The following is a 72,089-nucleotide window of genomic DNA, read 5'->3' on the forward strand; positions in this document are numbered from 1 at the left end:
CTGAAGGTTATGAACAAGATACCACTCCTGAATCACCCAGGGATGACGACACGGTTGGATCTACCGAAGACATAGAAATACTACCATCTAAGCTAACTACCGTTGCTGTGAATGCAAAGCTACCAACTGTTGCCATGGATACAAAGCTAACAACGGATGCTATGGACTTAACTTCAAAAGCTGTAATTCAAAGTCCTGATGAGCCAGGTAAGGGCACTTTAGTAATTACATACCACGACAACTAAATATGATATTAATTTTTTTTTTAAACCACACTAAGTATCAAGAAATTATATCGTAATATTAATGTAACATACATGTTTTATTAATGTAATGTGTAATAGTGATATAATTTAATATTCATTTGACATCAAAGGTATTGGAGAAAGCAAAAGAGCCACGAATTGAAATTAAAACATTTGTAACTCCTTAGAGCTTATTCCCTTCTGTAAAACATCTCTCATGAATGCTCATTATGCAACCATGAATGTACTATTTCTGCTGACTCCCATCATGCAATGGCCTAAAGCAAAAATACCCTATAAAGACACAAGATCAACTTTATGTTTCGCTGAAATTGCAAGTAATTTTAGATGATCATGAAATGATTCTCCAGAACCCACAGTTTATGAAAATGCTGTTATATCCTGAAATATCAAATAAATTATCAAAATTGTATTACAGCCGCCTTGGACCCTAACTTACCAGCCTTGCATTGTCTGGAGAATGAGTTTATGTGTAATGACAATACTAAATGTTTATCACTGAATCAAGTTTGTGATGGGAAATCTGATTGCCAAGATGGGTCGGATGAAAACCCACAATTCTGTGGTATGTATTTGAAATTAGCCATTTACTGAAGTTTTTGACCTTTTTGAAATCATGCTTAATAGATAGATGGGTTAAAAGCTTACACTGAGGGTGAAAAATACCTAATTACTTGTAAATACACTAACAGAAAGAATATGCAAGATAAGTACGTAATGCCAGCAATGTTTCTGAGCTCTTCCAACTTGTACGTGAGAGAGTTTATGCATGTGATATTGGGCACTTACCTCAAGTTACACCATGTTCTGTAAAAAATGTGAGTGATTTATGTACATTGTGATAAGAGTTAATCTTTACGGATTAGAAAATGTTTACAAAGTGGAGTATCTACTAATGCAATAATTTGGGATTGAAACATGGCCCTTTACACATAACTAATTAACATAATCTTCAGAGTACAGATTGTTTAGAGCTGATGTAGGGTCTTTTCTAGACAGACACATAATGGTTCTTTGACTTTCTGTTCAGATTCAAACAGGCAATGTGAGAATGGATACAAGCAATGTGGTACTACAGCACAATGTATTCAGACTACAAAACTATGTGATGGCGTCAGTGACTGTTTGAATGGAGCTGATGAAATAAATTGCAGTAAGTTATACAGTAATGTCATTCTTTGCATAATTAGCATCATTTCGATGACGTCATTTGAATTAATCAAACGATATACTAACGAAGATACTTAGCTATTGTATAATCCCTTCAAATTAACTATAATGATGGTTGTGAATAGTATAGTAGGCCAACAATAGTTAATCTGATTGGCTGCCATCGACGACTCAATACTCAATTAGGTGCCTTTTTGTATAAATTACTAGTTTTAGCTGTAAGGAAGACAACATCCATAATTGTCAATTAAATAACATACCTCATTACTTCCATATCTTCGCAAATTCTTCTTTCTTTTGCTTTATTTGTCTATTTTAAACGTTTTGACAACATGGTGAGAATCAAAATGGAAACACCCAAGCCCCATCTCAATCCCAAACGCACACAATTTGTACATTTCTATCATTTTCTCCAGATTTGAAGAATGAAAATAATATTCTCAAAATTATTATAGATTTTAGATTGAGATTACGCTTGACATGAATGTCTTGAGTTGGACACAACTCGTGCCACATTATGTGTTTTCCTTATCTTTCTCACTAGAGAGTTGCATCGGTAACGATGGCAACACGAAAATCCTGAAACGTGAAGAACTATGTGATGGTATCAGAAACTGTTTCACTGGGTGGGATGAGAGTCCTATGGTGTAAGTTATTTTATGAACTTTACATTATATACTTATGACATTATGTTCACAATTGAACTCAGGGCAGTTATTCTTTTATCACTTTATCAAACACACTCAACTTATATATAAAAAGTTATACATTTTTGTGAATTTATTCTATGGTTAATATATCATTCATTTTCTTTGATTTGCACACTCAACAGTTTTCAGCCAATATTTCAATGTTTGGAGTTGGTTTTGACATTAAGTCCCGGTGGTACCTTGAAATGTGGTTAATACTTATAACCGTCTTGTGCAGAATGATAGATAAAGAGTATTTATAATATGCAATGTTCTTTGCAAAACAGAGATTAATACTAAGCCCACCATAGAATTAGGACACTTTTTACTGTTTAAAGTATGTCCCTTGGTAGTCTGTAAGATATGATGTGTCCTGCTATCATATCAGCCAAAACTCATGACCATGAACTTCATCTTTGTGAAAGGATGGGCAATGATGGCGAAACTACATGGCATATCTTATTATATGCTCAAATGAAAGCATACAATCCCTGCAGCCAGTGGGTCATATATCATAATGAGGATCATAGCTGTCCTCTGTCCTACCAGGTCCCCATTCATACTCAGTGAATTTAGATCCAATTCTACAGTAAACCAACCACTAGATTGGCATGTTTCCTGGAATTGCACTGATGTGTACACTGCATCCTTTTATTTTCATTCAGTTGTATGAGGGAATGTCCTAGTGGATATACTAAATGTGATGACGGTTTACAGTGTATCAGAAATGAAGCTATATGTGATGGTTCAAGTCAATGCCAAGATAAGTCAGACGAATCTCAGTGTGGTAGGTTTTCTCTCTGTCTGTCTCTGTACTAGTGTGTCTGTCTGTCTGTCTGTCTGTCTGTCTCTGTCTCATACTTCATTCTCTTTCTAAAATTACTTGTGCAGTAATATATGATAAGTTGTCTGTATTATCCATTTCAAAGAAACTGCGAAGATTATTTATAGACTTGTGATTCAACATTACCTCCAATGAGACTGTTCACAATAAATCTGATAACATCCCAGCATTTCAGAGCTACGTCACACCAAAGAAACCTGTGTTCTAAAGAGTTAACCTACATACTGGTACACACATTGAACCATAGACCCCCACACTAATAGTAGGGTCTATGATTTCTGAAGGTTCACGAACAAATGCCGAAGGACCACAGAATAAAGCTGTGATATGAACAAATTATCTATAATACATCATGACATATTGTACATTTATTTGCTACAGATAAAAGCATGTTAGACTGTGCTATGTCTAATCAGTTTTCTTGTGATGGTCGATGTAAATCCAAGTTGACTTTATGTGACACAATCGTAGATTGTCAATCAGCTGTTGATGAAGATGGCTGTAATTACAGTAAGTTAATATATTCATTGATTTTAATTTTAAGGGGTAGAACCTGAGTGCATCGTTTTTGGGTGTAATATATTGATGCATGTTCAAAAGACACTCGCAGTATTCTGTACTTACTGAAGCATACTTAGGCACCACTTACCATTGACTGAACTCAAACCTGGCATTAAGGTATAACTTATAAATGATAGAAGTTATAAATAATCCAATGAGGTAATTTAGTTATACGGATGAAAATGTCAAGAAAATCCCTACTATGCAATCAACTATTCCAAATATTGCCAGGAGAATGTCATATAATTATATGTAATGTCAAATAATGCACTATAATAGAACAGTATGGAAGTATTAATTTTTTCAGTTGAGAATAAAAGTTTGTAAACTCAGTTTGTGCCACTTTAACTGTTTCTACATACTTAGCCCTCTAGAAACTGACACCCTATTTTTAGGGTGTAAGTACATAGATGAGCTAGAAACCACAGGGACATGTAATATTTATTACATTTTTGTTAGGAAAACAATATAAGAAATACAACATGTCCCTATGCCAGAAACCGAATCCTTAAGTGGTTAAATAAGTTAGCACTGTTTGCCTGTCATGAAATTGAACTCAGCTACCTCAAAAATATGTTAAAATGGCTTTGTTGCAAAATTGTAGAAAAACCATAGTTGGCCCTAAAAGTGCCGAATCTTATGTATATTTTTTAGACAGAATTTTAAAAGCAAATTGCCTGGCATGAGGGATGACCTAACCCTTAATTTTGTCAGTTCTTTTTTTTTAAAAATCGTAGAATGGCATGAAAATTAGACACAATTTTTTCTAACAATATATAGTAAATGCTCAAAATATCAATAATGAACCAAATTATTTTTGAAATGTAAGTAATTGGAGGTGGGTTTAACTTTTTATATGTTTTTCATAAAATTCTCCCATCTAAATTTAGACACCAGCAGTGTCCACTTTATGAAAATAATTAACATGATAAGATAACAACTTTTTGAAAATCGTAGCTGAGTTATTTTTTCTAATTTTTTTACAGATGAACTGAACAGTTGTCCAAAGGCTTTCTTTCAACATCCATTTACTATGGAGTGTATTCCACATGAAATCATGGTATGTAATTAATATTCATTTGTTTTATTATCTTTCATGGTGATTTAGAAATCATTAGATTAATATTTTTATTTTATTTCTGTGCTTAATGTCATAATTCTGTAATGAGATATTTTCGCCACTAGAAAATTTTTCGCATTTACAGTCTTCAGCTAGTGCCCAAAGGCTAAGCTTAATAATTTTTACTAATTACCAGATTGGTACATTGTTTTTTATGTACAAGAAGGCATTTTAGTCACTATATATGTGTTTTTGTTTTTTAATGAAATAAATAAGTCTTTAGCAAATATTTCTAGGTTTATGGTTGAATTTATTTACATTTACTACATTTCTGTGTCCATACACTTGTTTACTTCTGTTGGGGTACATGTTATACATAAATTGCCATATATGGTAGCACAGTCATTAATTTTTAAATGAATGCAAGATGATTTTATGTAATAGAATATAAACACCATTCTTATTGGTTAATGGGTGATTGATATTAAGTCAAGAACCAATCAAGAGCCATGTTTGGCACTATAAATTTCCAGGCAATCTTCTGATGTATTTTTTTTTCATTTTTTTTCTTATTAGGAAGTATTTCTGAAACCCAGTGCTGCAAAGTACAGTCACTTGCATGAAGACATCAAACCAGACAACAACATACAGTAGAACAAGTCTTTGAGAGAAAGATACAGACAGATGGATGGACGAACAGACAGACAGACAGACAGACAGACAGACAGACATAGACAGACAGACAGATCTCAACATACTAATACACAGAGAGAGACAGAGTATGAAATACAGGTATTAAGGAAGGCAAACAGTGATAGATGAAAAGAAACACATCTAACTACACTTTAACTTAACTTTCTCCCATAGTGTCAGATAATCAGAGGAACCATAGCAATATCGATTAAAAAGAATATTGCCTTTGTTCAGGACCAATTATTTGTAAAGCTCTGCCAGATAACTAAGAGTTTTAATCACACAAATTTCCATCCCAATCTGACATGGCACTGTAATCATGTTAATTTTCTCAACCTGGTTATAAATTCTGCAGATGTAGCATGAAACACAAAATGTAGTAGAAATTATCCCTTCCATCACAGACAAGCTGATATACCAGTATGCATACATGTTATGGTATGGAAAGAATTTGACTGCGTAATATATGTAAGGTGACACAGAACTAATATAGAATTTCTAACGTTCTAAGGATAATAAGTTACACAGTGTTGATTCTGTCGGACACAGAAAATTATTTCACCTATTTCTTGATTCAAAGGATTGGGTTGTATGATATGATACACAAGTTTAAAAATAAATTTGGTTTTGATTTCTAGATTTCACCATGAAGCAAATATTTACCATAGTCAGTATTTCATTATTGTAATTTTTATACCAATTATAGTTCAATTTATTGCAGTAAGTTTCCATGTTTTTATACACATTGAGTGGTTTGTTTACAGAATATTTAATTATTGAAGACATAAGTACAGTAAGACCTGCAGTTTTATAAAACATATCAGTTTTCTGCTGTATGTGAGTTGCTAACAAAAACAGAATTACATTTTACAATATTGTATAATAATTTTACATCGTGGTTTTATGCAGAATTTGAAAATTTCTTCTTACTGAACAATCCTAACTTTCAATGCTATTCCATAAAATACTTGAGAATTGGGTTTTATGATTGAACACGGAGGGCGCTGTTTATAGCAAATTACAACTTTAACACAAGGGGGCGGTGTTAAGCAAAATTGCTACATTACAACAGTGCTGGTGACAGAATTTGGTGAGAAAAAATTGTCATTCAGTTGAAATATTGGTCACACTTTTAAAATCAAAATACCAATAACAGTAAAAGTTACAGTTGTGACTTTTTTGTACATTTGGAAATTATAATCCCAGGCTGACAATATATATAAGTTGTGTTTTGCTGAATAAAATATGTGCTAGTAGGAACTCTAAGTATTGACTGAACTGTGTTTGTCTTCTTTTTGTGTGTGGATGGTGTACTGCTTATTGTCATCAAGTGAACATTACAAAAAAATGATGGAATTTAGTGAACTTTGATATTTTGAAGTCAATTGTACCTTTTGACTTTTTTATTGATACACTTGAAATTTTAGCATAGACATGCAAGAAGAATGAAATTTCAGATGCTGTCAAATTCTCTTACTCTCAACTGATGGCTTTATCTCCAGTCATTCATCCCTTTATCTTGTTCTACATGTTCACTACTTTACTAAGGTTGAGAACAAGCCAAGGAACATGCCTAGGATGTGGGAAATCTGGTAAAAAACTGACAGTTTCCCATACTTTGATTGTAGCATTGTTTTGCATGCGAACCTTACTAAAAATGACAAGTTGATATTTCATCCCACCCATACCCTTCGAGTGATTCCTCTTATTCTTGGCTTCCAATGGACTAATTTGGTATAATGTGTGTGTGCTTTTACTTGTCTTTTGCATGTAAGATGACCTGATGTGTGGAGCGTGAAAACACTAGGGGATAGCCACTCTTCAGAAAACTACATAAATTGATGCGAGTGTATGGCAAGAAAAACCCTCCACCATTACCAGTTAAAAACACATGCAACTATCAAAGCAATCCTTGGGGAACTAAAGTGAGTCTAGCTTGACCCATGAGTCCTGACCCTTGACCCTTGACCCCTCTCTACCCTTACAACACAAAGAAACTACATATACATACCAAGAGACAAGTTTACAGTATCACATATATAGTCTTTAATAGCATAAACGCATACAAATAAAGATAATCTCTGATTTGAATTGAACAGATGAGTTGGTAACACTTCACAATTCACTTTAACTTTTATTTTATACAATTTACCACAAAACCATTGACTAAATATGTAGTGAAGTATCAAGTCTGTCAGATACACTATCAGGGCACCCTCTGTGTCAGGGCATCCTGTGTTTGAGGTGCCTGTGTTTGGGTGTCCTCTGTGTCAGGGCACCCTCAAACACTGGCCAAACCCTTTCACAATGAATTTTAGAGTGACACTGCATATCTTGTGGTCTATAGACAGCAGAAACAGAAGACAAACTGTATTACCTCACTCAAAGCATACAAATCTTTTTACAGCTGAATAATCACGAAACCAAAGTATACAAAAAATATGACGAGGATTTCCATGTATATTATATAAAACATAAACATATACATTATATTTCCCCATTATACAACACAGACACACAAAAATGTGGCTGTGTGTACATAAACATGAAGTATTAGATTTGACTGAACATTGAGAAATCTTAATCTTAGCATAAAAGTTGTCTTTTTTTTTTTTAATTTTGTAAATTGTTTGTAAATTGGACAATGGATGTAATAATACTACTCCACATATTATTATCCATCAAGTGTTATAGACTGCAATTGTTTACTAACTTAAAGTGACATGCGCCTCGGAATTAAGCTCTTTAAACTTTTGTTGTTACTCTGTTCAATAAAACTCCAACTCATTCTCAGTTAAAATCAAGAAAAAAAATCTGGGGTCACCATACATATCTTTGAAATAGAGGTTAAAATGATATCAAAGTTTAGTCATTTTAGAATCCAATATGGCCACCAAATCCAATATGGCCACCAATATACTGTGTTAACTCTATGGGGAAAACATAAGATTGATGATTTCCTTGAAAACAAGTTGGTGAAACCCCAAATTTCTTTCATTATTTCAAAAGGACCAGGAACAAGCTTTCATATGGCAAGGCTTGGAGAGAACTGAAAGACTTTGATGTTCAGGGAAATTTGTCCCCAAGGTGCAGTCTACCTTAAAGAAAACAGAAAATTAATATTTACCCTATTTTGGGTTACTGTAACTAAACTAACCCACACTACAATGCTTAGTACCTGATATATGGTTTTACCACTTAGGTGAGTCAAAAAAGTCATAAGTTTTACTGGAGTTCACAAGATGATGTGACTATTTCTGAGAAGACAGGTATAGTAATAATATCTTACATGTGAAGAATCACAATAAAAAAACATTCACACACACAACAGAGTTTGGATAGAAAGTATGTGATCTCGCAATGATTAAAAACCCTTTCAATGTTCCAAGTGACACCACACAGTTAGTCTTGGTTACCAAGACTATAGGTAATCTAGTTTCTATATGGTATCGTAATGATTTACACCTCCAAGTTTCTATCGGGTATCGTTACTATTTATACCTCCACCATTTAGTTAGAGACCATGCTGGCATCCAGACTAGACTATAGTGGGCTCAGCCTATGAAACCCTTCGGTGGTCTCATAGAAGAGCCCCTAGTGGCGAGAGTCTGGGTAACCGTAACTAACACATAGACTGAAGGTGTTCATATTTTACCAACAATGCAATGCAACATGTTATTATGACCCCCTAGCACTATGCAAAATGGTATGCCGGGTACCAAGAAATATAGCTACAGTGCAAAGAGAACTCTATCACTACTTGTTAGTATCCGTATACATACTCCCACTCAAATAATTACTATAAATGAAACAAAAAATAAACAAGGTATTATAAAACTTTGTACATCACAAAATAACCAATGGAATGACGCAAGTCAATCAAATCACATTTATGTAACATCGCATAAAATCATTAGTCTAGAAATGTATATGTGTGGGAACTTTTTCTTCAATCTTTCTCTCCATGTATAGTCAAATGGACAAATTCTACCTAAAATCAGTAAATCTGCTGGGGAAGGGTGAACAGTGCCTGTTAGTAATCCATCACACACTGACATGCAGTTGTAATTGGTTACTTCGTTCACTTTACTATGAACTCAACCTTCGGTCTTAAAGTAAGTCATGTGAGAACACGACACAATTATGTTCATATCAACACAGTACGATAGCACTGCTGTCGGTGGCAAGAACAGAATGTTGTGCCATTTGACTATACAGTGGAGAGAGAGAGAGATCATAGTAAACAAGTTACTAGACTAGTAATCATATGCTGGGACCTTACACTTGGGTCTCATTTACAGGAAAGTCTGACCACCAGACTGACGAAAATAAGTCTTGGTGGATGTTGAACTAAATAGTAGTACTCAAGTTATTGTAAGTACTTAAATGACAAGCAGAAGACATAAGTTCAAGATATAGTACAATGTATGTAAGAACATGATTTCAGGGAATTGTTCTTGAAACTTGAAAGCACTGAAAATGTAGATGGAATGTCCAGCTTTACACATTCCAAATATTACTAAGTTACACCGACAGATCAGAAGACAAGTTTTCTCATGAATGACAATTACACTAGTCTCATACATGGATTTTGAAAGCCTGTTTCTGACAATGCAGTATAACAGTCTTGTAAACAAGCAAAAAGTACTAAAACATAGACCGCTAGTTTTCACATGCTATATCAATATTTCCCCATACTTCCACATAGTTCATAATTACATAGATACTTTCCACATTATATTATAATTTCTACACACAGAAATCTAGCTTCTACATGCAACTTTACACTTTTTTACACATAGAAAGCTAGTCTCCACATGCTAGGGATTCTCATTTCCACATGATACATTATAATTTCTACACATAAAAAGCTAGTCTCCACATGCTATATTAGTTTTCACACACAACTAGTCTCCACATGCTACATTCTCATTGTCACATATTTCCACACATAGAAAGCCAGTTTCCACATGCTATGTTCATGTATTAGTTTTCACACACAGCTAGTATACACACACTAGATTGGCATTGTCACATACTTCCACATGTTATATCATAATTTCCACACATACAAAATACTTTCCACATGCTGTAATTATATAAATAACCAGTGGTCAGATCTGTAAGGGGTGTGTGGCCAGTGCTGGAAACTCAGGCCCCATTTTAGACCCATCTTGACAAAAAATCAATGTCCCATTTTAGACCATTACAGGTTTCTTAAAAGATGAAAGTTTAGACCTAAATATATTTTCCTTACGAGGCAACATTTTGGGGCAATTACTGGCAGTTTTGATTTGATAAAGGTCACTAGAGCCCATTTTAGACCAAGCAAAATTGAAAAATAAAGCAAAATGGACCCATTTCAGACTCTTCAGGTCGAAAAAAACAGACCCCATTTTAGACCAAAGGGCTAGAAAATGCACCCCAAAGGGCGGCACATATACATGTACTCAAAAAAGGGGAGCCCCCCCCCCCCCAGGTTATTCATTTATTCATCAGCTGCCAATAAGTGCACAAGGAAATATATATACTTTGTACTAGATATACATGTAGATAAAATATACTACTGTCAAATGTACATGTTCACAATTCAGTGTTTACTGACCCCAGAAATCTTTTGTGAAATGTACACAGTTCTCTGGACCCCAGTAAGCATAGCAAAATGTACATAGTTCAGTTCTCTGGACCAAAAGTGATCATAGTGAAACATACATAATTCAGTGTTCACTGGACCCACTGTAAATAATGAAAGTGAAATGTACACAATGCAGTTCACATGCTTCCAGTAATTGGTAGTAAAATGTACACAGTTTGGTGTTCTCTGAACCCTAATAATCATAGTGAAATGTACACAATTCAGTGTTCTTGGGACTTAAAAGTGGCGATATGGATGAGGATTAGGTATTTATTTTGGATTTTATTTTAATTTATAAAAACAATTTTATCATGGCTTATTACTTGAAAATTCACTGTGAAACAACATATGATATGCAAAGTCTTTGTTTGTATGCTTGGGGGTTCGAACCCAGACTGTAGTGCAGAGGCCTACAAGCTAATTGCTTGGCCACCCACAAACCATCACTACATCCATGTGTGTGGTTACATAAGCAAAAACAACAATGAATATATGTAGGTGTATTTTAGTCTAAATATGTTTATATAGTACCTTGGTGAAATCTCAGACCACTAAACTTTTAGCGGTCTGAGGTGAAATGATCACACAGTATTTACCCACACAATAGCATATAGTATATACATGTACATAACAAGATATTATGGATATTAATTTCAAATGTAACAAATAGCCTCGTTCTATCAATGCTATCAGAAATCAGAACATGATTCAATACAGAAATCATACACCCTCCAGGATTGAAGATAAAATGTACATGTGATGTGATGTAATATACAAAATGTTGATGGTCTCCTAATCTGTATGGTATGCCATGACAGGGCACCCTCACACATCAGTCAACCCCTTAGATAGAGTAGGCAGGTGATGGCAGAGGAATACGATGTATCATGCAGTCTAATATTTTCACAGAAAACAGTAATATAGCTATCAGAAATTTACAAGACAAAAAACATGTACTGTTATATAACATCTACTAATTTTAAGATAGCATGGAAAACACTACTCGATCAAGCTTTGTGGAAAACCATATGTTAAAATCACAAAAATAAAACTGAAATTTCACGGGAGTTTTATTTGTAAACCCATGCATGATCAGGTTATGAATAATAATCAAAATCATAAAAAAATTATTCTCTGATGATAAAAATTTTCATTCTTAAATTTCTGTTATAGGTGGTACAAACGTAAGTAAACATAATCTACTGAAATCACAATGTTGTTGCCATGGTAACACAATACAAATTAACGCATAGAACAACTGGGTAGATTTGTCAAATCTTTAACATACACAATTCCTGTTACACAACCAAGGGCTCCAATTACCTGCAAGCAACATTTGCCTGTTTTTATCTGCAATCTAGTGGTATTTATACGCCAATAATATGCACAGTTTGACAAAGCCTGTTAACCTGAACTGACAAGTTGTCACTCACGGGTATTAGACCCCTTGGTTGCGTAACGAGAACTTTTTGTATACACGTTTAACAGTTTAATTCAGAACATACTATTTATAATTATGATATATCAAATGTCTGTTACCAATATTAGGCTAATGAAACCTTTTGCAAAAAACAGTTATAAAATAAAATTATAACAGCTATTGCCACTAGAGCCTAAAATCCATTCTTTATTACATGTACATGGTATTTCATTTCACATGGATTCCTGGCTACTGTAGGCTAGATACTACATGACTCCAATGAGATATCAAATCGTCTTTTTGCCACTGTCCAATTGTTAGAATGATCAAGAACAATGTATAAGTAGCATCCTGAGCTGACAAATATACCATATTTGGACATTATGTAACTGGCCCCAGTAAATACTAACTTATCATTGGGTAGAATGCTGTGAGCGAAACAGAAAGACTTGATGTTCATGACTGTGTGGGTGGCTTTGGTGGAATTTGAAATTTCATCTCAGGACCTTATTGAGCTAGATATACATGTAAATAGAGAGATCTTGAGATTTGATGCCAGGGATAGCACTAGACGAAGGCTTCTGTTACAACAAAGCAATACAATACAGAATAAATAAAATAGCCACAAAATGAACAAATATTGAAGTAAAATAATGACATAATATACATACAAGACATCAGGAATTTTAAGAAAACATTAGTTAACTAATTGATAGAGTAAAAGCTTTGTTGTTGTTGGTTCTCTTGCTAAACAAGTGTGTACAATGTACATGACAAATCTTCCAACTACCTTACTGAGTACCCAGGGTTACACTTTGAGAATATGTAGGGTCACTCTTGGCTGTATAAATATAATACTGATACAACATGTTTGTAACTTGGCAATAACACTGACGTTTAACCCTATGGTTTCAAGCAAATCCAGGCATAATTTATTCCTGAAAAATAGGGTAATAGATTCCTCTTGTTCCCAAACTTGTGAAACCTCTACGAATTTTACCAGCAGGGTTCTTTTAACCTTTCCCTAAGAGTATTTGTTACACTGTATCGCCAGTATTCAAACTTCATGCCCAGCTGAGAAATCCAATATTGTCAAACAAACATTAGCAAACAAATATAATGGGGAAAGGGACCCAAACACAAGTAGGGCACACTTGCTTGTCCTGCTGAGGATAGAGCAACTGAAAAGTAGGACCTGGTAACTGGTATTACATTGTATTTTAGCAAGTGTGTATTGTAGTAAAAGTCAAATTCCAATGTAAGTTTGTCAGATATGGAATATGATATTTGCTACAGTGTAGATCAGTATTGAGAACTAGTTATTGCTATTTCAACTCAAAACTGTTTTGTTTTCAAAAGTAAAGCAGTAAATTTGACAAATCTTGGCAGGCCACATCATTTCACATACTTGTCTAATTATCAGTGGTTTGCATGCCTTTGTATTATACTAACTGATTCTAACTATAAGATTATTTTGAAAATTTTGAATCGTTGGTCTTGGTCTGTAATAAGTATCAATCATCACTTTTCTGTATCTAGAATCAGACTTATGGTGTAACAATACAATCATGACAATTTTAAAACTAGCAGTGTAAGTTTGTGCTTACTTTGGTCACCTTACATGTACATGTATCTCCATTTTTGAGGGCTTACTCAATACCATGCGCAAATATCATAACTAGACCGGGGTCTATGTTAAAATCTTCACCCATATGCTGATTATCATGTGCCATTACAACTACTGCTTGTTTTCCAGGAATACGTCGTGTCACATACTGTTCGTATGTATGCCGATTCAGTTGTCGTGTTTCCAGGGTACTCAGACCTGGTGGCCATCTCCTTTCATGAGCGTTATCCATTATGTCGTTAACAATATGTGATGGACACCCGCTGTCAATCAATGATCGTTTGATAACTGCCTGAAGCACAGCATCTGGAGTTGAAATCATACCACCCCAACGGGTCACTCGTGAAATCGGTAATGAGTTCGCCCACCGAATGACTTCATTTGTTTCAATTTCATCCTCAATAGCTCGTACCGATGGGCTTGGATTTGGATTAGAGCAACGAATAGCTCTCATGTATTCCCGTAACATTTGCATTTCACGTTTTTGGTCTGTGTACATTCTCTTGATGTCTACGAGTTCAGTTTGAAATTCACACATTTTGGTCTGCTGTTGTTGTAAGAGTGTTCGCAGTTCACGGACACAGTTATGCTCTTTTAGTTCATCTTTGGGTATGACAAGTCCACATCCCTGCTCGCAATGTACAGGACGTTTGGGATTATGCTCACACTCACCCAGGTGTTGTTGCAAGATATCCAATTTCACTACAGTGGTACATCCAAAACTGGCATTGTCGCATGCAATGTTGAGTCGGGACAATAAATTACGAAGGATACGTGGTACAGGTTTCAGCTGTGTCGGAGTGATTTGATTGCGATCTACAGGACATGTATGTTGTCTTGATAACCACTCTTGAATGCAAGCAGAGCAAAATGCATGTTCACACTGTGGAGCTTGTACAGGGTCTTCTAGGACACCACTACATATTGGACATATCAGTTCCTCATCTACTTCACCTTCGAATCGACCAACTTCAAAACCCATTGTGTCTAGCAATCCTGCAAATGAATAAATGTATAATTTACCCTTATAAACCAATCTCTAAAAATTATCCCAATAATTTATTTTGACACCACACACACTCTCGTACACACACTCCTCCCCACACACAGTGACACACACGAGTGTGTTCTCAAAACTATAGAGAAAGCATCGTCCTTGCCATCCAGTTCGCCATGCTTGACAGGTTTCCGCTATGCTTAAGCTGTACTTTCTAAATTACAATATTGTAATAATACTTTCAAATGAAGAGAAATAGCTGACCCCAATAGTTCAATGTGTGCATGCGTCAAAAATACACATGTCAGGGTATGTTTCGATGTTTTAAGAAATTTATATATGCTGATCATTCTGCAGTTATATGCAAATTACTATGTTATTTATATGTAAATTACTATGCAAATTGACTACATTCTTACAATCTATCCTGGGGAGAGCACTGTATAATGAGACTACTAGTAACAATTTACCTCATAGAACAATTTTACTGGGAAATTATCACACTGATACTCTCCTACACTTTGACAAATATGTATATCCTGTATCCTGTATCCTTTTATCTATGGGTATTATTTTTTTTGACAATCAAGATATCGCTGTGGCTGTGTATATGTACAGTATAACATTACCTACAACATCCCCCTTCACAAGAAAGCCAGAAGCATTCTGTACAGAGTTCAAATGTCAACAGCTTTGTTATTTTTTTTTTATCAGAACTGTACTTTGTACATGTTTCATATAATGATTCTGAAAATATCTTTTAGTTTTAGTCTTTCACTCTGCATTTAATATAATGAAGGGGTTTGTGTCTAAAAGGGTCTGAAGCCATATTTTGTGATATTTCACTTTTAACAATTTCAATTTTATTCATATGATTTCTCATCTCACAGAAGGTCACCCTTTATTCTGAAACATGAATTGAAGTTAGTTGAGAGTCAAAAGGGCCCGGGGAAAAAATGTTTCTCGTTCTCAAAATGATATTACTCAAAGGCCATGCTGACATTTTCCGATCATTTGCAGTTCCTTCTCCAATCTTATTCACCAAATATTGCTCTGGGTGAAGATGAAAATGGGAAAAAAATCATGATTTTGTCTTCGGGTCATAAGGGTCTAGTGCTGAAAATATATTTTTGACTGTTTTCAGAATTACATTTTTGTTATTATCCCATTTTGGCACTAATCTCTTCATATTCAAAATACAAAGTCAGGGATTAGAAAATAGCAGATAAAATGTAAAATAATGTACATCTATGTGAGAAATGTTACGAGCAGACACTACATGTACATACTACATGTAGCAAATTTTATGGGACTCTATACTCTATGCATTGCAATTTGGTTTTTCAATATTACATTACATGTAGTAGCATGTCTGATGTCAGACATTTCCTAAATACTGTGATTATCAGGTAGTTTTGATACAATTTGACAATATATATTGATGCAAGGCTAACTGGTTTTGTATTTTTTTCAATACATGCAACAGCAAATATGCATGGTAAAAATGCTACTGTAACCTTGTAAGGAACAAATTATAATTAGGTATAATATCATACAGACAGAAATAGAACATGCTTGAATTGTTTACTTAGACTTAGTCACACCTGTTGTACAATTGTAACCATCACAACTGCAGTTAACAAAATTAAAAAAAATATGTTATCAGATTGACCCCACTTTGGAGTGGCTTAAGTTTGACAATAAACCAACAAATAAAGAGTTCAATCAATCAATAACTGTCACAAAGTTATTTCAAGTTGTTGTTATTTTCATTCTTTCACAAAATGTTGACATCAATTTACTATATTAACGCTCCATAAATTTTCGAAGTCATGTCAGTTTTACTAAGGACTGTTGAGGTCATGTTTGTTGATACTCATAATGCAGTGACATTAGCTGAACCTTGTTATTTTATATAATACATGTATGCACATGTTATTCTATTGTAGTAGTCAGTTTGTATAGTAATTTTGTAATCTGGGTATAGATTACAGTTTTGTTTATCTATATAGCATGCACCACGCCCAGGTCTACCTTTTCAAGAAAGTCAATAAGTATGTAATATCTACATGTGCCTGGCTATTTTAATATGTCTTTTATTGGATTCGCTATCCAAAAGTCATGCTTGTCTATGGATGTAATTTAAAATGCAACTTTAATTTAAAATGTTGTCACATTCTCCTCTCTGTTTGCAGAGCACTGAATTCTAATTATGATATACACAAACAAACAGATGCATCAGTGTGCCCTCTAAGCCAATTTGACATGCCACTGACACACACAATTTCTAATGACACACTAATGGTGTTCCCTACATTGTATCTCTTACTATGTGGTGACTCACAAGAAATGCCAGTTTTTATTATTTTGACTAACAACAACAAAATTTGGTGTTCACTACATTGTATCTCTTACTATGTGGTGACTCACAAGAAATGCCAGTTTTTATTATTTTGACTAACAACAACAAAATTTGGCTATCATTAGAGGGCACACTGATATACGCATGTACATGTACCTTCTTCACAGAATGGAGAAAGGGGAGAGGGTCGTTGTAAGAATCGAGTTCCGACTTACTCCATCTGTAAGCCGGACCACATGAGTACCATAAAACAATTTATTACTGGGTGCAATTTAGCCACTATTTTATTTCTAAGCCTTATTCAAGCGTAAGGCAAAGACTTACATGTATGTTCTGTTCCAAGATCAAGAGTAAGCTTTCTTCCACTGTATTTACTTCATCAGAATGTTACAATACACTTGTCAACACTCGACATGAGTTTTGATAGGTAAAGAAGTGACTAAAACTCAGGTGTATTTTACCTAGTTACCATACTTAACAAATACACTGGAATAACATACAAGAATGTGTACACATCCTCTAATGTCAGTAATGAAAGATAATATTTTTTGTTGTGGGTGAAAATGATAAAAACTGTTTTCTTGTGAATCACCACACAGTGAGAGATTGGGGAACACCAAATTGTGTTGAGTCACAAGAAATTGCTGTGAGTAAGTGCCAGTGGTGTGTCAAATTGGCTCATAGGACATTGAAATTCAAATATATTGTATATAATTATCATAATTATGTAATACATATGTAAAGACACTGTCAATTTCTGTTATATACATTTTGTAGTTCATTTATTACATTTTGTTATAATTTCTATATCAAACTGTTTTACCATACAATTATTCCCCCCCCCCCCAACTCCTAAGTATATGTCAATCCATTTTTAAAAAGAAAGATAGCACTGTACACCTGGACTGTAAAGTAACACTGTACCTGTACTTTTCATCATCATAAATGTATTCATACAAATTACATGTTTAGATAATCAATCAATCAATCAAATTTCTATAGTACTGATTTCCGGAGCAACGTTCTGTTCAGTAGCGCTGAATGGCTAAAGCACATCATATGCTTTGGTGAACAAATAAGTCTTCAGTTTTGTTTTGAAATAATCCAGGCTAAAAAATCTACATGTATAAACATTACCATTAGTCAGATATTACACTTGGGTTTTTTTTTTTGTATTCAATGTTTTTATTGAAATTTATACTTATTAATGTATCTAACAAAGAAAGGGAGTGGAAACACTTTCACTTTTGTTTCTAGTGTCTGATGGTAATCTATTCTATGTAGATTACCTCTTTCATTTCCCTGACACTTATAGGCAATGGAAAAAATGTGTGAACTGATCAAATTTCCCACCTCTCTGTCAGCTATATTCTAAACAGTAACAAACTCCTGCTCAGACCAGATATAACTAATCCAGTAGTCTAGTTCCTATACAGTATCCTTATGATTTATACCTTTAGTTTTATATTAGATTTATACTATACAGTATCATTACGATAAAGACCTTTAGTCCAGTTCCTATACTGTATTGTTACGATATATACCTCTGGTCTAGTTCCTATACAGTATCATTACGATATATACCTCTAGTCTAGTTCCTATGCAGTATCATTACGATATATACCTCTAGTCAAGTTCCTATACAGTATCATTACGATTTATACCTTTAGTTTAGTTCCTATACAGTATCGTTATCATGATTTATGTGGTGGTTAGACCACAGCTGGTACTCAGACTACTAACCCAGAGACTTGGCTAAAAGGCTCAACACAACAAACGAGCAATGACGTCAAGTTAGTAGCCACTTGACCCAGGCTTATCTAATTCTAACACTGCTGTTAATATTCCACCATTTCATTACATTACTAGCATCTTCATATCTACTGTCAAACACATCCAATAATATCAGCCTGTTAGCTGTGGGAATGGTTGGCTGAAAATATTTAGGGGTTATGGTCTTTCTGGTAACTACTATTTCAACATGAACTCCTCAATTATTATTCATGCAAAGCAAATGCTTTTATGATTAAAATGAAATCAGGAATTTGAATAATACAATGGCCCAGAACAAAACCTGTTGCCACTAGTCTGGTTGAAAATACTGGTAAACACGACAGGTACATGTATGCCTTTTCTAACTAAAAAATACTGGTAGATATCACAGGCATGCCTTCTCTGACTAAACATACTGGTACATGTATATCATCTAAAAAAGAATTTAAGTTGCCAGTATGATCTATATCAATCTACACTTACATTGTATCATAACTGAAGTAAATATTTGCAATGTCAACTTGCCCATTACTCAATACTGCAACTACAAGTGAGATGGCAATATCTGCTAGTAACTAGTAACGTGTCCCATCTTTAAATACCTAAATAAGTTGTACACTTAAATTTCCTAAACCTTGGAAATTAGAAATATAATTGGAAATGGACCTGCTGTGGCACAGCACTACTGTAGTTAAATCTTTTTTAAAAAGGGCATTATACTTCTTTCTTTTTTTAAGTTTCATTTCTTCAAAACTCAAACTTCAATAATATCTTGATTATAAAAGGAGAAGGACGAAGTCCTCTTTTTATTGTTCATAAACTTTAAAGTACAATTTAATGTAACCGGGACATTGTGTACTCATACTGTACCATCACACAGAATCAATGGTTGACAACATTTACTCCGCACTTGACTGCAACCCTAACACAATTTATGTAGATGAAGCACTCATATTTCTGCTACAAGAACTATTTGTAAAATTTCAGCTACACATATGTCATAGTTTACAGCTTCCCCTAAATACTTTTACAACCTTATCAGGTAAAAAACAGCTATGCTGTTCCATTGGTATCACTGACAATGATAACAGTACTTGATAGAATGTTGATCTACTGAAAATGTGAATTTCATAATATCACAAATTCTCCACAGCTGTGCTTATCTTGGGGACAAAGGACTTTAAAGTGTATAAGAAGTTCTGTTATCTGGATGTAGGAAGGGTGTAGTTTGTGCATTTCCTGCTGTATCAAGAATTCACATATTGGTTTTGCCACTTCATAACCCTAAGAGGGGGAACAGGAAACAACAATTCTCCCCTCCTTGATCTTTGGTCTGACACTTGGTATGATGTCTACACAGATTTTCTATGTAGCTGTATTCATAGACATCTCTGTTGCACTACAAAATATGCATGAATCAAATTTCACATGTCGCTGTTTGAGATACCATGCTAGTACCATACATGCCGATATATGGTCAGGTCACAGTCTCCACCCATTCAGGTGACTGCGTCATATCTTAACCTGACACAGTTTGACAGTTAATTGGCAATTAGTAAGCTTTATGGTCACACTAGCTTGGTTACTAATGAGTACAAGTCCAAGGTACAATGTACTTCAATATCAAAGGCTTTTTGGGTCATAACTGAAAACTTGTTATAGTCTTCCACTTGTTTGAAAAGACTTTGTTTACACAGTGACATTTCTAAATGTGGTGCACTGTTCATAAATGTACAAGAAGGCATTTTACTTTTTTTTCACAACTTATTTTGTTAGAAATGGAGTATCTTACTACTAATATACACTAGAAGTCCACTGATATGTGAATTGCAAGTATGTAAACACAGCATTTTTGTCATTTTTGTGACAAGTTAGTTTTGATTCTTATATAAGTTTCACTTGTTGTTCTGTCCAACCTGTAACAACTTTTTTGTAAGCTTTGAATAGTATGGTTTATTTATACAGCATTATGGATCAGTGGACCCAGCTGGTTATGCTAGACACAGGCAAACAGTAATCCTAATGGGAACACCTGTCAACTACAAACTGAATCTGGCATAGGTCATAATTTGCATGATTTTGTTCAAAATTATTTTTTTTTCAATCGTATTTTAACTGTCTTCAGGTCACGTTCATGTAAAAGATAATGGATGTGGCAGGCTTCTTACAAAACAAATAAGGAAATGAACTGGGTGTATTCTACTAAAGAATGTAAGCTTAGAAACAATAGTGACACTTATAATATAGAACTTAGAAGTCTTTGTACTGTGGGGTCAATGTCTATTTAGATATAACAATAACCATGACATTCAATGGGCTGTGTTCTAAAAAAAGCATGTGTGATACTTCCATGCATAAACAAACATGGGGGTAGGAAGTCCTTCCTACATTACAAAAATATTTGGACATCATGTGTTACAGCATGGTTAGCGGTTAAGTACACAGCTGTTGACCGGTGTATTTGCGAAATTTTCGCTACATGTACAAAGCTCGCCATGCGATATGTTCAACGTTCAACTTTGAGTTTGTTTTCATTTGGTCAACACTTTTTCTACAAAGTTACAATGGAGATATTTAAAGAGCTACTAGCTAGCCAATTTTGGAAATATTGGTAACTCTAGCTGTTGCATTATTTTTTTTTTACTTTGAAGCGAAATGTAGGGTTTCTAAATCTACTCTCTTGGATATAGCCAGCTATATTCAACCTAAGACCACAAAACATGATGGTCTTGAGGTTCAACCACGGATGTATTACTCGAGTGAATCGGTAAGAATACATCAGTGGATCAACTGACGACGTTACCTTTCCTTCCGACCATATCGAAATGTCAACAAAATATTTAAAATCCTAAATATTTACAATTATTGACCCCTTTACATCTCCTATTTTGGGTGAATTTCAGAGAAAATGTGCACGAACAGCATTATATACTGGTTTCTTACCTGGTCTATAGTGAACGACGGTGGAAAACGAGTGGCCAAACTCGAAAACGTACCCGGCGAGACGACGGACAAGAAAACAAAATCTATCTCGCTCGTTCGACCTCTTGCACATGCGTGCTCAAAGTCTTTGCAACTCTTCGAAACAGTCCAGATGGATGGCGCTGTTCGTGACGTCATACAGCCATGTGATACAAACCCCGGGATAGTCAGAACGAGGCTGGTGACCGCGGCGTTAGGAGGAAATCCCGGCAGTGTTGGCTCTAATTTTAGACAAGTTTCCATGGAAACATCTGTACGAGTGATGAATATTTTATTGAACTAACATGCCCAGTAAGTTCCTTCGCCGACATTTAAATTAATATGGCACTGGGGAATTTTTTTATTGCCGCGATCATCTGAGATCGCTTCCCCTCCAGCTCGACTTCCTCCAACCAATGCGAGGAAAGTTGTGTGTAGTATGAGGTGTGGAATAGCACTAGTGAGTCATCCCACCCACGCTTCTACAACTTTCTAGTAATACAACTACGTTGTTGGCAAATCATCGTAAATTGGTACAGTCTGAAGAATGGCAGAACTCTATGACCCAGCTTGTCCCACTGAGTAAGTATTATATTACATATTACACGAATATTATAAATCGTATGGCCTGTTTTTAATTTAAAACCTTGAATAATATTTACACTAGCACACAGGTAAGTTGAACGGGAAAACGGTGTCGTAATAATGACACAACAGAACATGTTCATAGTATTGAACAACAATCACACGTTGTCTTTATTTATTCTTTCAAAACCGGTAGCATAATACACAGGCCGACATCATCGCAATGATGTTTGCTAGAGTCTTTTAATATGAAACCAGTCAGCCTCTCAAATGGATCGAAACATCCAGAGGAATAAACCATCATAGATAATGAAACCAACGGTACGGTGAATGTGTAACTTGTCAACCACGAGTTCCTGGAATGACACAAAATTACCATCAAAGGTAGACCAAAATCAAATTTTACAGATTGAAAAAAAAACATTACAAGTTGAAGTAGACAGACAAAAAATATTGTAAACATCTACGCAATGTTTCAATCCCGTTGCAAAACACATAGCTAAAGTAATGTTATATGTATATCTCTCGCACATGTGAAAGTTTATTATTGTTTTGTCCAGCTGGACACCTCGCTTTTAAGAATCCCATGTGGAGTTGCTACACTGTGTCAATTCTTACGATTGTAAATTGATACGAACATATGATACGTGTTTCCTCCGACTGCTGCACGTGCACGGTAGCCGATGTGAAGGACTCCCAATCGAGGAAAACTACCCGTTTTTATCAAAGGACGTCGTTTGGATATTTCGGTCCTTGTTGGTCCTATCTATGGTCTGATCCACGGTACGAAGGATTGGGGTAAGTTGCGTAGCGTGGTTGATTAGCATACACGAATAATATGAATTGCGATGGCAACGTAACACAGTAAAGTGAACAAGATGTAAATTGTATTTTTAGTAATGTCAATGATGCCTATCAAATTGGTACAAATTTCCGAATCATTTCAGCGGTTAGTGTTGAGGAAATCTACCTACAGATATGTGATCACACGAAGAAAATTGCTTCATTTGGTTGTGCATCAGCTAACTTCGTACACAAAATTTCACTCCGGGTAGGAAATTACGACGGATGCACACTTTGTCTCAATGACCCTCAGTGACATTGCTGGCAACCGTGTCGTAACTTTCCGTGAATAAAGATATCTTAGTTGCACAAACCTGTCAAAATTATAGTATCACTATGGAAGCAACAGATCAAAGGATGTAGACTATTAAACATCCGCGGTGTAAAAATAAGTCACGGCACCAAAACTGGCGTCGAGGGTCGGATGATCTGAGTGCACATACAGGGCAAGATGGCTGCCATATTTAAAAGATTCTTCTCTTGTACAGCGAACTTTGCCGTCCGTCGTCACCAATTTCAGCGCTTAGATCGCATATTCCCAAATTCAAACTACATACACAAATTCATTTCAAATCGACCGAATGCGCAAACATATTTCTGGTGAAGATCGTCGGACAGATTTTCTAATATAATCGGCGAGTCGCCGTACTCTTTGCTCCTTTCTCAGAAATCCAACATGGCTGCCAGTGTGTGTTATTGATAATGACACGCACTGTGCTACCCTTGCATTCATTTACATAAAATACATTTGCGCAAACCATCCGAAAGCCATATATGTCGTTTGGGGATATCAAGTTTTAATGGTCTGGCATATTATTTTGACAAAATATCAACACGGTGACAAAATTTCTACGTGACATCGGTTCAGATTTGGCACCCGTTTAATACAAAGATGGCGGTCGATGTTATTTTCTATCCCTCCCAACTGTCAATCAATGTTTCAGTTCGCGGGAAAATCTACGAAGTAGATCAGCTCATTATAAGAACAGGAAACGTCTGTGGTAATCTGTGCTTTTACCTGATCACCTTTGAAACATAATTTATCAGAATAAAAGGGTGCATATATGTGTGTCAAGACTTTGGGTTGATGGCACTCATTCATTGCAGCATGTCATGTGACCTTGTACATTACTATATCCGGGCACTTTGGGGAGCAAACACACCGAGATTCATCGAGACAACATTCATACAAAGCACTGTCGAATTTCGTTCATATTTTACCAGAAAATAGACACACATGGATGAAGTGTATAATGTAAGTTACACACCCCAAAAGATGTCATAATCATGTCTTTACAAGATTTCATGTTTGTAATTACAGTATGATTTGGTAACGGTAGTATATATCAGGGTTTCAGGTGACACATTTACATTATGTACAATGTATGTCTGCAGCTGATCCAGATATGCAAATATCCAGTACACTGTGCAGAATCCCTGATAAACTGCAAACTGGACTGTTTGAAATTATGCAAACAATTAGCCCTTGTTCATATGTAATTTGGAGTGTTGTGTTATTAATGTTGAAATGTTAAAATGAATGACATAAACATCAGAGGATCAGACATGTTTTCTGTGATATCTTAGTATACCCTAATTATTCAGGGGGTGGGGGGTGGGGGATGTCTTGATACAAAATCTGCAATTGAGGTCACAAGTTAGCCCCATAAATTATGTACAGGTCAGGGACTGTACTCTCTTCATGTAGTGGAAGACATGATAAGAGTTTTCCTTAAGTGATAAAGTGGTGTGCTGTTCAAAATGTAAAATGTAGAGAAAAGAAATGAAGGCTACTGTAGTTCATGCAGTATCACAATTTTTGTAGTTATTTTGATTTCTAACAAATCACACACACACACCAACTCTCCAGACAGAGTGACAATGAATTAACTGGAATGTGATTATGATCATAAAAACATCAATTTATACCAGTTATAAAGTCAACCTTAGGTGTTCTCAGCCAAAGAGAGCAATGAGTGAATGGATGAGAATGTGTAATGTGCCGAAAAAAACATATGGGTACTATATATCGAAGTGCTCTGGTCGAAAGAGCTCCAGCACAGTGCAGACAGTGATGTTATCATTTATTTTTTGGTGGTTCTCTTTCTTTCAGTTTCAAATGTTGAATGTTATATTGTATTTGTAAAAAGGATTCGGGTAAGAACAAACGATAATAAGTGTACATTAGTAAGAATAAATAAATTGCACCAAGTTCACTACATTGGATGAGATTTGGATAGCCTGTAGACTGACCGGGAAAGCCTTGACAGTTCTACAGTCACACAGCCCTGTCACATCATCCCAAAACATGAATAGATCATTTCTGTAGTAATGTGTGTTTGTGTTTGTAGATGTATATGTCTGCATAACAAGAGCAATTTCCCAGCACAAACATGAAATGATTTTTTTTTTTTAAAAAGGTACAGTAACAGTAATATGTTGTTACTGATGTAATCTTCATGAAAATCATTGCCCTCAAAATGCTTAGGATAACAATGTACAAATTTATGAATGTAGTAATAATATAGTAAAAGTAAACAAGTAAATTTTGAATTTTCTACGAGTACATCTATTGTTTAAGAAAGTATGGTCACTTTGGTGACTGTACACACTTGTATGTTGTACTCTAAAGTCTAACCTTGTTAGCCAGAACAACATGAGAAAAAACATTGCCTAGCGACATTATTGTTAGATTTTAGGTGTTGACTTCACTGCTAACATTACTGTGAAACCAGAGTGACTATAGAGTTTCTCTTAGGTGGCATGATGTTCAGTTAGTCTCACACAAGTTTTTTTTGTTTCAAATTATATAAAACAAAATACAGACTGAGACACTGTAGCATGCAAGAATACAAAATGATACATTTTATCTCACTGTGAACACAAAGCAACATCATTGTTGGCTGAAACAAGGAAAATTCAAACACAAAACTGTTTAGTTTGTGGTCACAGTTCGATAAAATGTAACATTTCATCTGCCTGTGTGCTGTCACTGCCTGTATTTTGTCTCTAATTTGTAACAAAAAACGTCTGAGATGTAAATAGCATCATCTGATTGAAACTCTAGTCATTCTGATTTTGTAGTATAGCTGGTAATTGAACCTTCAGGTTTTCTAAGAGAGACACAGACTGAAACTATTGTCACAACATCTTGATACAATAGTGATAAGCTATTGAATGGATGTTCATTTAATTGTAGTCTCAGTAAGGAGTTCAAGTTCCATAAACTTGCAGTGTAGTGTTTTTTCACTTCCAATGTTTACACTATGTTGATCACTGAGTGATTAGAATTGCACAACAGAGGAACCGCTATCACCCACTTGTGTCATCTACCAGATGCTTGAGGACCGATAGATTTAGTTTGCGTCTATCTTAGAAAACCGAAGGCTGGGTTACCAGTGTTGTATCATTTTTTGAATCGTGTGAAAGAAAATTGGTTGAAAGCAGATATCTATTGAACAGGTGAACACCTGTGTTGTAGTTACTTTTGTATTGAAAACGTTAGAATTTTTTGAACCTTTCAATAGAAGCTTTTAAACAGTGGTTTTCTGAATCAAGTCACGTCACAGACAAATGAAATGTAATACAGATCATATGAGAATGCATCCCATAATTTTGAGTTTTAGTATGTAACAGCTTCACTCAAGAAATAATCCTTGAATCTGCACAGCCTTGTATGACACATGTAAACTGTTGGAAAATCACAGACTTCTCATTATGTAAATGTCACACTTATCAATAAAGTTATGCGCCACAAATTTCACTTGAAAGGTAACCACTGGACAAAGAAGACTCTATAATGTGATAATTGGTGTGTGTGTAACTATATATATATATATATATATAGATATATAGATATATAGATATATAGATATATATATATATATATATATATATATGAGTGCATGTATGCTGTATGTATGTATGTGTGTATTGTATATACATAAATGTACATTTTGTATGTATATATATATATATGTGTATGTATGTGTGTGTGTGTGTGTGTGTGTGTGTATGTATGACATGTATGTGTGTATGTTTGTGTTTATGTCATTGCTTTGTCTTTTGTTGCTTACCATAGTAATCCTGCTAACACAATCTTTTTTCTGTGTTTTTCTTCCATGTTCTTTCTGTTTCTGGTCCAATTTTGCTCTCTTCATCGTAAATAACCCACGAAGAGAAGACAGCGAGGTGGGTAGCCACTGTCCCTATAAAATGCTGATGTTTTTTAGTTAAACCTACCTGAACCCTGCTATTCCAATACTGCTTTTGTTTTTATGTGACTTTGATTGTATGAACAGTTTGATTATCCGAACAGGGAGAGCTTTTTATTAGATTACCGTGAATTGTTGTATATGGACATGTGGATCAACTTGTTCGATATCAAAATTTATTCTTCAAAATTTAGAAGATTTTATGTTTATTTTGAACAATTAGGAAAGCTTCCACTAGTATGGGCAATCGTACTCATCTTCACTTTTCTATGTTTCTTTCGTAAAACATGTCTATTTTCGTTATTCATGTACTAATAATCACTGTAAAAAACTTTCGTTAAATTCACATGTATTTCGTTCTTTTGATGAGTTGACAGTAGAGGTTTTAATACATGTTAGAACATGTAAGCATGGGAGTATGATCGTGCAGGGTGATACAGAACGCATGGGTTGCCTTTGAATCATTTTGCCTATGACATTAGAATATATGTAAATACGTGCACATCTAAACCTCTCTACCAATGGCTGTAAAACACTTACCTTGTACATGTATACATGCAGATTGTCTTGTTAGTTCCTAAATGGTAAGATTAAAGTGTTTTGCTTTAATTAGCGTAGTGGCTGGCACAGATCAAAATTGCTTTCTGACTAACATATGGCTTGCTTGGTGCTAACACAGGATCAGCTCACAGGCATGTGTACTGTTAGTGACTGGACTTGTGATCTTGCTGCTGCTTGCCTAATGTAAGAATCAGGCTTAATTTTGGAAAGGGTTCTTCAGCTTTACTGTCATACATTATATATTAAAAGCAAGACTTCATCGTACATAATTTAGCAGATAATTTGGAAAAAATTATGCCAACACCTCGGTTTATTTTTCCTTTCTCAAAGGAAGAGCATAATTAGTGTTTTGTCGGAAAGATTTAAACTGGAAAGTGGCACAAACTGAATTTAGAAGCCAAAAAAGTATTTTTGATCTGTGTCAACTTCAAACACAGTAATTTGAGTAAGCATAAACACTGCTATAGAAGTCAAGTTTCCACCTTGATTAGATTGTGACTAGATTCAATTTGATTACATTACAGTACTAATTATTCAATCAATCGCCCCAACAGAAAATTAGAAGATGAAGATTAATATTATACTCTGTTTTAAATTTTACAGTCTTTTTTTTAGTTCTTTTTTATTGCATTCTTAAATACTGAGAGGTAGCTATCACTAGGTTTTGTTTTGATGCCTAGTTATTGTTCAGCTAGTCTGGAATCCATCCTGTTGTATAGGACATGTTGTGTCTTTGCATAAATTACAGTACATTTGCATAAATTGTAAAACATTTGCATATTTGTGAAATATTTGCCTGATTATAGGACAGGATAGTATGCTTTGATTCCATTCAGTAACTATGCCTGTCGTACATGTTTGATATCAGCAGAAAATCTGAACAAAGACCACTTGAAATTTTATTGATTTTGTGTAGGGATTGATCATGTTACTGATAACTGTGAATTTAGAATCAAAAAGTGACCACATGAACACTGGTCACTTTACATTTTTTGTGTGAATAGTATTTTTTCTCGTTTTTAAGCTTGCATAATATATTTCAACACATTTTTCCCCTCTAGGATGATTTACTGGTTGGCGTTGTCACGGAAACAGTAGCAAAGACAGATGGGGATGTCACAGAAAGAGCTGGAGAAATAACAGAACGTGTTCCAGAGGTTAAAGTTCTTCCATCCAATGTGTGCAACATTCCTTATTCAGATAGCAGTGAAGATGAAACAGACAAGGCACCGGATTTAGAAACTGTCAAGTGCTCATCAGGTATTTCGGAGACTCGCTCAGGGGAACATACAGAGTGTGGAGATGATATCTCAGTTGATGTGACAAAGGAGATAGAGTCAGTTGCCATGGAAACTGTTGACTTGAAGGAACCTATGGACGATAAAATGTTTGTTGAAAATATTCAGAGTAATCAACTTTCAAAGAGAGGCAGGAGGAAAAGGACTAAGGGTAAAAAAAATAGGACATGTGTTGTGTCTGAAACTATAGAAGCCGTAAACACAACGCCGGAGTGTACGCAGAAAATTGTTTCTCAGGATTTATTGAAATTAGACTCTGTTGATGGTGAATCTATAGAACACAGGACAGATGGACCGGAAGGTGGGGGGAATGACTCAATGTTGTCTAGTGTAACGATGTGTGAAAAAGTCACACTGACAAACGTAATGCAGCCTGGTTCATCCCATTTGGCTAAGGTGGAGGAAAACACTGAATTTGTAGATGGTGATGTCACTAGGGACGGAACAGTGGAAGGTCACCTTGAGGAGCATATAGATAATGAACTTGATCGCAGTATTAATTGTGAAGAGAAAATAACAAATAAAATAGGTGAACTTGACAAGTGTTATGTCAAAGATGAACAAAATGATGATGTGGAGGCAGAACAGAACATTGAGCAGGGTAGTGTCAAGTCTGAGCATGTGAGAGATGATGAAATAGACCGCCCTCAGTCTGTGAAAACAGACGATCAAACAGACGATATTGTAACTTCTAAAGACAAACTTAAGAGTACACCAAATGATGTAGAAATAGATATCGATAAAGACTGTCGTCATAGAAACACAGATGTTGATGCAAACAAGGAAGATAAAGCTGAAATCCTTCCAGAAAGTACTGCACCAATGGAATTGTCAGAGTCGTCTCCGGTACATGTTAGTAAGAAAACAGACACACTTGACAATGACTTTGAGGTCAAGGACAAACTCAAACCCATTTCCAAGCTTACTGAAACAAAACAAGACAATTTGGAAAACTACAATGAGATTTTTGCACTCAAAACTTCTGAAATTACTGAAATACAAAGAGCTGTTAAGCAGGAAGACAAAACGAACTCCAAAGAGCAATACAGGGACGTTAATTCTAGTCCGACTGTACATATCAAAGATAACGTAGTGTCACAAACAAAAGTTTTGAAAACTGAGAAACCTACCGTTAAAATTGAATATGTCTTCAAAGTGAAGCCAAGGACAAAGAAAGTTGATAAGCCTTCAAATTTTGTCAACGAGAATGTCACAAACAAAACCGAAAATGTGAAAGCGGAGAGTACAGTTGCAAACAGAACCGAAAATGTGAAAGCGGAGAGTACAGTCGCACTGTGTACAGAGGTGAAAACAGAGTACTCAGAGGAAAGGGAGTCTCTTGTGTGTAAAGACAGTGCACAAGTTAGTAAGGAGATTCAGAGTGAAAACTTATCGAGTACTGAACACATTGACAGTATTGAGGTTCAGTCTGAGAACTCAACAATGCTTCCAACACCTGCAGTTGTAGGGGAACAGGTGTGTGAAAAGAGTCAAATTTCAGCATCTGTAACTGAATCCAAGACTGCGGTTCCCCCAACACACTCCACTGCAGAAGAACTTGTGTCTGAAAACAGTCAATGTTCAGCATTTGAGAGAACTGGACCGAACTCAACACTTCCATCACCCTCGCTTGTCGAGGAACAGAAGCCTGAAGAGGATCACAGGTCAGAATTTGAGGTAATGGAATCCGAGAATGTCACACTTCCAACACCTTCAGTTGTAGGAGAACCAGTACCTGAAGAAAGTTCAGCACTTGAGGTAACTGAATGCAAGAACTCAACACCCTCCGTTGAAGAGGAAATGGTGCCTGAAGATAGTCAAAGTTCACTTGCGTTAACTGAATGTAAGAACTCAACACTTTCAACACCAGCTGCTGTAGAGGAAATGGTGAGTGAAGATGGTCAGGGTTCAGTGCTCGAGGTAACTGAATCCAAGAACTCGATACTGCCAGCTCCCTCAGTTGAAGAGGAACAGGTGACTGAAGACAGCCAAAGTTCAGCATTTGAATTATCCGAATCCAAAGTTGAGTCAACAGAGGATGAACCAAGAACAAAAACACCAAAAAGTGGAAAGAAAAGCAATAAAAAGAGTCGAGGAGGAAAACAGGAAAGTAAGGTGAAACTGGAACTTGACGATGATTTCAGAGAAGAAGATGACTGCCCAAGAAGGAGGAGAAGTAGGCGGATAAAATCCCTGGAAGAAAAGAAGGAAAAGGAAAAGGAGCAAGTGAAGGAGATTAAAAGGAAGGAGCCAAAAATCAAAGAAGAGAAAGAGGTCAAAAAATCTGAAATTGAAGTTTCTAAACCCAAGAGACGGAGACTTAGTGCAAGTGTGAGAGAAGACGATACACTTGTAGTAAGTGAAGACATGGAACCAAAGACAGAAATCCAGGCAGAACAGATTGAAAGCATCAGTACTACTTCTGATGCTAAGGATGAAGCTGTTACCATAGAAACGGAGGTAAAAGATGAAAAGGATGACAGGCAATTAGAGCAAATTGATGATACTGATATGAAAGAGAAGACCGAGGATGAAGTAGAGGAAAAGGTCGAAGATAACAATGAAGAAGTGAAAATGCAGAGAGGTACAGAAGATGATGAAATGAAACAGGAAATTGATGAAGTGGAGATTAAACAAGAAGTTAAGGATGCTGATGAAATTGAAATGGAGGCTAGGGAGGCTGAGGAGTTAGTTACTCCAATCTTTGAAATAGATGAAGTGAAAAGCAGGGAAAGGTCACCAGGTCAAATGTCACCTGGTGTAAGATCACCACAACAGAGTTCACCAGGTCAAAGGTCACCTGCTCAAGCAACACCAAGTGATGTTGGTATCAAACCTGATCGCTATGAAGATATTCCTGAAAACCTGTATTTAACAGAAAGGCAAGTTTAGTATACTTTTTTCTGACACCGATACATATTGGTGACTTGAAAAGTAATTCAGCAACAAATTTATCCAGATATATTAATTTATTTTTCATATTTTGGATTTGGAAATTTGGATGTTGTTGCCATGTATACCTGAAAAAATATACAGACCTGGTTTGACTTTTTAGTTTAGTTGATGACTTGGGTTGATTGAAAATATTGTAAAGAGTACAACTTTGGAAGATTTTGTAACCGTATTAACATAAACAAAAGTAAATACAGAAGGACAGCTTAAACTCTTGGTGGCGCTATTCAAATGCTTCAACCATCCAAATTATGATTTTGAAATAACACAAATTTGAAAACTTGCTATGTTTCTATACAAATCAACACCTAAATTCATCATTAATTTCATTTTCATGTGATTTCGCTTGCAGGAAGAAATCAAAGGCGAGAAAAGAAATCAAACGAATGCAATGCGAGTGTACCACATCTAGAGATGACAGGATGCACGGTATGCCGGCATGTGGTGAAGACTGTCTCAATAGGTTACTTATGATAGAATGGTAAGGCTGTCCTTTATGTTTTCAAGCATTTCTTATAAAATTCAAGAAAGTGTATTTACGTTTAGTGATGAAATTTCTACTTTCAGTAAAAAAAAATTAGTCATTCATAAATCAACGCTTAGCACCCATTAGTAAAAACGGTCTCGTGTATTCAAAACACTACTACCATGTCTTGAAGTCTGAGTGTGCAGATTTTTAACCCCTCCATAATTAACCACTCTACATTGATAATAGTTAAAACATTGACAAATTCAGAAAAGTGCCTACCTGTATGATAAAAACTGCACTTGTAAATTGTCACATGCATTTCTTTTCTGTTTGTTTCTCTCAGTACTTCAAGGTGTCCATGTGGTGAATATTGCACAAATAAAAGATTTCAAAGGGTGAGTTTCCTTCCTTTCACATATTTGTGATTTTTTTGGTTCCCTCTTGAACTAGATACAACCATAGTTTTCATAAACTCAAGTGTTATTTATTATTGTTAATGGATACATTTTGGCACTAAACTTAATTTTTAGCGTATTTAGACGAAACAATTTTTTACCACCAAAGCAGACCAGTCTGAAAATAGAATGCCTTTTACTGACCCTTTGAATGATGATGTCACACTGCTGAAGTATAAAATACTAGTTGTAGGAAATAGACCAGAAATAATGCCTTATTAAAATTTTAACTGAAATGGTTTGTTTTCTTTCACAGAGGGAGTACCCAAAAGTTGAAGTGTTTGAGACACATTGGAAAGGCCATGGTTTAAGAACTACTGAAGATTTATCGGAGTAAGTTGACAAGTTTTGACTTGCTCTATAACCCCCCCCCACCCTTCTCCATAGCCCCTCTCCACCCATCTCTGTACCCCTCCCACTCTTTTCCATACTCCTCCCCATCCTGTGACAACCTCTAAGATGTATATATTTTTGCAGCATTCTTATTTCATCTTTTTCAGTTTTCTGTTCCCCCATCCCACCCTTCTCTATAACCCCACCCTTCTCACTCAGGATACTTTCAAACAACTGCTAAGATACATATTCTGTATGTTTTGTCAGTGTATTTATTTAATCTTTTCCAATTTTTTTTGTCAGGAATCGATTTGTTTTGGAGTACGTGGGTGAAGTGTTGAACTATAATGAGTTCAAGTCCAGGACCAAACATTACAACAAAGACAACAGGAAACATTATTATTTTATGGCTTTAACAAGTGATGAGGTAAGTGTTGTCATGGTAACAATGTCTGTGGTAACTGTTGCTATGGATACGAGTTCAAGTGAAGTACCAAACATTACAATAAAGACAATAGGAAACACTCTTATTTCATGGCTTAAACAAGTGATGAGTATGTGTTGCCATGGCAACAATGTCTATGGTAACTGTTGCTATGGATATGAGTTCAAATGAAGTAGCAAACATTACAACAAAGACAATAGGAAACACTTTATTGTTCTACAAGTGATGAGTTAAGTATTGTCATGGCAATATTTCTATGGTAATTATTGCTATGGATGTGAAAGTTTGGCAGTAGAATGTATCGTCAATTTTTTGGGATTGTCAAAATTGTGAGAAGCATAAATGAAAATATTGTGTATCTGATGGAAATCATAAATTCATGTACTTGTGAAAATGAAACTTTTTTTTTTCAATGTAACAAAAATGTATATCTGATAATTGGGAATAAACAATTTTGGTTGATTTGTTTTCAGATCATTGATGCAACAAAGAAGGGTAACGTGTCCAGGTTTATCAACCATAGCTGTGATCCAAACTGTGAAACTCAAAAGGTGAGACAATTGTACTAGTGACTCCCATGATGCAATGGCCCATAGCAAAGATAACTGGCACAGAATCAACATAATGTTTCTCTGAAATCGCAAGTAATTGTAGGTGATGTAAAATCTTGAAATGGCTCTCCAGAACTCAAAGTTAATGAAAATGACTTCATTTCCTGGAGTTGCAGTCCCCTTTAAAATATATTTGTGAAAACTTTCTAATCTCTGACTAACTTTTGCTCAGTGCCATCAAAAGTTGACAGAGAGTTTAAGACATATATTCAATGATCTAAGTTCGATAGAAATAGGTTTAGTCCTGTCTGTTCACTATTTAATAAAACTTATTTTGATCTTGTATTTTCTGTAAAACTCTGAAAATGTTAAAGTTGACTAAATCATAGTTCTGATTTTTTTTATCTTTGACAGTGGACTGTAAACGGTCAACTTCGTGTTGGTTTTTTCACCAAACGATCAATTCCAGCCTTGACAGAGTTAACCTTTGATTATCAATTTGAGCGCTATGGGTAAGTTTTCATGTTTGTCATTGGTTACTTACTGTCTCGTAAAGTTGTAATGGTGCTAGACGTATGTGTCACATAGGTGACTGGCCCCTAGTGGTGATATTTCTATATATCTCTGGGTAGATGACTGCCCCCAAGTGGTGATATTTATGTATGTATATCTCTGCCCCCCTAGTGTTTAGATACATGTCATTTATTTACCTGTAGTTCACCAAATTGTGATGTCAGTCTCCACAGATTTCCAATTTTTCGTGCCATGGTTCGTAAATCTTCAAATTTCACTTTTCAATCCAAAATATGATTGAATTTTTCCTATCCCCAACAGCAAAGAAGCCCAGAAGTGTTTCTGTGGTGCGTCCAACTGTAGGGGTTTCCTAGGAGGCAACAAGACCACTCCGTTGCGCTCATCTCAAGGCAAGAAACGTAAGCTTGACAAGAAGAAAAAAGAAGACTTTGAGGACCAGTCGGTAAGTAAACACAATAAATTGGTGACATTCTCAAGTGGACCTTGAGTCAAAATCTGTTATTTTATAACGAAAAAGTGTGTGTTTTTTAGGAAATTGCGTAGATATCACATAGTGAAAGCAACAGCAAAGTTGTGTAGAAAACCATATGCCAGTTACCAGAAAAACAAAAGATTGTATATTTGCACCACTAGGAGTGCTGTTTAGAAGCAGTGACATCTAACCCAGCATGTATTCTGCCCATAGCTACTTTGATGGCTTTTGCTGTGATATTAGGTAGTTGGATGGCTGATGTCTGTAGGAAAGGTAGTAGTGCCTTGATTGAATTAGACATGCAAATGGGTACCCGATAGGAAAAGATGTATTATGTGAAGGAGTGGGCCTTTGTTCTTAGAGGTAGCAAGAATCATAGAATCCAAGGATAGTTCAGAAATATATTGGGTTGTGCCGTTATTGGTCTGTACCAGGGATACTAATTGAGCATGCTGTGGGAAATGAAAACACTCTAAAAAAAGATTTTCTGTATGTAACTTACTAGCATATTATTTTGTTTTCTCTTACAGTTGGATGAAGAGATAGAGAGGATGGCATTTGACATGGATGGTGATGGTTTACGGGACAAAGACCAAACTTTGAATCTGTCACGTTTAATGGTCAGAGCTGAAACTAACTCACAAAGACAACAACTACTTAAAATGCTACAGGTGTGTAAGAGAGACGAGTTTGTTATCGTCATTTCAAGATATAAACGACGAAAATCATTTGCCTTGATGTCTCAGAGATACATACCATATGTAGTATCATCTATTTTGCATTTCAAATGTAGATACCTATAAATTTGAATACCTAGGTTCATATTTAAATGTGTATATTAATATTATATATCTGGAAATTTCCGCTATAGACTAATTGTTGCTTATTTTGCTGGACAACAAAAAAACACAACAGTTAGTAGTGACTAAAGTACCCTCTTCATGAACACACTGTCAGTCTGGTACATTAATAACTAAAAATTAGTCTTTGAGAACTAACTGAAAATTGTAAAATCGGAAAATTTTCTAATGCGAAATATCTAGGTTTACTGTATTATAGCAGCCATAATACAACATTCAATGTTTTAAATCCATTGGATTAGTTAGCTATCAAGTATGTACACTTGTATCTTCTGTAGCTGATAAAGCTTGCCGATGTCAGTCACTTGAAGTAAAAACATGGTGACAAACTTGGAACCAATTCTTGTAACTTACTAAAATGAGAGTACACAGCTTGAATCTTCCTATAGTTTTGCATTTTAGTTGGTATTTTCAAGAAGTGTGATTTGAATTAGAAAACAGACATTTGATTTTGAAAGGCAATGACTGAAAAGAAATTCTGTCTCTGTTTTGTAGGACACTAAGAACCAGTCTTGTCTGAAACACTTCCTAAGTTATCATGGCTTGAAACTAATGTGGAGTTGGATGGTGGATGTGGCTAGTAATTCACAGGAAATGAAGACACAGGTATTGTATTTTCAATATTTGTAATATTTGTAAACTTCTATTATTTATCTATTTACACAGGTATAATTTTGTAATAAGCTTGTTAGATTTGCCAGTATCCCTTTCACAATGTTCTCAACATGATAGATTGCAAGGGTGGCAGTTAATTTGCATAATGATTTACATATAAATGGTAATTTGCATATGATTGTATATAATATATCTTCAATATTGAAACATGCTCTGACGTATTTATATTAAAGACATACACACATGGACACTGCAATCAGCCATTTCTCTTCATGTGAAAGTATTGTTATAACATTATCATCCAAAGATTACTAAAACTCAAGGATAGAACAATTTTGAACAATGGCAGAAACCTGCCAATCATGGTGGGTAGGTTGGCAAGGATGGTGTTGGCACTGTGCTTGCTGTAGAGTAGGGAGAATGATTGCCGTACCGGTAGTGAACCACCTCTGGTATCATGTTAATTTGCATGTGTATCCATTTATTGCCCGTTAAAAAAAAATGTCTAACTACTCTTTGTTTCTGAACAGATTTTGATGACACTGGCCCACTTACCGATACCAAATAAAACTATACTGGAAGAAAGTCGTGTGATGACAGTCGTAGAAAACTGGGCAAAACAAGAGGAACAACAGAAGTTGATGAAGCAAGAAGCAGATGCCGAATATTCCAGTGCCAGTGAGAATCCATCTAGATCTGCTACACCAATGACGGTCCTGTCTAGTCAAAACTTTACACCGTTTGACTCTAATAAATACATTGAAAGTGAAAAGAACTCAGAGAGTGAGGTCGAGTATGATGTGACACCAAAGAAAAGGAAAGCGTTGCGGCGATTACAGATAGTGAACGAAAACAGTAATGACGAGAGTAACGATGCCACGGCTGTCGTAGGTAGCAGTGATGCTGTTGCTCTGGATGACACCAGTGGTGTTGCAGTGGACAGCAGTGATGTGAAAACAAAAGAGTGCACTTCTGCAGTAGAAGAGGGTGCTGATAGTGAAGTAAAAAAGGACACCGATGCTGCCGTTGCTGAAAGTAGCGATGCAGCTGTCACAGACAGCAACACTGGCTCTGCAACGGTTGACAGTCAAAGTGATGTTGCAGTGGCTGTTGAAAAAGATGAGTCACAGGATTCAGTTCCCATGGAAACAGAGAATTTAGAAGATCAAGATCAGACAAAGAGTCCTGTCACTGAAGCTAGTCAGGATGAAAACGAAACGATTTGTGGTACTTTTACAGATAAAATTGATAGTGAGGACAAAAACACAGAAACACAAGCTGATGACGCACAAAAAGTGAAAGAGGCTTCTGAGCCTCAGAGCAAAGAAACTGAAGTTGGAGAAAATTCTGAATCTCAAAATGGTGAAAATGAAGATTTACTTCTTGTGTTGGACGAAACTTCTCAAAGTTCACAAAACGAAGGAAGTGTTGATGCCAAGATGAAAGACCAGCAGTCAGTCTCGGAGGAAGAAAAGACAGATGCAGCGCAACCAAGTGATGAAGTGAGCGGAGAGAAGAAACAGACTGAGGAAAGGAGTTCTGACTCTGAATCCATGGAGGAGGAGAATAAGGAGAAGGTGAAGACAGAGACAATTGCTGAATTTGCATCAAGATTATTGGAAGATTGGAGTACACTCAAGGTAAAGTGTGTGTGTGTGTGTGTGTGTGTGTGTGTGTGTGTGTGTGTGTGTGTCTGTCTGTCTGTCTGTCTTTCTTTCTGTCTGTCTGTCTGTCTGTCTGAGACTGCATGAAATTCATTGCTGAGAATTAGATATGTGTGTGTTTGTGTCACTGTGCATGCATATGTGTTTGTTTGTGTCTGAGAAAATACTTCCTTCCTGAGAAACAGTTATCTCCAACACTGGTCTAAACACAGATTTGACTAAATGAAAAAAATAGAAACTACATGTATGTTAACTAAAAAGATTCATGGCTGTGCTCAGTCCTTCAATGAATACTGGATAAAATCTGTTTGTGTACATGTACACATTTGTCAGAAGTTGAAATATTGTGTCCCTTTCAATTTTCTTAAACATACAGTGTGGGAAGATAAACATTTTGTGAATTCTTGCCTAGGTGTAAGATTTTGTCAGCATAGTTGATTATAAAAAATGTGTTCCTATGTTCTAGCAGTCGTGTGTAGGATGGCAAATATGGGATTTATTTGTTCTCGTTCAAAAATATCAGATATTTGAAAGCATAGAGAGGTTAATGAATCATTTTTAACTGCATCCATCCTGAAATAATTTCATTGTTTTTTTTCCGCCTGTTTAGGAAATTTTCCGAATCCCAAAGAAAGAAAGGCAGGAGAAGAGAGAAGAAAAAAGGGAGCGTGACTCGGATACAGAGTATGAACAGAAAAACAGAGATAGAGACCGTGGCAGAGAGAGGGACAGTTATAGAGAACGAGACTATGATAGAGATAGGGACAGGTACAGAGATAGGGATCGAGATAGAGGCAGAGATAGAGACAGTTATCGAGATCGGGACAGAGATAGTTACAGAGATAGAGACAGTTATCGAGACCGGGATAGCTACCGAGACTATGACAATTACCGGGATAGCTACCGAGACCGGGATTATGATAGAGATCGCTATGACGATAGGTACTCACACCGAAAGTCTCGCAGCCCATCAGGATATGGACGGTACGATGAGAGGAGTCGACATATGTCGGAATCAGATCAGTGGGCTTCAGAGTATTCCACCCCACCCAAGAAGAGGAGACCCTGGAAAGCAAAACAAGAAAAAGTCGATCCTAATAAGAAAAAGATGACGAAGGAAGAGAGAAGGTATCAGTTTGAGAGAATGGTGGAACTGAAACAGAAGGAAGAAGACATGCTGAGAGCAAAGCAACAATTTATGTTACAAGGACATGGAGGTCAGCATCGTGAATATCCTGTCCAAGATCCAAACATTTTTCCAGGGCAGCCACAACCTTCAATGCCGATACAACACCAACCACCCCCAACTTCCATCCAGCCTGTCGTAGTAGAACCGGATATGCCAGATGCCAGCGCTATGCTAGCTACTCAGGGACTCCTAGGGGTAGACCCTAATGGCCAGCCTCCACCAATGGCAATGGGTTTACCAGACGCTTCACCGCTGCAAGATGTGTTACCCGTGCAACATCAGAGGAGACATCCACCATCACTTTTAGACATTAATCCTAATCAAATTGAACCAATGCATGTCCATCAAATGGAAGGCCCTCTAGCGCCATCCATGGGAGATCATAATCTTCAACATGCAGTGCCGACGCCACCGATACAAACATGGGATCAAGGTGCTGCACTCCCACCGCCAGCACAACCACCTGCTCCAGCTCAGCAGCCACCCCAACCACCACCTCAGTTCGATGTCGCAGCACAACAGCAGTTTGCCGGAAGTGGAGTGCAGGCTTATCCTCAAGCAACACCCCAGCCAGCAGCACAGTCACAGTCACAGTCTCAGTCCCAGTCCCAGTCAGGTTATGTGGTACAACAAACATACATGCCACAACCACAGATGGCAGTACAACAGGTAGGCGTAAATTGCTTAAACAACGTAGTTACAAAATTTCTGTGTTATAAAAATGGTTAAAAATAGTCGTTTTATTTTACATGTAAGTCTGTAAATGACAGTTTGAACTATTGGAAAACATACCAACACAATACAAGATCCTTTCAGTTACAACAGCGTACTAGCAAAGTTTCTGTTTTTGGAAACAAGAAAAGTCATTGCTAGCTGTCAATATTAAAGAGAAAGGAGACCTCATCAGCTCACTATGTTCAAAGGGGAACGCAAGCCCAGAAATGAAGTCATTTTCATCAACTATGGGTTCTGGAGAGTCATTTCACGATTTTAGATCCACCTACATTACAATTTCTGAGAAACATCAAGTTGATCTTGTGCTTTTATAGGGCGTCTTTGGAAAAGGATAAGGTGGCACATTTCGTTGGCAGTGTTTTCTTGCTATACAGGCATGACTAATGACTGTTATATCGCGTTGTATCTTCTAGGGTTACGTACAGCAAGCACCACTGCCAGGCCAGACAACCACATTTGTTACAGCTGACGGTATGGTTGTCCACCAGACCATCACGCAACTAGCTGATCCCAACATTCAACAAAACATCCAACAGGTAGGTACTACTGCGGAAACTGGGCTTTCGGCTTACTAAGATATACACAAACTAAAAGTTGTTGTTTGATGGGAGTATATTATACAACAGTGATAGCGCTGCCTTTTTTGTGCACATCGAATCACTCTATGATGAATTGTGTAAACACTGGAAGGCCCCAAAAATGTACACCGCAAGTTTATGGTAGTCATCAGAAACATCACCTTACTGTGAGTATAAGATTAGCTCTGAAATCTACCTGAACTGGGCAAAATTAGCATACATATTAGCTCTGAAATCTTCCTGCACTGGGCAAAATTAGCATCCATATTAGCTCTGAAATCTACCTACAATGAGCAAAATTAGCATGCATATTAGCTCTGAAATCTACCTACACTGGGCAGAATTCAAAATAAGCATGGTACACCTGACACTGGACCAACTCATACATTAATGTCAATTCTGTGTACTTGACAGGTTCAACATTTACAACATCAACTTCAACTAAATCAACGTTTAGCTTCGTTAGGCTCACAGTCTGTTCCTGCTGTACAAGTCGTACCACCACAACAACCACCACCAGTGGACACCATTCCATCACCACCTAAACCTAAACCTATCGTCTTGCCACCAAATTGGAAGACGGCACGTGACAACGAGGGTAAAGTCTACTACTACCATGGTGTTACCAGGTGAGATATTCCCTTCTCAAATCAACAGCCAAATGAAGGCTGTATAACTACGGCACTTGAAAAATGTTGTGTTTTGGCTACTATATCACAATTATAATAATTATAAATAATGCTAGTTTTTATATATAGCGCGTTCCCACTCTGTGCTCAAAGCGATTTATAATAATTACCCCTGGCACAGATCTCCACAATGGCCCTTTACTTCCTCAACTCCCTGGGGAGCATACAATCCATTGCATCCTCTATAAGTGCATTTGATTAAAGCATTCACATTGCAACCTATATCCTATCAGGTCCCCAATTATACTGCTGGGTGGACCGAGGCACAGTCGTGGGTCAGATCTTGCCCTTGGACTTTAGCCATTCCGAACAAATGGCAGCGATGTGGCTCAAACCTGCAAGCTGCAAATTCAAAGCCGGTCACTCTAACCCACCATGACTCCACAATTATGGCTGATATGTCCCTGAGTGGCTATAAACTTGATATGCAATACCCCTTCCAATGAGAAAAATTTGAATTTCCGTATTTGGCTCCCCTCGCTGTAGTACCCTTGATTATGTAATAGCAATCAGACAAACCTTTCCTGTGTTTCGTGTTCTTGTAGGCAAACACAGTGGGATCCCCCTACATGGGATGGTAACCCTCCTGATATGGGTAGTGAGGAAACCGAAATGATGGACCTAGGGACGCCAACTTATGACGAGAAGAATAAAAATAGGAAGGCTACGCAGGCTGCTGCTGATACATCCAGTGAGGCGGCTAAACGGAAAAAGGAGGAATTCAGAAATAAGGTACAGTACTGTGTGAATACATCAACATTTCTGAACTTTGTTGTTACCAAATTTTACCTGGAAAGTGAATAGTTTGACAGACTGATCACTTGTAAACCTGTCGATATCATTTCAAGTTTGGAACGCTTACACACCATTAAATTTTTGCGAAACTGAAACTCAAGCGTTTGCCCTCACCAATGGACTAGTTCACCTGTCTGATAGTGTGAACAAAAAGTATTGGTTTCACTTTTGGAAAATGTCTTTGTCATGTAGTGTTAATGTTTGAATCAATTATAATCGAATGTTGAATGTGAAATCTACATAAATAAGCTTGCATGTGTGATTGGTTAACACTAGGAGTTGAGTGCAGCTCTGCCAACTATAGTTACATGCTTACCCACACATTGTTTTGAGTGTGTAGAAACAGGTTTGAAATGTGGGCATATTACTAAGAAACACAAAACCTGACATACACACACACGCACACACACACACACACACACACACACACACACACACACACACACACACACACACACTATGACCCAAACCATGACGATACATCATGTAATATTTATGTGTCGATCAGACCTACTTTTAATTAGACATGAAGAGTGCTATTATACAAGGGGTAAAGTCATAAATCGGAACAGCCCAAAACACAACTGAGATTATGTGTTCAGTAATAGCAAGGTGTCTATCTCTGAGGTTGATGTCAGGTTTAAGGTGGTGAAATAAACTCATCCATATTTATCAATGTGGATACTATGATGTATGCAGAGGAATAGGTGTGTGAGAGGAAAAAATGTCAACCCACCTCCCAAAATATGATATAAATATGTAACTAATACCTACCTGTATTTTCTTCTGTCTGTTTTGGATATTTCTAGATGTCAAGTTATGTTGTTAGCGTACTTAACCCGTACAGGAAACCAGACTGTAAACTTGGAAGAATCGGCAAAACTGAAGATTTTAAACATCTAGCCAGAAAGGTGAGACATCTTTGACATCAAAAATGATGAAATAATCCAGTTTTGACCTGCCAAACGATAGAGTAGTTCACATGCAGTGAAGTGTTGAAATGTTGAACCTGCTGACTGCCAGTGTGTAGTCTGATGCACTTTGGAATATGGCTGATGGAGTAGTGTTAGATCTGTCCTGTGACCTGTCAGTGAACAGCGCCCTCTTGTGATGGACTGTGTAAACTTTGCATAATTATAATTTGAACCTCAGCAGAGTTCTTGTGCACTGATGTATGAAGTAAGTATGATTTACCCTGTGGTGAAACCTCGTCATTATGCATTAAATTTGCAGTGTGTTGACAAACATATGTAACTATTTACATATGGACATCAAGCCTGTGTACATAGTACCATCATCACTGAATAAAGAGGTAATGGTCTACCCAGAAGGTTGAACTGTTAATGTCTTGCAGTAATCACTGAAAAAATAGCAGAAAGTTACATTTACTGTAGTTTTCAGAAATGAGTCCCATATAACCAACTTTTGTCTTTCTGTCTACAGCTTACTCACGGCATTATGGCCAAGGAGATGAAACACTGCATGAATGTGGAAGACCTGGAAGTCAACGAGAATGTCAAAGGAAAGGCCAAGGAATACATCCGGAAATACATGAGTCGTTACGGAGCAGTCTACAAGAAAGAGAAAGATACCGGACAAGACTGAAACAGTCCTGGTGACATGTTTGTCATTGTCTGCAAGAGAGACTGAAATAGCGCCCTCCTGTGTTGATCTGAGGCATCGGTAATCAACTTCTTAGTTGTGGTGACTTTTGATACTGAAATGTTACCATTTGTTGATTGGCGCCCTCTGGAGTTTGGCTGCAGTTCCTATGGATATTGGAGCCAACATCTCAAGACACATTGAACTAAAGGCAGGGAAAATAGTTAATGAAAGTAAAATGACAAAGAATTGTTTCACCATATTTATTTCCATCACACAAACAAGATTCATAGACACAAAAACTAATTTCGTGTAGGATAAAAAGCAGAAATCAAGATAGGAACGTAAACGTCACTTGTAAAGAACCGTCCCCACAAAACTTTTACACATCAGTGTAAATTTGACTTTTAACATGATAATTATAATGATAACAAGGTAATGTCTGTTCAGGACATGAATTTTTTTACGTACACTTTTTTTTTACTGTAAATTGTTCACCGTAAATATGTTTGAAGTTGTTTTAGAACAAAGTTTTAAGCTGTGTCTTGATGAAAAAGAAATTCTGTTTTAGACGGACATGCCACAAGTTTTCTGGTGCTATAGTTTCCAGTTAGTACTACAGAGTGTACTGTTTAGTCTTTGGAAATACTATTGGTTGCCAATAGCAACGTCTTATGGAGTGCATGCATTTGTATCAGCGCAGAAGGCCGGGTAATCTGAATAATTGGGAATGAAAATTACCAGTGTATGTAAACTGAATTCCATGAATTTGAAGTAATTTTTAGGTCTCCATGTTCCAGCCATATTCGGGAAATTAAACGCACAGGTAAAAGCATAGCTGCAAATATTTCTGGGTAATGCCCCTCTTGAATTAATGCATTACCCCAGTGAAGTGGTGAGGGATATGTTCCTACCGTTATAAATTCTACCAAATCAATGAACAAAGATTTGCTGTAAGAAAATAACTGCCAAAAAGTTGAGCATACCTATGTTGTATTATCCCCAGATCACATACCTTGTGCTGTCAGCAGGTACTTGTGTTTCGGTGTCAACAGTATGTTCCAAGCATCCCTCTCTCTCTCTCTCTGTCACTCTCTCTCACTGTGACAGGACAGTCACCCACTATAGTTGAGTATCTCAAATACCCCTAGCTCTGTGACTTATGTATGGAAGCACCCCTAACTCCATCAATGTGAGCAAAGCATCCCTCTCTCTCTCTCACTGACAGGACAGTAACCGATTTTAGTTGAGTATCTCAAATACCCCTAGCTCTGTGGTTTATGTATGCAAGCACCCCTAACTCCATCAATGTGAGCAATGACAGTGTAGGCTGTACATTAGGGTATAAAAGTGTAATGTAAGCACTCATAGCACATAGATGATGTAATTTAGGCATCCCTATCATCATGTGAATACTGCATTTTGTTACTTGTATTTGTAAGTTTCTACCAATGTAGACGATGAGAAATATGAATAACAAAATTTCAATGCTACAGTACGTATGTGCTCAACTCAGCAACTACAGACTACCAGTTGCTAACAGGCACAGAGCATCATCACAAAGTGCCAGGAATCCTTTCAAATATGCTCTACCGTGGTTACCAACTTTTCATTGATTTGTGAAAGCAGTGTCACTTGAGGGGGCACCACAGACATTAGGGGAATAAAAAATAAAAAGTTAAAAAAAATTTCATCATGTATGCCAAAGGCTTGGCATTACAACAAGCTATTAATGAAATAGGTATAAAAAGAATTTTAAAAAAAATCCCTAAAACATAATCTTAAGAGGAGAAGCAAAAGAATTTGAGTTAACCAAGAATATTGTTGACACATGCAGTTGAGAAAGAATGACTGAAAATATGCCACAGTACTCAACAATTCTTGTGTCTGTCCAAATCTGCTGTTGAATAGCGCCCACTAGTGGTCAAAATGTACAATTGCTTGTCTTTCCAAAAAACGGGAATACAACATATTTAGCTTCACTTCAAGCTTGTGTGTGTCAACAAAATGAATTTGAAACCATACATTGTACATACGAGTCACCTTATAAATATTCATTGTTACGCCATTGACAACTAAGATACATAAAAAAAAAACATGTCGTTGTTTGCACAATGGCTTGTACCATCAGTACAAGAATGCAAACATATTTTTTTTGTGTAAAAAAAAATTAAGTGTGTGTAACATCTGACGAGTATATTTCAAATGTAGAACGTAGAATCGTTTTTGAGATGTTTTTTTTTTTTGTTTGTTACAACTGCCGTTTTCATGTCGGAGCAAAATTTAACATTTTGTCAACTTTAACTTTGTTATGCTTTGTGTAGTAGGTCATTGTATCGTACCCCTTCCATTTTTTCCACAACAGCAGTGATGTTGAAACATAACTTGAGAGATATTTCTATTTCATACATCACGACTATAGAGTTTTTTAAACCTTGTCTGTTTTATCATTGGCGTTCTTATGTGTTGTCATGACTACAGTTACCATAGAAATGTACGAATGATTGATTACACATGCCTGTGGCAATGAAAAATAGACGCTATTTTTACCTTGTTAGACACTTTATCTATATGATATATATGTTTCTGTGGGATATTTTTTTTTTTTTTTAGAAAACTGCCTAAAATTTTGTACAGTATGACAAATGCTGCAGACAGCTTTTCTCTTTTTGTGCACAGAAACGTTTCTTTTTTGTTTCCTTTTAAATCCAATTTTATGATACATTGTATGAAGTGAAATATAAAACCAACAAAAATAAATACTTTTTTTTTTGGAAAGTTATGGTGCGGTTGTGTTTTGTTATGATATGTGTATGTGTTTTGTGTGACGCTGCAATAGGGACACTTTTTGAAACTGTGTTGACTTGTTACATATAAGTCGTTTTATTGCACACCATGATCAGTATTGAATCACATGTGGGTATATTGGTCAGCTGTGCACTTACTATGGTACAAAAAATCCCATCAAATTGGTTTTTGTCCATACCCTAAAATCGGCAACGCCAACGCAATCATGATTTCAACCTGTTATTGTACTACTAATGGATAAAATCAACCCCAAAATTACATGCATACATACATACATACATACATACATACATACATACATACATACATACATACATACATGCATGCATGCATACATACATACATACATACATACATACATACATACATACATACATTTCGACTGACAGTTGCAGGTTTATCAGCTGAGTAGCAAATTTATCTAGTGTCAGTGGCAGGAGTGTATTTTCTGTGTATGAGATCCAATTAATGCCATCCTTGGAAGAGTGATTAGATGCAGACAATCATAACAAAAACATGACCCCTGACTGTGACTGAATTACTAACTCTTTCATTCACTGTTTAATGCCATTTTTGTAATAAACATGACCTTAGTGTGTACTTAAAAGGTGAATAAAATACATGAACTACAACTTTCAAGTGGTAGGCGGTATAATGGCAGTAAGAAAAACGTACGTACGTACGTACGTACGTACATATACATACATTCATGCATGCATACATACATACGTACACTCGTACACATACATACATATACACACAAACATACATACATACATGCATACATACATACATACATACATACATACATACAACATAGAACAATCTACTCTGCTATATACATGTTTATTTTTCTATCCAAAAATGAAACATACTAAACCAAAACTGGTTGGTTCACAAAGGTTCTGTGTTGAAGCTATAAAACAATTTGATGATGAGAGTGAACAAAGAATCAAAGTGTCTGCAGTTGACACACAAAAAGATATCACATAATGACAGCAATGTACCGATCATACCTAGTGGAATTGGTGTTCTGTGGAATATATTAACTGAAACATTCACCGTTGTGTTCAGTTAGTGAGAGAACTAACAATGAACAAACTTGCATTTTATGTAATATTGTCTGCACAAGTAATTTTTACTTTACTGTTTGAAGATTTACACTAGGTATTTTTTTGTTACAATTCCTGTCCTGTCGAACACAGCAGAACCAGTGACGTAGACAAGCATTGTCATGACACAGACGCAGGTTGTCGCGACATATAATGAACGGAGTATATATTCCATATCTTTTGTTCTAGATGGCTCATGCATAGTATATTGTATACTGTTCCTCATGCTAGTTTGTCAAGCCATGGATAGCCATATATAGTCTCCGGGCTATAGCCAAACCTCTGAGCTACTTTGCTACAGCAGTCACATCACTAAACCTGGGACTAGAATTCTGACTTGATTTCCCACAAGCTTTTCAGACGAAATCAGAAGTTTTTACACTTCAAATGTATTGCTTTTTGTTGTTCTTCGTTCAATCGCACGACAGCTATAGTTAACACAAATCATTATGGACAGATCCCAAGGGGAATGTTCAATTCTCTGTAACAGACACATAAATCACCGACAGACATCACAGTTACATAACAGTTTACTTCACTCAATGAGATTCTCAGGGCCACCCCAAATAATGAATTTATTGCCCTAAAAAGGTAAAAGATCAACAGTCTTATTCTACAGTTATAGATGTGGTGTAATGTAATAAATATAATCCAGTTGGAATGTATTTTGTATGACTTTTATCAACATTGGTTTTTACATTCATATATACATCTGAGAAATCGCTGTCAAAATACTTTTTTTTTTGAAAAATAAGACAAGATATGAAATTTTCACATAAACCTGTTTTTTTTGTGTTCAATCAGGTATTATAGAATGTCATTTGAAAAAAAAATATTCAATATTTTTTCTAATTCAATGGAAATAACATTTTCTCTTCCATATCTATTTCCTCTTCCCAATATTGGTGACGCCTCCCCCCCCCCCTACACCCAATTGCACCAAAAAGTTGTGTTGTTTCAGATAAAATCATACCTAATATTATGAATAATTACGACACAACATTATAGGAGAACACACTGATGTTCACCACTGCAGCAATGAATCTTGGGACATAAATGATGTCATGACATCTTGAACTTTGACCTTAAAGGTATTCTTAATTTGAATAATTGTATCATGATACAGTATTTTGTGTTTCTGTGCCAGGAAAATGTTTCTGTTGCCTTTAAATTCTATCAATGTATTTCACTAAATTTCAATTTAACTGTAGTAAACACCCCAGAAATAAAAGTTCCAAACTTTTGCTGTTTCTTTAATGTCCAAGAAAAGTCAAGGAAAGATATTAGGGGTCACCATTTTGAAATTAGAGATCAAAATGAGGCTATTTTTAAAAATCCAATATGGCCGCTGCATACTGTGTTCATTTAACTCTATGGGTAAATAAAAGAATGATGTTTTCCTTTAAAACAAGACAGTGAACCCCTGATTTATTTTATTGTTTTAAAAGGACCAGGAACATGCTTTTATATTGCAAAATTTGGAGAAATGATAGCAACTTTCATTTTCTGGTAAACTGGTCCTTGAGGATTGTATCCTACCTTAACACAATTGTAATAGTAATTTGATTCTATATGATAATGTATGACTGCGAAAAGTGATGACGGCAAGAACTCTGTCAAAAATCTGTCTGTGGTGGCTAAAATTACGGCAAGACACAGCAATTAACAACTTTGCTGTTTGTAATTAAAAATAAACAACACACACTTGTACGAAAATCATCTCTCAAAAAAAAGTTCTCTTTTTTACAAAGTCTGGATGGATGAAGTCCACTAAGTTTTATACATCTACTTTGCGCAACCCCAACACGCTTTATCATGAAGGTAAACTTGCAACTGATGCCAAGTTCATATACACAGGAATAACTTTTATAACATCATCTCTGTTTATATTCTGGAGAGCGGTAAATAAAATTCCAAGAGTTGAGTGTTCTTTTTTTGCCCACTGAGACAGCATCTTCTTTTGTGGGTGGTGAGAGTTCGAGAGCTCTATAATAGCTAGTTCAGAAAATCCAAGTTCTTTTGCGAGTGCTTTCCAATCACCGCCCGCAAGACGAGTTGTGCTGAGCTGTTTTTCTATTTCTCGTTTCTTGTCTTCTGTTAATTCTTTATACATTGAAGAGCTCGGTACTGAAAATAACAGGAACATATCTTACGTCAATAGACTATATACAGCACAAGAAAGTAAACTGTGCAGGAACAAAAGTCAGAACTGATACAATTGTTGCTTGTGTCTGTCTCTTGCAGAGGGTGATTTATATACATTGTAATACAATTGTTGCATGTGTTGGTCTCACAGAGTGGTCATATATACATTGTAATACATTGTGATACATTTGTTGCAAGAGTCTGTCTCATGCTGAGTGGATTTATATACATTGTAATACAATTGTTGCTCGTTTCTGTCTCTTGCAGGGGGTGATTTATATACATTGTAACACAACTGTTGCATATTTGTGTCTGCATGTTGCATGTGTCCACACTTAGTGTACAATCATGATAAAGTGCATTTTTGTTTTATCTGTCAAAATTATGACAAGGACACAGGCTAAGTGCTTATTCCCCTCAGTGTGAAAAATCTCATGAATATTCATTGAGCAACTATGAATATCATTATGTCTACTGATTCCCATGATGCAATGCCCCACAGCAAAAATACCCCATATAACGGCACAAGATCAACTTGATGTTTCATTGAAATCACAAGTTACTTGTAGGCAATGTAAAATTATGAAATGATTACTCTCGAGAACCTGTAGTTTATAAAAATGCCTTCATTTCCCAGAGTGGTGTGCCCCTTCAAGGAAACCGTTTCTGTCGATAGAATATTGGGACAATTAACTGGTTCTTTACTTACATGCCATGAGAGGTATTCTAGCTGACACCCCATTGGCTACACTACCACTGTCTACGTTTGTAAAGACACCACTATCACTGCCGTGATGTCGTCCAATTTCTACATCTCCTACATTGATGGCTGCTGGTTTAGTTGGACTTGACCTAAGGAGACAGGCAACAAACAATTTATGAATGCTTGGCAAAAATTAACTTTCACTTTTGTTGGTTCAGTCAAACTTGTTCTGTAACATGTTTAAAGTTTATAGATTGTCCGATAAGCACATCTGGGTGAAAGGACTCTTGTTTGTTGATAAACACAACACGTCACATTGCAATCACTAAGCTAAGGAGCCCTTATCCATCCCAAGTTTCGACCACCATGTTGAATAAGCTAATTTGTATAACACCAGCATTCACTTGGGTGGGGGTGGGGGTGGGGGAGTATTGTGTAAATTTAATTTAATTTAATTTAATTTAATTTAATTCAATTCAATTCAATTTAACTTTATATATTAGTCTAGTCTCGTCTAGTCTAGTCTAGTTTCAGCACCCGTAGGTACTGTCTAGGTTTCTGTAAAATGCAGTTCTTTCACATGTGTGTAGGCATGAATCTGACAACTGCCGCATTCTGACAACTGTAACAAAAACAGCAGGCAAAAGTTTTAAAACAGTGACTATACATTCTCCCTCAAATCAGGAAAAATTCTCAAGAGCAAAAGATTACTTTGGAATAATAAGTTTGACATTATTGCAATGTTTTGACTTTGAGACTTAAATCCTGTTATTCGAAACTTGTAATATTCCACCCCCACCCCCACCCTGGTAGAAAGAGAATTAAAACTTGTTCAAAATGTAGAGGATAACTCACCTTGATTTGTGATGTTTTTGTTTTTCTTTCCATATTTTATATCTTTTACAGACGACATAAATAAGAAGTCCTACAATAATTGCACCCAGTACAGAACAGTAGATGGGTACAACAGTACTGCTTTTATCTCTGACGGCATGATTGACAACATTTGGTCCTTTACTGGTATACGTGGCAACAACAGGGCTCACTGGGTCCGCAAAGTAAATATTCTTAGCTGAAAAGTGGATGAAAAAGAGAAAATTTCTTATCATATGCTGAAATTTTGTTAGGAAAGACATGATTGGATTAATATTATTTACAGAAATCAGACATTTTGTTAGCAAAGACATGATTGGTTAATAACAGAATACAAACATATTGTTAGCAAAGACATGATTGGTTAATACATATACATAACAGAATACAGACATTTAGTTAGCTGAGACATGATTGGTTATTATATCTTACAGAATGCAGACCCTGGTAGATTTTACCTAACTATCTTCTTTAACAATCAACACTTTGTACGTGAGCTCAAATAATCATACATTTATTCATTTTTTTTTCAACTGGTAAAATATGACCTTACAGGTTTTGTGTCCCTTTAATTAGGTCAAACAAAAATACCAGTTAAAACTGTCATTAAAGAACTATAACTGATCCATACAATATGTATATGATTGGTAAGAATGTATCAAATTACAGATAATTAATTTATACGTCCTGTATAACTGATACTTCACTTGGCAAAGTATATATATACTTTCACCATTCATGTCATTACTTAGATCATATGGAGACAATAACTATTAATCTGTTGTTCATAATCCAGGGTTAAAGGTCGGTGTCAGATTGGGATTAAAAATTTAGACGTGAAAATAAGTTGTGGTAAATTAGCTCTGATATCAACAACATGTTACATTCAGTACATGTGAAAGTCCAGACACCCAGACTTTTGCCAGTGTTGAGGTTAAAATCTACAACCCTAGGGGGTTAAAAGCTATGGCTTTAGTGGTTAAAAGCTATCAATCTAGGGGGTTAAATTCTACCTGCCTGCTGTTCAGGAAATAGGGTTCAGGACCATACTTCCTGTATTATCCCTTCAATGTATCACAAAGATACCAGGCTTACATGTGTTTTGCAGTTTATATTGGATTCCAGAGTGTTGTCCCCGAGTTGTGATAATCAGAATCAGGGTATAGTCATATCATTGTGGGGAGGGTAAGGCCTAGGTTAAGGATAGTTATATCATAATACGAGGAGGGTTAAGCCCAGGGTCAAAGTGTATAGTTGTATCTCAATAAAGCGAGAGTGTAGGCTGAGTTAGGGAAGAGTCATACCATAATATGAGGAGGGGATAGTCTGAGTCAGGGAAGTGTAACATCACAACACGGGGAGGGCATAGTTTGAGTCAGGGAGGAGTTATATCATAATATGGGGAGGGCAAAGTCTGAGTCAGGAAGGTGTAATATCACAGCATGGGGGAGGGCAGAGTCTGAGTCAGGGAGCAGTCATATCATAACATGGGGGGGACATAGTCAGAGTCAAAGAAGCTGTGGTCAGGGAGCAGTCATATCATAAATGTAACTTACCTAAACATATTGTATTTGAAAACACAGTGCAGGCCTTCAGAACAACTTGATCAGATGCACAAGGTGAGCATGGTTTACACTTAGCCATCGCACTAGTTTGATCCGAGAAGGTACCATTACTGCACATTACGCATAATGAGTTTTGAGTTGCAGTACACTCTGGCCATGCACCAAAACCAGAAGGACAAATGTCGCACTGACTACATGTCATGTCTGTTGGGTGCATGTAATAGTTCTCCGCACATTGGCACTCTGTATCATGCGTACTGTTACAAGGATTTTTCACCTGCATATTCGTCGGACACTGACTGCACTGCTCGCATGACGCAGTATGGCTCCATACACTGGAGTATGTAGTTCTTGATTCACATAGTTCACACACTGTGTTATTTACATCAGAGCAAGGTTCTGAAACTCCAAATCCTGGTCCACATTGCTGGCAACATTCTCCATCACTTGTATATTCTTCACTTGCACAACTTAAACATCCCAATATCATCTGAAAAAGACAAAGATAAAATATAATTGATGATCATGATCAAATCATAAAATCTTAAAATAATTGCAGGTAACAAATTCTAAAAATGTTGTTACTTGATTTATAGCCAAATATGGTATGTTTCCATATAAGGAATATCGTTCTACAAATGCTACTTTATGCAAATATTACTGTGTTCCAAATATGGTAATTTCTTAATTGGTAAATGATATATTAATTATATGTCAATAAGGTTGGTTCCCAAATATGGTAATTACTTCCTATTTGGGTGGTCTGTTCCAACTGAATAATTCATAATGTGAGGAGCGTCACAAATAAAATGTCAAACTCTGTGGTTTCTATGATTAAGTTCATCTACAGTCTATATCTTATGTCATCAAACCAATGAAATACTTGCAAAGAATTAACCATAGTTTTACAGTTTTCCCAAAGTGAATCAGAAGTATGTGTCACACAATGAGACAGACATTAAGTTGGGGGGTGGCCATAAAAAAAGACGAAATCACAAAGATGAACATCTTAGGAATTTGAAATTTGTTGGAGGAGATTGACAAATAAAATAGGGAATTTCACATCTTAAATTCTCAGAGAGAGCGGAGTTCGAGTCATTGTGAAAAATTTCACATTGACGAAGTCTACATTGTGTCACTCTAAAACTACTCAAGTTGAACACATCTTGAGCTATTTTATGATTGTGATGTGGGATGAGTCAAGCTTTAGTTATTTCTTTTTATTATTTTTATATGAGAGGTAAAAACAAAGCTGGTTATGAGTCATAACCAGATGTGGATTAAAACAAAATGGATGACGAGATGAATTGAACGACTGGCCATGGCGTGCTGACTAAAAAACACTGCAGACAGAGTCTTGGGATTAGTAGCAGCTTGCCTCCCCAGTGGGATATAAATCAGCTGGTGTTACATAACAGCACAAAAGTGACGCCACATCACAACAGAGAATAACGAAAATAACTATCCATCAATCACACAACACAATAGTCAAGTAGAAGACCAGGTCAGACAGTAGTTTTTACCCAAAAGTCCTTGAATTCAGCACAAACATCTGAAAAAAAATATAGTTGCTCTTTTCACCATGGAGTTGCTCTGGTTTGCACAAATGTACACGTTATTGTAATTCGCATCGGCGCCACTGATTTCACCTCCCAATAAAGTTCACTGTGTTTCTATGAAGCTGATTAAGCATGGGGATACCAAATTCAGGGTAACCGTTCATAATTTTTACTGTTACTATGCAATCTTTACTGTAGAAAGTAAAACTGACTCCTGCTACAGTCTGGTCACAACAAAAATATAAACATGACTGATTTATAAGTTATAGGTAAACTTTCTTGAGGACATGCCGTTGAGTCTGACTCAACTGCACCGACAGATTGTTCATAGAACAACAAATTAACACTGTCTTTGCATTCTTTTGTTTTGTACTTTCCAAGCAATAAAACTACAAATAAATAACTGGTGATAAACAGTCCAGGATGTTTTATAGCTGTAGACTATCGTTTCAGAAACCTCACCGAGATCCACAACAATACCGTTGATCTCATTTGCAGCTTACCTTGAATCAACGACCATTTTTATAACTTCTGTTACTTTTATAGAAGAGAGGCCTTCATGATTTTGGTCGGTAAGAATGAAGTAAGCTAACACAATGAAATGAAAAGGCTTTCTGGGTTTATTCGCACAAAGATGAAGGAAATTTGGTATGATTAAGAGAAAAAACGTTAAATGGTATTGTGTTTGAAGGCTGATTGTCGGTCGACTGGTGTTGTACATACATGACATACATATTGTCAGAATATATATTACATACAACAAAATACGTAAAAATTCTACTCAAGATGAATACTCTTCTGCGAGTTGCGTTCACATGTTCACATTTTTGTTTCCACCACACCTCATTAACCTTTGAACCCAAAAGATTCAGTAGTGTCTACACTGTATAAACATGTACATGATGTAATTTCTTCTTGAAAACTTTGGCCTCATTCAAAGCTGTGTCCCAAACCTGACAGTCATTAGAAACTTGCTAAAGGCAAGTAAAATTCTAACCGTTTATAAATTCAAATTTATTTTGGGAATCTTTGCAAACACATTTATATGTATATTCTCAATTCTCTACCCCAAAGGCAATAACAGTTTTTTTCAAGAAACTTATGGTTTAATGTGTTGTAAACAATACAAATTTTGCCAGTTTCATGTATTCCTAACCCCCACCCCCACCCTCACACTCCTACAACAAAATGCTTGAAAATTAGTTAAAGAAATTTTACCATAATTCAATCTCTAACTTCACTCCTAATACTGCTGCAAATATTCAAAAAATGCTAATAATTCTAAAGGCATCTTTTTTCATCTCAATTGTCACAAATATTGATAATGCAGGGTTCAAATCAATGGATTAAGAATTCAAACCATTGGAATATGACATACTTAAACATGGTACACAATTCTACAAATGCAAATTTCTGACAGCACTTTTTTCACCTCACTGTCAGTAATAGGAGGTAGGAATTACTTCGATGACTAAGAAATGGATTCTAGTCCTTAGTAGTGACTTACTTAATTACTAACATTGTGCAAATGTTTGAGTTGTTTTGTGTTGGCAATCTACATTTGACCTGTATCAATATGACCAATGACCTTGCAAACAATGTCAAGATCATTTGTCAACATTGATTTACAGATTTGTTAGCATTGTACTTGTGCAATGTTTATTAAGTAAATACTAACATTGTTCATATGTATGAAATTATCTCAAGGCCCATAAAATCAAGAATCTAAATTTGAAAACTTTAAATCAATATTGCCTTCAACTAAATGGCGGCTAATTTATGAGTGAGATGTAATACATACAGAGATGGTACATGAAGTGTATTGTGATATATTTGGAATTTTACTAGATTTTATGGTGGTTTTGATAGATATTGGTAGTGATCTTACAAGATGATGATAGTGGTCTTAATCACATTTTGGCAGTAGGTTTTGATGGTGGTCTTACAGTGTCGTACTTCTGATTTAGATGGTTGTCTCAATAGACATTGGAGCCATGGCAGCGGTCTCATGGCAGCGGTCTTTCTAAGAACCATGGAAGGAAAACACGAGTGGAACAGTTCTGATAAGAATTTGCTAATCTGTAAACAAATTGCATAATGATCAACTTTTTACATTTTTTTTCCAGTTTTTTGGTTGTTTCTATTTCACTCCATTTAATATTTGTTTTAACCTTTCAACTTTAGATTTAGTTCTAGATTTTTACAGTATCATTATTTAAGGAGAATTTACCTGTATATTATCATAATATTTTTGATACTTCATATTTAATAATTTATTTGCTAATTCTATGACAGCACCCCATGACACACAAGCGCAAGTGTGGTATACTCAGGGTATTATCTACACTGGCACTCACGGAGCATGGGGTTCTGTTATTATTACACATGTTTATCCGAAACAACAAATTTCTGTCAAAATTATGCAATGCGATCACATGTTTTTGTGTAGAATGAACGGCTGCGTCCTCATTTGTATATCATTTGCATGCAGGTATGCAATAATGTTTTCAGTATTGCACTGCAGTGCAAATACCACTAGCATGTGTGCACAACGGTGCAAGTAAAATCTCTGGTACATATGTCATAACAATATTATCTAAATATTGTGAAAATTCTGAAAAATGTGAAAATTTGATGTAATTTAAAATGTAGAGCTAAGATTTCATCGTAACTGCCACAATTTTGTTTGACTTCAAATTTTGAATGACACTCTTCTGTGGAATACTTTTATTCATTACTAACTTGTTCTGTACAGTTCTACCAGACAACTGTATTTACACCTAAGTTTTAAACCTAATCCAATACATGAAGCAAGAAATGATAGCTACTGACTAAACAGAACAAAATTATCAAACACTTTTCTGTTCATTGTAAAATATTCTAAATGCTGAAATTTTGAGTCAAGTTTAACAAATTAAATTTTGATTTGTAAATACACTTGCGCTAAAAACAACATGACTGCATGAATAAATTACAGAGAAAATTGTTTGTGCAATGCCCTTGACACTAAAAAACCTTACATGTACACTGCACAACACTGTTTGATGTAACATGGTGTTGTTTATACCTTATTTTGAAGTATTTTGTGTCATGCATAGATAATGAATCTTTAGAAATAGAAAATACAAGAAATAGCTTTTGATCTGGACTGGACTGGCCTAGCAACTACATAGATGTGAGGTGAAGTGAAATTAAACCAATTATCTTGACTCACTTCACTATTAAATGAGTTTTCTAAGACATTTAGAGTCGATTCTGTAGAAAATGAAAAGCCACGACAAAACACTACTTCTAACAATAGCCGACGAGTTTCCTATCAGTGACTGTTAAAATAAGCATACAATAATCCTCGCCCCGACTTTCAAAAGAAAAGTTTAAAACGACTGAATAAATGGGATGATCGTTATGAGGGTGTGTCGATACCATTCAGTTGTCTAAGTTGGGATTTCAACATGGCGTGAAATTTCATTTCCACTCTGATAGCAGTAAAACATTCGCACAAAGAGAAACTTAAAATGACATGATCTGGGGACTGCAAACTGTTCTGAGGTCTGGCCCTCGGCATCTGCCACCCTTTACATTTCCACTTCAGTAGCAGGCGTTACAAATTAAGGACACCACTATGTAGACATCTGTACATGCTGTTTCCATAGACACTATTCAGTGTTTGTAAAAAATCATCGCTTTAAAATCCACAGACTAAGGTTTGATTTCTCCTAACACAGTTAAAGATACCTTATCGCTGAATAAACAATGTTTTTGTTTTTGGTAAAGTAGGCAAAATCTAGTTCCCCAGTTATTTTACCATAGTTTCGTAATAAACCCATGACACAAGATATCAAAATCTTTTGTTTGAAGATTTTTTGTGAAATTCCCCTTTTCTGTATATTGGCTCACTTCTGAAACTTTAGCATAAACATTGATAAAAGTGTTACTAAAGTAATTAGCCCACAGACTTGGCTATCTGGCAGGTCAAAATCTTGTTTGCCCGAATACTTGTTGCTGAAATATTTGGGACAACAACACGACTATTGAACCAGACAGCCAAATGTCTGGACCAGTACTATTAGTGTAGCCTTCAAATCAATTGAATTTTTATGGAAATTTGAAAGTACAAGAATTCAAATTAAATTCTATTGAAATCTTCAGAGACAACTATTAACCCAAGTTCATAGCCAAGGTCATCATTAGAAAATTAACACATTGTGGTTCTTCCTCCTCAAGTACTTTTCAAGGTCTAAGATGTGCCAAGAGTCCTTGTTAATTGAACTGAATTAACTTCTCATAGGATAGCTCATTGTAACTAATTTTCATGCATTTAATATTCTGTATCAAATCTCACTTTACATCCAATTCCATCCCTCCAACCCATCTTCTAAGTACGAGAAGAGCTTCATCATATATATCTTTACCAATTTTTTGGTGTTTTGTTCAATATGGCAGCTAACTTGAGATGTATATAAACATTGAAAATCACAAAGTGACAGACACTCTAGGAATACAAATGTAGCTAATAGTCCTAGGAGACATTACTATATATATTAATATTGGTGAGAAGTAAAATTTGCTAGGTATAGACCAGAAGTAGTGTAAACATCATTGAGTATACATATTAAAAGAAGGAGACTGTACACATGAGTTACTGACCCAGATTTGTTGTCATGGAAACAGCATCAGGTAGAAATCTTTTCCATAAAAGTTTAAGATGATACTTCACTGGCAGCATATATAAGCTATTAGAGGTTACAGCTGTGGTAGCTTTTAATCTCTATGTCCTAAACTGAACTGAAAAACGGACCCATGAGAAATCTTCGGCTGACTTTCATGTTGACTAATACCTGGGGGCAGAAAGCCACATTTGTTGTGCACCCCAAACCAATATCTAATTATTACCATAATGAAGTAGGGAACAGTTGTTAAAGGTTTTTAATTCAATACTGGACACTCCCAATGTAACAGTATCCGAGTATGAATAGCATATCATTGTCTGCACTAACGCCACCGACAATCCACTTAGAAAGTGATCTGTGGCCATCTGTAATCACATCTAATAGGACTTGTGAAACCACGCAGAAGTAAATGGGCCCTGAAGTCAAACCAATCAAGGCAACGGATTACGGTCATATGGGGTCATGACCTCATGGGGACTTTCACAACGCTATCAAGCTCTCTCTTTATACAATGACTGTTTAACTTTCTCTTACTCTGGCCAGCCTATATTTATTTGATAGTTAAGCCAAATTGGATGGGAAGAGTGAAACGTACTGCTGAAAACTTCACAAAACGGACAAACAGTGGCAGCCTGGGAATCAATCATAAAGAAATCTTATCAGTGAAGCCATAGGGACTACATAGGAATATCCTTATGTTTAGGACCTCTATTCCTTTGACAGACAACTATTTTTGCACCAAAATTTTCATTTTTATTGAAACAAACCTTTAAATAAAAAGTTTGCGTGCGCTATAGTGTACAAGAATTTATCAGCATGGCATGTAGCTGTACCTTAGTTGCTACTGAAGACCCAGGCACTGAGTTCATAACATATCAATGGAATATTCATATAAGTGTCTCACTGGAGAGAATAGTGTGTTCGATGCAATATTAGTAGTAGAGCATTATAGATAGACACCTTAATCCAAAGAATAAGGATGTTATAAGTCGTTACTCGGAGTTTCACTGCTTCCTCTGCGATCATCAGGCAACTGATAAAAGATCATCAAAGTCGATATGTACACATAAATATTTGTGTATACCTTGTGTAATAAGATGGTCCACTAAACCATTCTTTATGGAGGTTTACTTCTCTGGTTGGAGAGGAAATATTTATTTTCATGACAGCATTTGGAGACTAATTCAACGGACATTTTTATAGCACTCTGTCAGTAATAAATAACAAGCTAGATCTCAAAGTTGTTTTTTTGTATGCCTTATCATTTCCCTCTTGTGTGATCAATTTTTTGAGTACAAAAGTGCCATACAACAAAATAAAACATAGTATGTCCCACTCTTAAACTTCTGTCAACAGCTATTTGAAAATGTCAATGAGTGATCTTTAACAGAAGAAATGCCAGTGAAGGAGTTAGAAGTCCTTCAAGATGAAACTTGGATGACTTAAAGGCACATTATTCAACCCTTAATCCCTACAAATATATCTTATCAGTGGAGCCAACTGGTTAGATAGGATCATTCTGTTGTTCAAGACCAACATTTTCTATAACACAATCTACCATAAGTGTTTTCCTTCATTGAAATTTGTAGATCCGATATGGGGACCAAAATTATGTTTTTTCTCTTGGACGTCACAGATTCTGGTGAAACATTAATGATGCTAATCTTGTCACTGAAACAAGTGAAACTGTCAGGTTTGACTCTTTAATAAAATATGATAGTTAAAAACTCGATAACGTTATTTTATAAATATGTAAAATAATCAGAACTTCATTCGATGTACAAACTGAATAACGAATATTAAAACTTAAAATACTAACCACACTAATATAATTTTTTCTAGGTATGTATCAAAATTTAACTGTTACTTTAAAAATTGTATGTATTTCTCTAACACTGACTGTGATTTTCAATATGGACTTTGTATATTTAATGGTTACCATGGTAACTTATGAATTGTTTAAAAAGATACTTGAACACTCTACCTCTATGTAATGGTGTGAAATGTTCAATAATTTAACATTAGGTGTAGAACGCCCAAATGTGATTGGCTAGAATGTATAAATATTTAATTGACACATTTTTGGGGTAAAACATGTTTTTGAATTATTCAAGACTTTTCGTTATATCGACACTTAAAGTCTGTACTTTGATATCATTAATAAATACTTCATTGACATCATTTTTAGAGTAATAAATATGGTATTCCATTATTCAGGACCGTTGTTATGGTGACACTTCCAAAATTAGGTGAACAAGCTGTAGTGTAGGGTAGTGTTTATGTTTTGTAAATTACGAATGATACCTGCATTTACATGATCAAAACAAGACATAACCACATAGGTGTTTGTGTTCATTTGCAAATTTCTGCATATGGTACTTTTCTAACTGACTCCTGGAATGAACTACAGGGACATTTTATTGAAAGATTTGATTATCAATGTTGTAAAACTATCAATGCATTTCATATATTGGCTCCACTGTAATTAAAAGACACAATATGTGTCTGAAGCATGTACAGTGTATTGCAAGTTATTGTTCACTGGGGTCTGTTTGATAAAGCTACGCAGAACCAATAAGAAACTGGACATGCTACACTTTAAGATAGCAAGATTGATTGAGTACAGATTCTTGCTACAATTTGTCTAAAATGAAATGAACTGACATACCATCATGCAGATATCTCAAAACATTGGTGCCTGTGTGTCTCCATCTAGTTTCAGTACAACCAGTTGAAATGGTACATTTTAGCCAAAATGTAGCAAAAAATTGCAATCTTGCTACATTTAGAAGGTGCAATTCCTTATTGTTTGTACATGGCTGTATCAAACAGAGCCAGTCAACACTAACTTGCAACAGGCTTTATATACCAAGCTAAACTGTGTTATCAACTGCAATCTACAAAGACCTAACAACTATCCTACAGCCAATTTACCATTTTCAGATACTATTGTTTTGCTAGGATAAGTTCCTCAGATATTGACTTCACTCCAATTATTTAATTGCCTCATGCATAGACCCTCTCCACCAGTTGGTGGAGAGTCTATGCCCCATGCTAACCCTCCAACAGTTGGTGGAGAGTCTATGCCCCATGCTAATACATAAATTGTGATTGATTTCCAATTCTCCTGCATTCACTTATTTCTTTCAATCATTTGTTTGCTGTCAAGTACCCTTATTATAGTACTGCTTCATTCAGTCCAAAACAAAAGGTAGTACCTTAATATGCAAATTATAATTACCACCTAATCCCCTTAAAGCAATACAGTAACCAAACAAGTAAAGAGAGATCTGTGAATTACACCATGCACCACTACAGTTAGTGTAGGCTACAGTCCCTCTAGCATAGAGAGACTGTGTGTAGGCATACACAGTAGAGTCTATGGTGTAGGGTATACTATTCCAACCTTCTACCTACAACCATTGTCACTTAACCTCGCCAAAACAGTGTGCATCAGGATGTATTTTTTATCTCAGTTTATACAATATTTTTATTGGTAGGTAAGGACAACAGAGTCAGACATGACGACTCCTTACAAATGAAAACAAAATACAAGTAATTGTGATAAACTATTTCTATCTGGACCACTGCAGTACTATTTCTATCCGGACCACTGCAGTAGACTACATAATATGTAACTATGTATATCTTTTCCCAAAGTGCAATGATATCAGTGACAACAATGTGTTACAATGTGTGCATTTTGTTTTCATTTATGTAAAGAGTCAGCATGTCTGAAGGGTTGTCAACATACTTATCTACTAATGTTGTATGAACCAGGATAAAAATACAGGCAAGGTTAAGTGAAATTGGCTTTAACTGTTTTAATTCATGATCACTTTTCAACTCAACCAGTTTATAATATATAAATATATATTATATCAGAAAAGCATGTGTGTGAATATATATATATATATATATATATATATATATATATATATATATATATATATATATATATATATATATATATATATCTTAGCAGATTGATACTCACGGTGTTATATATATATATATATATATATATATATATATATATATATATATATATATATATATATATATATATATATATATTACGGTATATATATACACACACATATATATATATATATATATATATATATATATATATATATATATATATATACCGTAATATATATATATATATATATGTGTGTGTGTGTGTGTGTGTGTGTGTGTGTGTGAATATACATATATATATATATATATATATATATATTTAAATGAGGGAATATGAAATATGAAATGTAAGTTAAATGTATAATTTTGCCAAGATATATACATAAGCTTCTTAAATACACAATCAAAAAATATATTATTTTTTCCATATTTTTCATATGATTTTTCGGTTTGACATTATAATTTTATTGGTTTGCTTCCAAATTTGTAATTTATTTTAATATTATTAGTTGAATTTCCTTCATGGCCTATAAAATTCATCCATTCAATTCCTTTATCATTAATTCAGACGTTTGGACATTTAATTTGTTCGCAAAACAATTTTATCGCAAACAATTTTATCGCACCTTTTCTGTATGGTACGGTGCCTTTGAGTATTTCCGATGGATTCATTATTCTGTGTAGGCACATTTTATTATCATTTAGCACGAAGTACTGTTTGGGCGGGGGTGGGGAGGGCTGTGATAGAGGGGGGACTGGGCGAGGATCGAGGGCAGGCAGCCGCCCATCATCTTGAGAGTCATTGTCATGTGTGTACATCCAATCCAAATTTGCTAATACATGATAATGTCACCTCCGTAGTATGTTGTCAAGTACAAATATATTTTCTTTCAACTGTTCAGATTAAAATTTCTTGGCTATAAACCAGCTCTTCGTCTTTCACATGTAAATGGAAGACAAATTGACGGAGATCGACCTTCTGTCGCTGAGAAATCGTAAGACTCTTTCCTTCATAAACTTATATATGAAATTGAAAGTCTCAATAAAAGTGGCGGCCCTTTTATGATATTAAGTTGCCCCTGAATTAACTTCCATATCCGGCTTCATGTTTTATTTTACTGGCATATTTTCTCTGTCCGCAAATACGAAACACGAATGATACTCATTTCAGAGTCAAGCGACCGCGGTATCAACTTGCACTACCGTCCCGACCCAGCGGGGAGTACGTCGTGCGGTGTCCGCGTATACGTATACAGCGATATATTATGTATAATACTCGCACTCCGATATAAATCAGCTCTGCGTGGTACCTTACTTAGTAGGATTAAAAACAGGAAAACATTTCCATAGGAATGGCTTGACCCTTCAATTGCACTTTTAAGAGCTATTCTAATAAAATGCAAATTTGGAGTTGGCCGCTGTAAAAATACAATTTTACGATGGTTGGTGAGCCATTCGTTTGGCGAGGAAACGGTGACGCTTCACGACTGCCTGTTTTTAATGGTAAGTCTCGACAAGGCCTTACGAATCAATCAAACCAAGCGTCATTTGAAGAACAAAGTCGTAAAAACCAGAGGTCAGCTTGTAGTGACAGCGTGCATCTGAACTTCGAAATGACTCACGGCGAACACGACTAACGGTGAGCACCGATGAGCTGTGATATATCCTGTTTGGATTGTTGACATTCGGTTCGCGATGTACACAATCGTGGTCTTGCATGGCTTCCCATGTAGGAATAACGTTAAACCCTTTACAATACGCACACATCGTAACAGAACACAGGAAACATTGGCAGTATTTAATAGCACTGATACATAATTGTGGTTTAGCTAGGCATGATAAAACATTCTGCAGATCTGACGCTGCGAAATCGTAAAATTACTGCGGGGGAAGGAAATCGCACAGCAAAGGCGGCAGCGGCGCAAAGATCAGAGGCGATAGTCGGACGCTAGCCGCCCCTGAATCATTCCCTGATATATTTTTTTCTCGCTTCGGACGTATAGTGGGCCGCTGTATGATTACCAACACGTGTGCGAACACTTCGTATATCACTTGTAAACTTTGTCTCACCTCAAGTGAAAACAGCAATGAACCAACACATCTCAACAAGCCGACTTGACGCACACACGTGTACAAGTTACTACAACACGCTTTCTTTTCACACCATATATATCATTGACTCTACAACCATAATTCATTGACTTCGAATTGTAGTTACAAAATTTCACAGGCTGTAGGAAAAATCGAATCAACAACGTAGAAATTCCGGCTACAGTCACCGTGATAGGCGGAGAACCGCATATCATTGTACTCAGCATGAAAAACAAACCGCTTTTAAAAAGAAACATCACTCCAGGTTACAACAATCGCCTTCCTTTTATATTTTCAACGTTTACTCAATGCGCTAATCCGTTTAATTCGACACTCGTAATCCCCCAACGATCGACAAGCGAGCATGCATGTACATACACAGTGTTTACCACGGAACTAAAAATCGTCAGTGTCGAAGTCAGTACTTCAGTGGTCGCGGTCGGGGGCGAACAAATTTGAACGTTGCCAGCCACGATAATTGTTAGTGGACACCAGTGCGGTGCAGTGACATAATTCCTATCAGTTTTATCGATTGTACTGTCGATGTAACATGGAACATGACAAGACGACTTACCGTACACAGACATGCTAACGTGAACACAGTGCTCGTTGACATCCTTGCTGAACGGTACGTGCTTCCACGCTAACAATGTTTCCAAATAGAATCTAGAACCCACTGATTTGTATCCAACAGTATTAAGCTTTGCAATAACATTTGTCACCACTACAGTCGGGAAGGCTAAGAAAGTAATAAAAGTTGGAAAAGGTGGTACAATAGTCACTGTCAGATGGTCCTATTAGTGCATTGAGCGCTCCACTCATTGGTCTGTTGTGATCTAATTAAAGTGACCCAGGGTGATTATGCCTTATATGGAAAGCGTTTAATTAGCGCTTGCCTCTGTTGTAGAACATTGGCTTTTCTATTCATAGTCGACACCCCCGCCTCTTCACGCCACTGTTGATTTCTTCAATTCAGCGGGCGGTGCGTCACGCTTATGACTAACTGAAAAATAGATATGCGATGATCTGTGATAAAAACAATAATGTGAATTGGAAGTAAGAAAATTTGTCGTTTCTACACAAGTTCAAGAGAAAATTCCCCCTTTTTGAGTGTGTGATAAATGTGTGTCGAAATTTTCAACATTGTCAGCGCTTCGTGACTGAACTATCATGAGGCGCAGCTGATGCGTAGAAGCTGTCGTAAAAGCGAATATCTGTCTGTTGTCGCAGCGATCGACAAAAGTTACCTTCTCCGATATAAGCCGTATAAACTATTACCAGTGTCGTTTTGTATAGATGAACAGTTTTTATGCTGGTGCTCCATATAAGTGATTAAAATGATGATGGTGCGCAGAGTATTGTACACGACACGATGCTACGAAAATACGACTGCGGCCATTCTACACACCATTTACGACTTTCTCGTATTCAAATGAACAAAGGAAATTAGTCACATTAAACCATCCGAATCGCGCCTCCCCCCTCTTGAAATTCCCCCTATTTTCTTTACAACTATGTGATCTAGTAGTATATAGGCCTTGTGTTGCAATATTCAATAAAACATATTTTCATGCATTAAATCATATTTATATTCTTAACTGTCACTTTTCATTGGTTATTAATATATATATTGTATGCATGGTAAAAATAAATCCTTGAATTCGTAAATTTCATGTTGTTATTTGTATAACGTCTATTCCTGTGGTGACATGTATATTTTTTTGTTCGTGTACGTACGCACACTTTTACGGTGTTCAGGGGATATGGGGTAATTCCGAAAGTGTTTTTTTTTATAGTGAAACATAAAGAAACTTTTTTTTCCTTGTGAAAAACCAGAATAAGGACAAATTGCAACGTACTCATTTTGGTGCTGCCATACTATGTAGTCTCAGCGAAATGACGTCATTCTTATCCATACCTAAACAATGTTATAAATATGACGTAATCTGATAATGTGAAATTGTCGTTTTATATGTAAATATACACAATCGAGTTGGACGGGTTTAAATAAATCCGAAACTTGCACATGACAGCCATGATATAGTTTTAATCGATCAAGGCTTTGATTTTCAATCGATCGATGCTCTGATTTTCAATCGATCGAAGCTTTGCTTTTTCAATCAATCGACACTTTATCGATTTTCAATCAATACGTGATTTATTGATTTTCAATCGATTGATGCTCACTCCCAGAACAAAAAAACGAAAAAGAACAACAGAGGAAGGAAATAAAGGTGTATACAATAATCGATCCTAACTGAATCAGGTGTGAACATGAGACTTTGCAAATGACGCCAAACAACAAAGTTTTTTTTTGTAGACTTCAGGCAGGAAACCTCATCTATGAAAATTCAATTCTGGCTTTTTAGCACCATTTGTATTGTATTTTTCTAACAAAATTGTATAAAATTCGAAAGTGGGAAATACGTTAGTATGGAACGAATAGTACTTGTAGGCGATTACTTTCGCCAAGGTGTAACCTAGTAACTAATCTAATAGCCTATACAACGCCAGTCGCGGTCCCTTAGCTTCTGACTAGGGAACTCAGCGGAAATAAGCTCACTGGTTTAGTTACTAGGCAAGTCAAGGGGCAACACAGGAAAAAATATTGCATGGTATAAAAATATAAATTTTGATAGGTCGATTTTTCTCGTGATGTTTCCCTTGTTTTTAATGCAAAAAAAGTACATATACACTTTTAAACGTTGTTTTAAATGTAACCATTATCGCAGTGGGAAGGTACGAAGATTAAAAGCGATAAGTTATCCCGAGACAGCATAGAAACAAACACTTTCAATACTCTTTGCTAAGTGATAATTCATCTCTTCAACTGACAAACCACAGTCTGTTGCTTTTATATTTCCGCAGACGGCCTGCTGTCGTATGATATTTTTTTTTTACAGAGCTTACCGGCAACAACATCATCGATACTGCTCTTAGTCTTAGCGCCCCACCTCAATCAATTTCACCGTGTATATATATTATATATATTTTAATTTGAGAGATCAATTACTCCGAATGTTGAATTATAATACGAAGAGTTCTCATTAAAGAGGACGTATTATTTTTACAGTCGAAAGTACCTCTCTGTTTTTGTCTTCATAGATTAAGGTTTGTTAGATATTATGGCGTTCGGATTCTGTTTTATAGATAGATCAAAGGAGCCGACAACAGCGATGAGGTCCATCCATCACGCACGAGTCTTTGCCTGCACGGGTCGGTCCAGATTTCCGTCTTTATCGATCATATCTAGCAAGTTGGAATATCGCGGGGCCTTGTCCACTAAATGCTATCAGCGAAAGGATAATTATGATATATCGTACCCCTGGGGGCAATAAAATGTATCCCTTTGTGATGTCGATAAGCAACACAATTTCCTCTCCTCTATGGGATGAAACGCTCCGCCAGAACTTCATTTCAAAGAAGATTTTTTTTTTAATTAACAAAAGTCGACAGGCTACAGCACTACTAAATTGATATGACGTATTACTCTTACAATTCCTTTACTTGTGTAATTTACAAATTACCAAAAATACCGGTTACTGGTTGCATTGCTTGTATTACTAAGCTGATGATGAAGAGAGCTACAATGAAAGCCAGTTCACCTGAAATAAAACGTCGTGTCAATGGTCTGGCAAAAATATTATCTTACTACTGGACCGAACACAAATTACGGGGGGGGGGGGGTACCATTTTCATGCAAGTGTTTAGGGGAATGGTCGCTATTTTTTGGACAATGATATTTTTTATCATAGATATTCCAATAACAATGGAGGGGGGTTGGCAGTAAATTTTGCGCAAGGTCATGGGGAGTTTCGATCTCTTTCATCTACCCGACTTCTGAAAAACATCAACCCTCTCCCCTATAATTTATGTCCAATCCCTGACATGCTACATTATTGGTGTGGACCACCTATAAACGGTAGTTCATGTACAGAGAATGTAGCAGCTTGTAGGTAAGATTTTTGTCGCAACAGACGACAAAATGTTAAGCTTTAATATTGAGCGCGTTTTTTGCCTAGTCAGACAGACGACATTCTGTTTCATTGAATTAGACTCGGAAGCAATACTATATATGGTTGTCTGAGATGATGACTGTCAGGTGTTTTACTACCAAATTACAAAGGTCACGTGACTATACACCTGTCGTCAACTTTCAAGTTGTATGATGTCATAACGGGGAACAAAACTGTGTGATTTTTTTGTCTAGAGGAGAATGAAGCTGAACACATCGGTCATTATCGGAGAATACAAGTTTTAGGTCAAGCATTTCTCTGTTAGAGGAAAAGGCACGGGTTTGGCAGTTATTTTTCGAAAAGTGATAACCCATGGTTCATAGCGAAAACATTTGTTCTGATTTTGTTGTCACTTTCACCATTTTTGATTGGTATTTGCTTGTTGTCCATTGTGTTGGTTTTGGTGAATCCAAATTCAGGGTATGTTGTGCCCTAGGATGCTGTGGCTCGTTTTGTTTGGATTGCAAGGAATACGTTTGTTCAACAAATTGCAATATTATGTCGTGTGTGTATGATCAGACTAAATTAGTTTGGTGGTCTGAGGTGTAGACCACCGTGTGCGCCTCTCTCCACTTTTGTCATTCGACTGTCTAATTCTTTTGCATTAAATCTATCAATACGTTCCTCCCCCATGTTTTCTTGCTTTGATGTGTGTGATGTTCAAAACGCTCAGCTTCTCATTCGATGGCTGTAAATACACAACTTGCCTCTTTTCGTTCAGCGGCTATGAATATTGTGGTGCAGGGTATATAGTTGGAGAGGGCGTTAGTGGGGTTTCAAATCATCGGTTATTTTACAGTATAATTATTTTCCATGGATGAAACTACCTTATGATTGTATGTGGAAAACACGAAACCAGAGTTGCTGGTATAATTTATTGTCCCTTTTATTATTTCTATTGTTATTTTATTTCAAATGCTAAGGCCTCAGCCTTCGCACAAAAAATTTACATTACAGCATTGAAAAAAAAAGTGAATACTATTCTTCTAATAAGTGAAGGGAAATGAAGGCAGGGGAGAACATAAATAGTACATCTCTCTTTATGAACAAAACTTGCCCCGAGTGTTGAAAGCTTCATGAACAAAAACTAATACTTTGTAGTGCACTACTTCATTTTTACATGCCAATAAGGAAAAATATTTTTCTCCGGCTCATGGGGTGAACACAGTGTGGACTTCAGTTCCTTTGTCCCATTGATTATGACAAATGTAGAATTGAAATTCCTGAATTATTCGTCAACGACATCGTGACTATCGTAAAAACGACTGAGGGCTCTTTTGCGGTAATAGCAGGATTGGTTTACCTTTTTGTTTGTGTCATAAAACTACCAGAACCCTTTGCGGTAACAATAAGAATTACCTTGTAGTGTCGTAAAATCGCTAGAATTCTTTGCGGTAATGACAGAAATTTACCTTGTTAATTTTGTCGTAAAATCGGCAGACCTTTTTACGGTACCGACATGAATTTACCTTGTTATTTCTATCGTAAAATCGGCAGACGTCTTTGCGGCAACGATAGAACCCCACCTTCTTTATTTATGTCGTAAAATCGCCAGACCCCTTTGCGGATACTCTAGCATTTACTTCTACTTTGTTATTCGTGTCGTAAAACCACCTGACTTCTTTGCAATAACAATAGTAATGAAGTAAAGCCGAATTGTCGTCAAAAAAATGGAAATCCAAACCTTCATCGAATCTGGAGCATCTGTTGATAGTATCACTATGGTAACCCTAACTATATTACAATTCTTATTCTAAGATTGCTGGGATTAAAATCTCTCATATCTTTGACGTGGACTTATTGATATTAATGAATTCTTTTGTTGTTTCATTCTTTTGTCGTTAGACCTGTGTCAGCTCTTGAACTTGTATAGAATTAATTACAAAGAATTAATTATGCTACCAGAGACCACCCTCTTTTCCATTGTACTATATCAAGCTGTCTCAGGACATGTGGTTGACCTTCGCCTTTCCTATTGTACTGTAAGTGTAACAAGCTGTCTCAGGACATATTCTATTATACTAGGGTTACAGCTGTTTGAGGTCAACCGGACATTTCTATATTTCTGCAAGTCAGTTCGCTATCAAATCATTATGTATGTAACAGTGTCAAACCTGCAATTGTTA

General features: G+C 36.0%; 3 protein-coding genes across 3 annotated transcripts; 1 reads left to right on the forward strand and 2 right to left on the reverse strand.

The window, feature by feature from the left end:
* Positions 1 to 7,319: 7,319 nt before the first annotated feature.
* Positions 7,320 to 22,189, reverse strand: LOC144451059 (E3 ubiquitin-protein ligase NRDP1-like). The gene is made up of 2 exons (XM_078141818.1): positions 22,041 to 22,189; positions 7,320 to 14,961 (listed from the first exon to the last, which is right to left on the reverse strand). Exons 1-2 carry the CDS (start codon positions 22,150 to 22,152, stop codon positions 13,988 to 13,990), a joined length of 1,086 nt encoding a protein of 361 aa, XP_077997944.1. The 5' UTR covers positions 22,153 to 22,189; the 3' UTR covers positions 7,320 to 13,987.
* A 174-nt stretch (positions 22,190 to 22,363) lies between these two features.
* On the forward strand, positions 22,364 to 47,243 carry LOC144450566 (uncharacterized). The gene is made up of 19 exons (XM_078141210.1): positions 22,364 to 22,370; positions 27,568 to 27,677; positions 29,323 to 32,445; positions 32,868 to 32,992; positions 33,324 to 33,375; positions 33,692 to 33,768; positions 34,072 to 34,195; positions 34,687 to 34,764; positions 35,179 to 35,276; positions 35,599 to 35,740; positions 36,301 to 36,441; positions 37,126 to 37,236; positions 37,776 to 38,885; positions 39,520 to 40,767; positions 41,247 to 41,369; positions 41,826 to 42,040; positions 42,646 to 42,832; positions 43,705 to 43,806; positions 44,339 to 47,243. The coding sequence occupies exons 1-19, from the start codon at positions 22,364 to 22,366 to the stop codon at positions 44,498 to 44,500; spliced, it is 7,335 nt and encodes a 2,444-aa protein (XP_077997336.1). The 3' UTR covers positions 44,501 to 47,243.
* A 2,987-nt stretch (positions 47,244 to 50,230) lies between these two features.
* Positions 50,231 to 54,205, reverse strand: LOC144450907 (tumor necrosis factor receptor superfamily member 16-like; the record flags this gene model as incomplete). The annotated part of the gene is made up of 4 exons (XM_078141667.1): positions 50,231 to 50,544; positions 51,272 to 51,414; positions 52,121 to 52,337; positions 53,695 to 54,205. Coding segments are annotated over 4 exons (1,185 nt in total), but the record flags the coding sequence as incomplete, so codon positions are not given.
* Between the last annotated feature and the right edge of the window lie 17,884 nt (positions 54,206 to 72,089).

This window comes from Glandiceps talaboti, chromosome 20 (assembly GCF_964340395.1).
Source record: "Glandiceps talaboti chromosome 20, keGlaTala1.1, whole genome shotgun sequence".
Taxonomy (NCBI): Eukaryota; Metazoa; Hemichordata; class Enteropneusta; family Spengelidae; genus Glandiceps; species Glandiceps talaboti.

Bases quoted from the DNA above. Each gene is read 5' to 3' on its own strand.
- LOC144451059 (XM_078141818.1), bottom strand. From the start codon at position 22,152: ATGTGCAAGAGGTCGAACGAGCGAGATAGATTTTGTTTTCTTGTCCGT. The intron at 14,962-22,040 runs GTAAGAAACCAG...ATTCATTTGCAG, and splicing joins CGTCGTTCACTATAGACCAG to GATTGCTAGACACAATGGGT.
- LOC144450566 (XM_078141210.1), top strand. The intron at 37,237-37,775 runs GTATTGTATTTT...GTTTCTGAACAG, and splicing joins CACAGGAAATGAAGACACAG to ATTTTGATGACACTGGCCCA. The intron at 42,833-43,704 runs GTACAGTACTGT...GGATATTTCTAG, and splicing joins AGGAGGAATTCAGAAATAAG to ATGTCAAGTTATGTTGTTAG.